This window comes from Nansenia antarctica (genome assembly GCF_963989245.1).
Source record: "Nansenia antarctica genome assembly, chromosome: 1".
Classification (NCBI taxonomy): Eukaryota; Metazoa; Chordata; class Actinopteri; order Argentiniformes; family Microstomatidae; genus Nansenia; species Nansenia antarctica.
This window is the reverse complement of record NC_137674.1, coordinates 8304802-8376890: the sequence shown is the minus strand read 5'-3', so window position 1 is coordinate 8376890 and position 72089 is coordinate 8304802. Positions and strand designations below refer to the sequence as shown.

At 41.7% G+C, this 72089-nt stretch overlaps 1 protein-coding gene across 1 annotated transcript; it reads right to left on the bottom strand.

Annotated features, from left to right (window-relative positions):
* Positions 1 to 15308: 15308 nt before the first annotated feature.
* Positions 15309 to 70287, bottom strand: wdr27 (WD repeat domain 27; the record flags this gene model as incomplete). Its single annotated transcript, XM_080550399.1, has 23 exons — positions 15309 to 15377; positions 28537 to 28635; positions 35372 to 35474; positions 42826 to 42923; positions 47713 to 47834; positions 48850 to 48947; positions 51278 to 51411; positions 54294 to 54415; positions 56314 to 56403; positions 56755 to 56861; positions 58541 to 58622; positions 61861 to 61934; positions 63692 to 63828; positions 64588 to 64652; positions 65218 to 65300; positions 67423 to 67525; positions 67797 to 67914; positions 68324 to 68394; positions 68478 to 68529; positions 68649 to 68762; positions 69061 to 69185; positions 69899 to 70040; positions 70150 to 70287. 23 exons carry the CDS (start codon positions 70285 to 70287, stop codon positions 15309 to 15311), a joined length of 2346 nt encoding a protein of 781 aa, XP_080406525.1.
* Between the last annotated feature and the right edge of the window lie 1802 nt (positions 70288 to 72089).

Below are 72089 nucleotides of genomic sequence, written 5' to 3'. Positions count from 1 at the left end.
CTGTCTGCAACATAGTTATAACTCTACTGTCTGTCTGCAACACAGTTATAACTCTACTGTCTGTCTGCAACACAGTTATAACTCTACTGTCTGTCTGCAACACAGTTATAACTCTACTGCCTGTCTGTCTGCAACACAGTTATAACTCTACTGTCTGTCTACAACACAGTTATAACTCTACTGTCTGTCTGTCTACAACACAGTTATAACTCTACTGTCTGTCTGTCTACAACACAGTTATAACTCTACTGTCTGTCTGTCTACAACACAGTTATAACTCTACTGTCTGTCTACAACACAGTTATAACTCTACTGTCTGTCTACAACACAGTTATAACTCTACTGTCTGTCTGTCTACAACACAGTTATAACTCTACTGTCTGTCTACAACACAGTTATAACTCTACTGTCTGTCTGTCTACAACACAGTTATAACTCTACTGTCTGTCTACAACACAGTTATAACTCTACTGTCTGTCTGTCTACAACACAGTTATAACTCTACTGTCTGTCTACAACACAGTTATAACTCTACTGTCTGTCTACAACACAGTTATAACTCTACTGTCTGTCTACAACACAGTTATAACTCTACTGCCTGTCTGCAACACAGTTATAACTCTACTGTCTGTCTACAACACAGTTATAACTCTACTGTCTGTCTGCAACACAGTTATAACTCTACTGTCTGTCTGTCTGCAACACAGTTATAACTCTACTGTCTGTCTACAACACAGTTATAACTCTACTGCCTGTCTGCAACACAGATATAACTCTACTGTCTGTCTGCAACACAGTTATAACTCTACTGTCTGTCTGCAACACAGTTATAACTCTACTGTCTGTCTGCAACACAGTTATAACTCTACTGTCTGTCTGTCTACAACACAGTTATAACTCTACTGTCTGTCTACAACACAGTTATAACTCTACTGTCTGTCTACAACACAGTTATAACTCTACTGTCTGTCTGTCTACAACACAGTTATAACTCTACTGTCTGTCTACAACACAGTTATAACTCTACTGTCTGTCTGTCTACAACACAGTTATAACTCTACTGTCTGTCTACAACACAGTTATAACTCTACTGTCTGTCTACAACACAGTTATAACTCTACTGTCTGTCTGTAACACAGTTATAACTCTACTGCCTGTCTGCAACACAGTTATAACTCTACTGTCTGTCTGCAACACAGTTATAACTCTACTGTCTGTCTACAACACAGTTATAACTCTACTGTCTGTCTACAACACAGTTATAACTCTACTGCCTGTCTGCAACACAGTTATAACTCTACTGTCTGTCTGCAACACAGTTATAACTCTACTGTCTGTCTGCAACACAGTTATAACTCTACTGCCTGTCTGCAACACAGTTATAACTCTACTGTCTGTCTGCAACACAGTTATAACTCTACTGTCTGTCTGCAACACAGTTATAACTCTACTGCCTGTCTGCAACACAGTTATAACTCTACTGTCTGTCTGCAACACAGTTATAACTCTACTGTCTGTCTACAACACAGTTATAACTCTACTGTCTGTCTGTCTGCAACACAGTTATAACTCTACTGTCTGTCTGCAACACAGTTATAACTCTACTGCCTGTCTGTCTGCAACACAGTTATAACTCTACTGCCTGTCTGTCTGCAACACAGTTATAACTCTACTGTCTGTCTGCAACACAGTTATAACTCTACTGTCTGTCTACAACACAGTTATAACTCTACTGTCTGTCTGTCTACAACACAGTTATAACTCTACTGTCTGTCTGTCTACAACACAGTTATAACTCTACTGTCTGTCTGTCTACAACACAGTTATAACTCTACTGTCTGTCTACAACACAGTTATAACTCTACTGTCTGTCTACAACACAGTTATAACTCTACTGTCTGTCTGTCTGCAACACAGTTATAACTCTACTGTCTGTCTGCAACACAGTTATAACTCTACTGCCTGTCTGTCTGCAACACAGTTATAACTCTACTGTCTGTCTACAACACAGTTATAACTCTACTGCCTGTCTGTCTGCAACACAGTTATAACTCTACTGTCTGTCTGCAACACAGTTATAACTCTACTGCCTGTCTGTCTGCAACACAGTTATAACTCTACTGTCTGTCTGTCTGCAACACAGTTATAACTCTACTGTCTGTCTGCAACACAGTTATAACTCTACTGCCTGTCTGTCTGCAACACAGTTATAACTCTACTGTCTGTCTGCAACACAGTTATAACTCTACTGTCTGTCTGCAACACAGTTATAACTCTACTGTCTGTCTGTCTGCAACACAGTTATAACTCTACTGTCTGTCTGCAACACAGTTATAACTCTACTGTCTGTCTGCAACACAGTTATAACTCTACTGCCTGTCTGTAACACAGTTATAACTCTACTGTCTGTCTGCAACACAGTTATAACTCTACTGTCTGTCTGTCTGTAACACAGTTATAACTCTACTGTCTGTCTGCAACACAGTTATAACTCTACTGTCTGTCTGTAACACAGTTATAACTCTACTGTCTGTCTACAACACAGTTATAACTCTACTGTCTGTCTGTCTGCAACACAGTTATAACTCTACTGTCTGTCTGCAACACAGTTATAACTCTACTGTCTGTCTGTAACACAGTTATAACTCTACTGTCTGTCTACAACACAGTTATAACTCTACTGTCTGTCTGCAACACAGTTATAACTCTACTGTCTGTCTGCAACACAGTTATAACTCTACTGTCTGTCTGTCTACAACACAGTTATAACTCTACTGTCTGTCTACAACACAGTTATAACTCTACTGTCTGTCTGTAACACAGTTATAACTCTACTGTCTGTCTGTCTACAACACAGTTATAACTCTACTGTCTGTCTACAACACAGTTATAACTCTACTGTCTGTCTGCAACACAGTTATAACTCTACTGTCTGTCTGCAACACAGTTATAACTCTACTGTCTGTCTGTCTACAACACAGTTATAACTCTACTGTCTGTCTGTCTACAACACAGTTATAACTCTACTGTCTGTCTGTCTACAACACAGTTATAACTCTACTGTCTGTCTACAACACAGTTATAACACCACTGTCTGTCTGCAACACAGTTATAACTCTACTGTCTGTCTGTCTACAACACAGTTATAACTCCACTGTCTGTCTGCAACACAGTTATAACTCTACTGTCTGTCTGTCTGCAACACAGTTATAACTCTACTGTCTGTCTGCAACACAGTTATAACTCCACTGCCTGTCACAACCTAGTCTTACTTTCGGATTATTCTGACACAGTTTGGAGAAAATAAGTTGAGTGAGAGTCACTGTAAATGGGATGAGATACAGTACACACACTTATAGAGGTGGCTCTGCTCTCCCTATATTTCTGTACTTTTGGGAGGAGCATTGACTAAAATAATCCAAACGACAGTTGGTTGATCGATGCATGTTACCTCACCAAGGTTGGGTTGTTCTGACTGTGAAACAATCTGTCCTTGGCTTAAGCCTCCCCTGGTCATCATTTACAACAATGACAGATGCATTTGATGTAGTTTCCCCGTGTTGCAAATGTGACTTTCCTCCCTTCCTCTTGTTTGTGTATATGTACCTTGATTTGTGGGAGACATTCAAACTGAGCCAATTGACTTGGATGCTCAAGGATGTCAGCTAATCTCCTTGTCTGGGATCCAATAGAATCTGTCTTAAAACAACACTGTTTGCTTCCAATTCAGTCTCAGATGTACTTTTGTCAATGAAAAGGGCAACACCTCCTGATCCAAACAGATAGAGAGGTAGACAGAGAGCATTGTACTTCCAACAGTATCTGTGTACATTTATAATTCATACAGAGTTGACATTCATCCATCATTTGATATCACACTAGGGGCTACCTATGTTCATAATGTAGTTTTGTACATCTCATCTCCTTCAGAGAACGTAGGTTACGTTTGTCTTCACTTCTCTTTCAATCAACCCAGCAAAACGTCCCAATTGCCTGATCCGAACTGGAAACCTGTACAGATACAAAAATGATACCCCTTCTGCATCACACAGACTCCAACCCAGAGGTAACGACGGAATGCGCCACAAAAAGTCACATCAAGACCTCAAACTCAGAATGTCAGAGGAAAAAGCCCCCCTGGCTTCAGATCAGTGCATACCCCACCTGTGGATGGAATATGCCCAGGTCCCCACAGTAGACTGCAATCCCCTACAATTGTAAAGACTCAACAATGGCCCGCACAATCCAATGTGAGAGACGCTGTGTAGACAGCATGCCCTACCCCTGCCTGGCATGGTTGGCAGAGCAGGCAAACAGCTGATCACAAACCCGGAAGGATGCTGAGCTGTTCAAATAACGCATAGAGTGTGTACCGGACAGAGGGTGTTTATACGAAAGGGGAATGAATTCTTGAAAGTTTGTAATGTACCATAATGTCGCAAAGGGCAACAGAGTGTGGACCGATAGCACATGTAGTGTGGACCGCGTACAAATCCCTCACAGGCATGGCCATGGCCAGGGCAAGTAAGACAGCTACATCTTTACATTGACAGTCTGAGAGGGTTGAAGTAGTCACTCGTGAGGACCTCAAAAAACAAAGACAGGTCCCCCATGGCCTTATAAATATGTATTTATTTATTTTAGATATCTAATGTTTTTATATACTGTGTCAGTACTACTATGTATAAACAATCAAATGTTTGTGTCACTAGAAGCTGACCGTCCAAGTGCTACCCTACCAAGTTATAAGGAGTTATACCTGAGGAATTATCATTGAGCTAGCAAGAGTGCAACAATTCCAAAGAATTCCAAGCACACAGGCTAGTTATAGACCATGGGAGCCCGCGGGACGATATTTTGTGGTCCCCTACTACTTGACATCAAAGTTTAGTGTTGGTGCGGCCCGCGCGGTTTTCTCAAACGCACCTTTTTGCCGAGTCGTTGCGCGTGCCGCGCTTGCCCTGGGCTTTTATAGATTATTTTTTTTCACTTATGGGTTACCATAACTCAGGCACGTGACAGCTTCGCGTTTCGCGTTTGTTGTCAAGTTAGCCAACGCAAATTAGTAACGTTAGTCACTTGCTTGAAATGTGATTCCGGATTGACACTACAGTAAGTGGAATTAAAATATATCCTGTCACCCAAGCCCCAGTCATGTCTTTCTCAACACCTGCCGTGAAGAGAAAGGTTGGCGACGAGCACAGACAATTCGTGAGTTTAGAATGATAAGGTTCTATCTCCGTTTAGAATGATAAGGTTCTATCTCCGTTTAGAATGATAAAGTTCTATCTCCGTTTAGGGCAGTTCAGAGATATTGAGCGTCAACGTTTTTACATTCCATTATGTTTTGTGAGATGGAACCTTTGTATTTTATGAATTACTAACTCAAAAATGTAAACATTTAAAAAATAACACCACACAGGCATTAATAAACACCTAATGGATCAGATTATGTAAAACACTACATTTTGACAAAAATGGAGATAGAACCTTATAATTCTAACGTCACGAATTTCAGGAAAAGTGGGAGACAGAATGTTTGTTGAGCACAGGGGCACCCCGACGTGTCTTAAGGAATACAACATCAGACATCATCACTCAACTAGACATGCTGAGGAGTATGCAACATACCATGGAGATGAGAGAGAGAACCAGGTCGCCAATCTTCAAACATGTCTACTGAGGCGACAAGATTTCTTCAAGAAAGCAAGCAAAGAGAATGATGAAAATTTGAAAATGAAAATGTTTGCTGACCCCTTCTCCTTCGATGTGCAAGATATGCTTCAAATGGAGCTCATTGACCTGCAGCGCCACTCAAAGCCAAGTTCAGGGAGGTGAGTGGAACAGCAGACAAGCTTGGACAATTTCTGAGAGAATTGCCTCCCACCTTCCCTAAGCTTTCCAGGATGTTAAAGTGCCTTTTTGGGAGCACATAGTATGAAAAGCTCTTCAACATGAACTTTAATAAGTCAAAACTTGTACAGGTCCAAACCTACTGATGAGCATGCATCTTCAAGCCACACTCAACTGTCTCAACTGCTTCCTCCCTCGAGCCAAATGTGGCTCAGCTGTGTGAGAGGTCTCTGGCAGCAAGGAGTAGGCAAGAGAAGTCTATGTTCTGAAGAACCGTTCATGTGATGCGGCCCAGCTTCACCCAGACTCTCCCTCCAGCGGCCCCCAGGTAAGTTGAGTTTGAGACCCCTGTTAAAGACCTTCTTATGTTAGCCTGCTAGCTCAGAGAGGGGACGTGTGATAGGCGGGCTATGACTTACATTTACATTTAAGTCATTTATCTGATGCTTTTATACAAAGCGACTTACAATAAGTACATTAGTGAATCAACTGTACAACAGTCATCGTAAGTAAAACCTGTGATTAAGAACAAGTGCCATTGGCAGTGACAATGCTACAGAAAGGAAGCGTCAAGTGTCACCAGCCAGTACCAGGCATGATTAAAAGGGGACTTCAGCGAAAGATACACAAGATTGCGTTTCCCATAGTGAGGGGTCGAAAAAAATTGCCTGAAGGAGAACCCACTGCAATCTCGTCAAACCGCTCTCATGGGAATCTTTCAGAAAAAGAAACATTTATGTCTGTATGTCTGGTGTCTTAAAGAACTTTCCAAAGCAATTGCCCTGGTGGTGCCGAAGCTCAGACAATCTGACCCCCAGTATTACGCGCACATGAGTCTCTCATCGTCTCCTCAAGATCTCTCACTTCAAGGGCCTTTTGTTGATTTATCTCAGTGTTGAACACTCCCGTGTTTATGCCTTGTACCCGGCTGACACCATCTGCTCTTAATCATTGCATCAGTCATCGCCTTCAGAGAGGAGGCCAAACCAAAGCACCTCATAGCATGCCGCTCAGTCAGCACAGGCTGATATCACTGATTGTCTGTCCCATACGCCATCAACATTGGTGGCTTCTCCTTGATGTATATTCAGACTCTGCTCTACATGTTCTAAAAATTCAGGGCAGATGTATTATGTCTTCTGCTTACATCATGTACATCCTTCAAGAATCATACACTGTTCTTTCTATACTCATTTCTGGTCCATTTCGAGGGTTATCGGAGGAGAACAATAGCTCATCATACTTTCATAATCCAAACCCTTAATATGATGTGGAATTCTTGTGGTGATCATGCCTGTAATGTTTTGTTTTGTGTCAGTCTTAGTGAAAAAAAGAAGTTCAAAAGGGTTCCTGGCAGAGGAGTAGGGTTAGGCTAGGCCTATCTAGAACTCTTTTCATCCAAAGAACCCTTTTTCATCAGATTTGCAGGTTCTTCAGATAAAAAGTGTTCTAGGTAGAACCCTTCATAAAGGGTATTATTCCCTATCCTGAAAAGATTTAATTTGTGATACTTGACTGTGAAAGTTTACAGATAACTTGTGAGATATTGTATTATCACACTATTTAGTCTTGGTAAGGATATTTGATGTATTCTCATATAGCACGCTAAACTGTTAAAAGGATCACATACTGTAGCCCACGTACAGTAACTTTGTTGGCAGAATTATTCTGGCAAACATGGCACTAAAGGTTTTGACACATACCTTCTAACAAGAATCCCCTAGCAGCTGTCTGCTATGGAAAAGCCCATTGGCCTTACAGTCTCCCATTCCCATAAACTATTTGAATAATATCAAACATGTTTAAGGAAAGGGTTCAAATAAATACTTCAAATGCAGAGTGTTTTATGAGGAAAATGTGTTCACTTCTGAACGCAATGTACATTTCCCCAGTGCAGATGTAAGGCTGACTTGAAACATGTTGGAGGCAACAGTTCACCCCTGCGCTTTGGTTCTTGGTGACCATATGTTTGAGGTTTAAGGTCTTCATTCGATCTGTCAGATTGCATCCTCTAACACTTGCAGCTCCGTTAGGTACAGTCGAGACTAATTCCAAGTAAAATGTGACATTCAAGCATTGCTTTCAAACAGTAAAAAAAAAAAACAGACTTCTCTGCTCTACAGTATCTCAGATGTTATCTACATCTGCATATCAATCTATGCGCACTCACACACGTTTCATTGGAAAAAGGGAAATCTACCAAGAAGTTATGAGTAATGTAGGTTTTAGCTAATTTACTACATTGTTTCCAACAATAACTCAAGAACTGCACATGTCGTCGCCAGAGACCAAAAAATCTTTTGTGAGCACAAAGACATGCTCTTTCCCTTGTTCTCACTTATTGTATATGACATTTCAAAAATAAATACACTGAGTGTGAATGTGATAAGCACATGATGACACAGTGCCCTGTGTAAGCAATTGGACAGTGAAGCATTTTTCCTCCTTTTGGCTCTACACATTACCCCAAAAGTTATTTGATGGTACTTGTGTGGACATATTGTTTTCCCATTTAGAAATGACAACCTTTTTTATACATAGTGCCCCTATCAGGGCACCAAAAGTAATGAGACAATTGGCTTGACTGGGGTTTCTGTTTAATTAGGTGTGTTCCGTCACATCACTTGTGCAATCATACTCCAAACTTTTGGAGTATAGAGCCAAAAGAAGAAAGAATGCTTCACTGTCCCATTAGTTACGTAGGAGACTGTAATTTGTTGAACACAAGTTATTTCCTGCAGGCAATATTCTTTGGGTGAACTTTGAATTCAAACAGTGTCAGTATGTGGCATGTGTACAGAGAGAATCTACTCTTTCTGTGTTCCATTGAGTTTGTGAAAACAAAAGAGCAGAAACCAGCACAACTCTTTGGGGAGTCGTGAACGTGCCACTGTTGGCTTACCTTGCATGTTAGCAAGGGGGAGGGAGCTCTCTTCATTATTCGGGACCCAGTAGGGGTTTCCTGGACCGGGGAGGAGAGTGTTGGGAAAAGCCTTGGAGAGCCTGGCCGGGGGTCCGTTAAGGAGGTCTGCGCTTGTAGCAAAGAGAAAGCTCCGGCAGTCAGGCCAGAGCCAACTTAACGCCAAGATGGGGGTCCTAGTAAACACTTCAAACTCCAAAAGAATATGTGGACTGACCGTATGGCTTGAGAGGACGTACAGCATGTAGTATGAGTTTCTCGGGCAGTGGTTGGCCTTTGGAACTTAAAACCTGTATTATGTAGCAAATTTATTAAATTATAGATGAAACAGCAGATGTTTCTCTGGGGGTTGAGCCCTATAATTGAGCACCATAAAATGATCACTAGGCTCTTCCAACAGGACTTACGTACTGTGGGTTGAGAACAGGCCTCATCTCTTTCACACACAGCTGAAAGAAACCTTTGAGGTAGATAAATGTGCCACTGTTCCCCTATTGAGTAATAGTAGAATATGAGATGTTCCATAGAAACCACCATGGACCTTTCTAACTTTACCCATACTTTGCTCTTCCAAACCTGGCCTATGGTGAGCAGTTTGGCTGTCCCTGAAACGCTTTCATTTGCTTGTGTATTCACATCATTCCTCTCTGATGAGATCAGTGTGGAAAGTGCAGCCAAATTACCTCAGAGAATCACAGCCAAAACACATTTTTTCTAACCAGAAATATTACACATAGCAACCATTTTAGGTTTCTTCACATGGAATTTGTTGGGCTTTCGCATTGTTCACTTGCAACTGCCCTTGATGAGAGCATTTGCTTGAATTAATTGATAGAAAATAACATTTCCTAAATTCCCCTGCTCAGTGTCCTTCTGCTCCCCTCTGTAAGCTGTGGCCAGGTAAAACGATCAGGGTTCTGCGCTGCTTGTATGAGTGCATGCTTTTCTAAAATGTGTTATTTTTCTTAACAGTAAAAACGTCATTTTCTGAATGATTCCTGATTCCACTAACCTGATAAATCAGTGACATGGTTGTTTTCATAACATAATGTATTTATTTCCCTTATCATAATGTGTTTTAAAACTTTAAAAATGTAATGTGTCTTACATTTTCGCATTTAAGTTATTCTAACTATAAAAGATTCCTCTGGAATCGGTTATATTACTTGACCTAAAAGTAGTTCCATCACAGGAAATTGAGAGAAGAGATGACTACATAAATTTCTTTACAGACAATTTATGATATTGTGTTCCAGTAGAATGTCTCTGGTCCCAAGAACACTAAAGCTCACAGTGACAACCTAGATGCAACCCCTGCCAGGATGCCTGTCACTGTGGCATACACACACGCACACACACACACACACACACACACACACACACACACACACACACACACACACACACACACACACGCACACACACACACACACACACACACACACACACACACACACACACACACACACACACACACACTGCTGGAACACACTGCTGGAACTTTGGAACTTGGAACTTTTTACTTATTGAGCCTGCACTGTTTTATGTATTTTATTGAATGTTTTCTGTCTGCCCTAACTAAGCTGTTTGACAACAAAATTTCCCCATTGGGGACAATAAAGGTTTTCAATCAATCAATCAATCAAAAACACACACACACACGCACACGCACACGCACACACACACACACACACACACACACACACACACACACACACACACACACACACATACACACACACAAATACACACACACACACACACACACACCCAGACATATGACACTGGAAGAGACGATTATTTTTTTCATTGAAGAAAATTAGATACTCTCTTTTGCACAACCTTGCCTAGTTCCTGAGTTCTTTGGGAAGAAGGTCTGGCAGTGTTTTCTATGCAAAAGCACAGCTGTGTTTGGTCTGACCTACTACTAGATGGATGAACAGAGACGAGAATCTGACTCAGTATCAATTAAACTATACAGTCAAAACCGATAGAATGGATCAAGTAGGCCTACAGATTATTGGTGATGGGATGAGGAGCTCTCTGAAGAGCCAAAGAGGAGCCAAAGATGAAACCAGAGGCATCTTATATTCATCCATCTACATAATGAAGGCTATCACTTTCTTGGATCTGTCTAATATGAATACCTGACCTCACACTCAGTACCTACAGTATGTAGACAGAGAAACTGTAGACCCAGGCCGCAAGCCCTCCTACTGTACATCAGTCTAAATATCGGAGGACCCAATCCCATTCATACCAAACACTAACAATACCCACCCTGCTAACCGCGAGATACGGACGCATTTTCTGATTGTTCAGAAAACGTCCAATGATTTACATACTATAGGCCTACTATATGCCTCCAGTGGCCGCAAGGGGAACTGTCGGTGCATGATATGGACACTTGCAACCCGAACGTCACTGCATGGTTCGAATTGTGCTTGGGACACCACTTTTGTGCTTATTTGTTTGTTACTTATCCTAATATTTTCTAATTCCTTCCCCGACAATTTACCCTAACCTTACCACTCAAAAGTTCTGCTTTATACTGCAATTCATAATTAATGTGGTCAAGCATACGTAAACATTAGCATATTCTGAGCCCTGTATCTCCCAGAGATATTCTGAGCCCATTAACTGCATGAGATCAGGTTGATAATACTATGACCCCAATCTCCTCCTGGTTGTTAGAGAAATAGGTTTACTACCAGTGGCTTGAATTTAATTGTTGTCTGGAGGGGTTTCCATCACTGTTGTGCCTTTGACAAGCCGTCTAACTGAAAGTGCTCTGGTAGTGAATGTCCAGTGGAACACAGAAGAAGTGTAGTATTTGACAGGTAAAACAAGCTGAATTAGGGCCTCTGAAATAGGCCTACAGGTCAGGTACACATCTTCAACATGACAGAAACAATCACATGCTACTACTGTGACATAGACAAGATCATTCTTGCCTTCTTTAGTTATGATGTAAAGACTGATTTCTAAAACGGTTTGCAGGCTAAGCTTTTGTTTTTTTGAAGACCTTCTTTTTATGTCCCTCTTTACTAAATCCCTCTGCACAGAAAACTGCCACTTTTGTTATCTACTGAGTTTAATTTGTTGTTCTGATACTGTCCAGCTTATTGATACAAATCAGCATGGACACGGGTGTAATGTGCACTGGCTAGGTACTGTGTAGTGTTGTGCAATTCCACAAGGACAATAACAAAGAGGATTACACAACAATGAGAAAAGTTCTGTATAAAATAGCCAGTTCAGTACCCAAGTTATTGGCCCAGTTGTTACAGTATGTACTTAGACAACCTTTAGCTATGTAATCAGACAGAATAGCCTTGAGGAACAAGAAGTGTGTCAAACAGTCGTTAACAAATCATGGAGGGGGGACTGGAATTTGGAAAACTGTTTTGTTCAATTAGAGATAGGTACTCTATTTTGAGAAGTTAATAGTTTAATTATATGTTCATGATGTTCCATTTACTTTGGGACTGTCAGAAGAAATAAACCATAAGAACTGCAATTTATCTTAAAATACTCTTAAAGTGATGTATACTCCTATAAATTGTATAGCCCTATTATAAGAATGTGCTACTGCGTCCTACATCAAATAGAAAGAAAATATAGCCTAGGCCTAGCTATAATTTAGATTTACTGCAAAATACATTAGTTTCATGCAACTTTGTTAATAGGCAATGTGTAACGTATCGAAGTCAAAGCAAATGGTTAACATTGTAGCCTAATACTTTCAGATGTCTTTCCAATAAGCATAAGCTATTAAAACTAAATAATATCCAAACCTTCCGCAGTATGCTTTGCATCTATGCTGAATGAGACATCAGAATGTGTGTTGAACATTTGCAGGATGCTCGTGAACCATAAAAACAATAAACTTACTTATAAACATCCATAAGGCCTACGGACACGGGTGTCTTCTGAACAGGGGACATCAATAACAGATTTGATCTAACTAATAACATCGATATAATAAACCGTCATCCGATTACAGCATTTTCCAGTATGAGGTACAGATGTTCATAAAACACAAAGGATGGGCACTAGAACATCTTTGTCTCACCATAAATTGAAAACAAAAATCTTTCGAACGTAAACGACTAACGACTAACTATTCCCCATGCCAAGGTATGTGTGTCCTAGTTCTTGATTAGAAACAGATCATGCATTGAGACCAAGGCCATACAAAGTTGATTAATTGTTTAACAGATTTCATTTTCAGAAAAGCAAAGCAAAAAATGTTTATCAAGTGTATCTGAGTATATGAATATACTGTAGATCGATAAACATGAAAAGTCTGATAAATATTATGCTCCTTCACAGTCAGGTTTTAAAGGGAAACTCCACTCTCTAATTACATCATCAGACATCATTAGACACCGGCTCTACCTCCTGAGCCACAGCCGGCCCTTAAAAAAGTTTAGGCTAATCTGGATCAGAATGATCCCGATTCTTTTTTGCTATCCAGGATCAGATCTATCTGGCTGATTTTGACTCGTAGAGGGTCAAATATCAGCCAGCTCGATCTGATCCTGGGAAAATAATAGGGATCGTTCTGATGCAGTTGGAATTGTTACTGACATTTTTATGGACAGACATGGCCGATTCGCATGGGATTAAGAACACAGACGACCTCTGTAATTATTACAAATTTACCAGACGTCCTCAGATAATACTAAACGAATAGGGCTTTATTGTAAGATGAAGTGCCATCCAATGAATTTGGAGGCATTTGCAGACGAGATGTTTCTGTACACTTGAGAACACATTCTGCTGCTGCTGTCAGCAGTAACATCAATTAAGACAATACATGCCTAAACCTATAGCACCCCCTCCACAATGTTTCACAAATTAGGTGGCATGCTGTAAATCTTGGGCCGATCCTTTTTTCTCCAAACATTACTCTTGCAATCGCTTTAGTACATGACCATATTTGTCTTATATGGCTGCCTGACTTGACTACAATACTGTTTTCCCGACCTTTTAGGCTTTTTAGGTAGGCTACTTATTATTTCAGCAAACTGTAACCTGACCATCCTTTTAATTTAATTAATTAATTAATTTTGCCACTTTAATCCAAAGCGATTTGCAATTACGAATTACAGGGACATTCCCCCTGGAGTAACTGAGGGCTAAGTGCCTTACTCAAGGACACACTAGTAGTGGTGTGGTTTCAGGTGGGATTTGAACTCACAACCTTCCGATCACAAGTCCAACTCACTATCCACTAGACCACCACTACCCCTTTTGATAACTAGTGGTTTACATGTTACAGTGAAGCCTCTGGTGATGTATTCTGCAGATGGTCTAGTCTCCGACACACTCTTCCTTGGCCTACCAGCCCGTTTGTGATTGCTGAGCTCACCAGTGTTTTCTTTCTTTTTTAAATTATTTTACTTTTTTTATTTTATTTTGGTACATCAAAGGTTTTGGCTATGTTTCTGATAGATTGTTTTGATATTTCAGCCTCATAATGGCTTCATTGATGTCTCTTTGGTCCACATGTTGACAGACACCAATATCAAAGCCAAATGCAAAGCCTAGAATCAATACTAGACATTGACAGCGTATGCCTGAGTAACCACAAAAAAAACCTGTCAACAAAGAGTTGTAATTTCTAAATGCTGAAACATCTGATTCGGTGAGTAATCCCCACTACTCTACACTAACTATGTAGTAGTGGGGATTACTCACTGAATCCATTGCATTGCAATATTTTGGCTTGACTGTGTCATTGATTTTCAACAACGTTGACATTTCTTCAAAAAAAGTTCATAGTTCATAATAAAAGTCTGAACATTTGGTCGGTTGCCGACGCTTTCACCAACTGCTGTCACATATTTCTCTGACCCCATTTTATTAAGCACATAACAAACCATTCTTAACAAACCGCTTCATAGCCATCTCCTCAACAAGAAGACGGTGAAAAACAAACAATGACTTCTCTTCTCCGAATCTTCAGACATTTTCTTATTTATTTATTCTATCTGATTATGGGTCTGTGATAGTATATCATTCAAAATGCTTTTCAAAATATAGCCTAGTTTGGATTAAGAAAGGACAAGTGCATCCAGTATCATTTTAAATTGCTCTAAGTAACAATGAGTTACTTTGAAATAACAGGTGAAATAGGCAACGAGTTGTTTTGAATAAGCAAAGTTGGCTTCATGGCCTGTTCTCATCAGGTTCCGAGACCTGTCATTTACTGTGTGCAATTCAGGTATGGGTAAAGGTACAGTACATTCTGGCTGCTTTTCCACGTCTAGGTCTGTGAGTTTGAGTTCTAATATCAGTACATCTATACATGTCGATGGGGGCGTCAGTGTGTAGTAATGTCAGTGTGTCCGCCATGGAGGCTGCAGCAGGCGGTCGGTGAGGTCATGGGCCCTCTTTGAGGCGCTCTAGTTCTGGCGTGGTCACAGGGAAGTCTCCAGGGGGCTGGAAGCTGTCTAATGAGGCCCACTCTTCGGCAGTACAGTGTAATTACACAGTCGCTGTAGCAACCACAGCAGCAGCTCTGTTGTCATGAGAGAGAGGCCCCATCGCTGGGCCGAAACAGACTCAGCTTCCCATCCAGAGTCCCGCTCAGCAGCTGGGAAAGAGAGAAAGAGAAAGGAGATGACATCATGCATGAGTTTTTACTCATTCAAAACAAGGGTGTTTATACTGTACTAGACTGGTTTCCAGCTCAAATCGTGTACCTATACATGATAGCACGCATTCTTAATTGTGTGTTCTGGTTGGAGATTTTAGCTACTGGGAGATGAATATGGAAGGCAGAACGCCGTATAATGAGGCTGGTGGGAGCCATAGCAGCTTGCCTTGCAACCCGCACGTTTCTGGTTGGAATCGCACAACAAATTCGTTAATTATTGTTGCTAATACTAATGTTTGCTAATGCCTTCCCCTGACAACTATAATGTCCATAATGTTTCTCGTAGCGATTTGACCATACTTAGCACATCATCAAAACTCAGAACTTGGTTATGTAACTTTGTTTTATATGCAGCTTGTCAGTTTGGGGCGTATACAATAGATGTATGGGTGGATGGGCCGGTGGAAGGTTTTACTGGTAGCATACAGTGTACAAGCTTACACAGGTGTATTTCCCGCCACACCGTCCATACCAGTGGTCACCAACCTTTTCAAGAGGATTCAAACCAGATGACAAAGGCTATCACGTCTGATATGCCAGTGTGTGTATTATGCACCAAGTACTGGCATCTGGCCTGTTGCCAGATAGCAACATTACCAATGTAGAGGCTAATCTTATGTACTGTAGGTTTCAAAACATAATTCAACATTAACTGCCAAGCATATGACAGAATATTACCGCGATTATTTTTGTTAGACTAATTGAATGAGCCACTTGATTTAGCTTGTGAATATGCAGTACAATAACATAGAACAAACCTCTGCTATGATGCCGCTGTGCCAGGTGGCACAAAGATAATATTAAATAATAATAAAAATATATGAAATATATAATTATTTAAATAAAAAAAGTAAACATTGAAAGGTATTACTGGTCTAGCAGGTATTTGGGCAGGAAAGTGTATTTCTGACACGGGCACAAGCCTAACACACACACACACACACACACACACACACACACACACACACACACACACACACACACACACACACAGGTGACTGTCCTCCAGTGTTTCAACTGAATCTGTCAGTGACCATTATGTCATCTCTCCCCTTCAGCCAGTGGACTGAGCCAGGGCCAGTGAACATGACCTCACTGCTCTGGCAGCCAATCTGCTTCTGAGATGCGTGAAATGGACGGCAGAAGTATCAGTCAACTCTTTAATGTGACATTTGGTTAAGTAGAAAATAAGAAAGATTTACGAAAGTCATGCCTGTCAACAAGACCATTACATGATACTGAAATACACTATAAGGAACAATATTCTAATACTGGGTAGGGCCTCCCGTTACTCTCAAAACAGCCATGATTCTTCGTGGCATTGATTCCACGTGGAAACATTCCTTTGAGATTCTGGTGCATGATAACATGATTGCATCACACAATTCCTGCAATCTTTCAGATGCACTTTCAATCTGTGTATCTCCCATTCTACCACATCCCAAAAGTGCTCTATTCTTGGACTCAGATCCGGTGTCTGGAAAGGCCACTGAAGAACACTGAACTCATTGTCATGTTCATGAAACCAGTTTGACACGACTTTTGATTTGTGACATGGTGCATTATCAAGCTGGAAGTAGCCATTAGAAGATGGGTAAATTGTGGCCATGAAGGGATGCACATGGTCAGCAACAGTACTCAAAATAGGTTGTGGCATTCAAGCGATGATTGATTGGTATTAATGAGCCCAAAGTGTGCCAAGAACACATTCCCCACACCATTACACCACCTGAATGAATGAGAAGGTGTACCGGTGTTCCTAATAAAGTGTTCAGTGAAGTACAGGCTTGGCAGAGCATCAGCAGAGAGCGTCTGGTGGGGTCAGTAGGTCACAGACTTCAGGCAGTTATTGCAAGCAAAGGTAGCAGCTCCTCTTTACTGTCGAGCTGGGTGAGGGCGCAAGGACCACACATGCACATGCATAAAAGGGCGTAGGAGTGCGGGTTGGTGTTCCATTTTATTTGTGAATGTGGGAAAGGGAGGCTTACCTCACATGCAGATCATTTTAAACCACTGGCCATTTTCCAGGACAATTTTACAAGGGCTGTTGTGTCCTTAATGGGTTTTCCTACACCTTTACTCCCCATTCACGCGACTTCCTGAACAATAAACCAATTGTGTTGGTCCTGGCATTAGGGTTCCTAAAATAGCTCCTTAAAACCTGTAAGGGGTCAAAGGGCAGCTCCATTAATTCTCCACACACATAAGTATTGTCCCTCTCTAATGGCATCCCTATACGCTGGACATGTATGGATGGTACAGTGTCAGGCATCTCTACCACCTCAAGGAAATGTACAGTACTAGAGTAAGGGAAAAAGCATTGGTTGCTGCTGCCTAGTTGTTAACATCTCCAAAGCACACCCCATCACCCTGAAACCTCACATTCTTTCTCTTCAATGAGTGTTCACTACTGGGGGCTAAGGCAACATCTTAGCGGGTTATGAGTGAAGTGTTGGAATGACCCCCAAGGTCGGAGGGCAGAGGTTGATGTGAAACAATACACTAGTACAGACATGTGACATGATGCACCAAGTTCACATACCGGTACACTATGCTCTCTCTGAATTGAGTGATGTGGTTCTCTTACTCTCCTCAACAGTCTAGTTCTGAGAAAACTCAAGTGAAGTCGTGTATTGACTGTGGGCTGCTTTTATCAACCTTTGGTAATATTAAAGTGTCCTTCGGTATTATTCAATAAATCATATACTGCTTGCATTTGTAAAAAAGTATGTATTGATCACAGTGTGATATATTAAATATATATATACCTGTTTGGTCTTTTTGATAATTTTGCTATCTGTATCTCATAAATGAATTTAGGCTCACCCTAGACATATTTTGAAGAGCTCCAGAACAGTAAATCAGAATTAAAATTGCACAGAGGTTCACAAAGGTTATATAATCTGAGTTATTGCAGGGCTTACTGGCTCTATTCTATGAAGAAAGATGCACAAATCAATAGTTCAAAGACAGAAGAGAGCAGATGATTACCGTAAGTTTGCAACATGGGTTAAATGTTCGGTGCCAGGGAATGGGATGAGTTATCAGCGTTCTGGACGAGAGACAACATTCATCCACACACTCCATATTAATATGAATGAAAATGAATGCTCCGTAGCACACCTAGTACAGAGATCTTGTTCTCCCAGCGGATGCCATTTATCAGAATTATCGACCAGACTTTCAGACGACACACAGATCATTATGGGATGTTCCATAGTAGTGCAGAGGGGAGGAGGGGTATCCAGGTGGGAGTTGACGAGAGGGAGCACAGGGGGAAGTGACTCTGAGGTCAACCCCTCAGTTCTCTCCAGAACCTCTCTGCCCTGAGACACCTGGAGTGTCTGTGAGCGGATTACGAGCCCCCAGTGAAGGAGAGGTCGAAATGAAAGTGTATTGGCGGTTATAAGGGGTGATTTATACTCCTGTATGATCCTGCTGGATCTTATCAAGGCAATATCTTCCTCACTATATAACAATACTGTAAAAGGTACCTGGGTCTTGGAGAGATAGAAACCCATTAATTCCTGTAAAAGTTATTTCTCTACCTCCATTGTCTGACTTTTATGTCTGCGGGTACAGGTACAGCCAATCATTCATTAGTTTATAGAGCTATCTTTGAGTCTGTCTGTATTTCCCCATGCAGTTCTGTCCAACATCCACCCATCAACCCTCCTCAGTCAGTCACACAGACAGACTGTAGGTGGGTCCCTTTTCTGGGGTCCTGAGCAGGCCCATAATGGGTGAATGGAACAAGTCAGAGGAATGTAGATCAGCCCATCAGGCTCAGGGCATTCCATGTGTCTGCTCTGGAAGCTGGGCTTGGAATGTTAAAGGCTCTCCTTGGACAACACTGCAGGGCACACCCACAGCTGATGGGAATACGGAAAAGTCATCCAGCTCCACACAATTACTGCTCTCATTTAACACAACATCAAATCATGAAAGGACCCTTAGTAAGGCAACTTGCTTTTTTCCCCTGCATGATTAGACATACAGTGCCCTACTACCTGTATATCATTTAGTCCTAGAATGTCCTAGATGGTATTCAGGAAGCATTATAACCACATAACCGCAATGAACCCACCAAGAAGTTAGTCAGCTGTGGACCTTGCCACACTCCCTCCCGAGTGAAATTCCTCTATACCCCCACTTCCTCTTCAGTCTGAGCCGTCATTATGAAGACTGGCCTTTGGATTTGGGCTTGTCTTAGAAAAGCCCTCTCAGGTCAGTCAGTCTCACACTCTGGTGTGAAATACTGGAGCAGCCAGTAGAACCCTGCACTGTGGTTGTCGTCTGACCTCTGTGAAGAGAGCCTTATGCACTCTGCAGCAAAAAAAAAAAAGTTAAAAAGACAAGGATAGAGATGTGTGGATAGCTTTTCAAAATACAAATGTACACTAATGAGATGATTTAGTAGATAATAGGGCCAGAGGGACACCTGCTGTACCATTTCCCTCAGCACCTGCTTTGGATCTAATGTTTCATACAGACAGATATGGAGACTGGAATAGTGCTGAGAGTCTTTGGGACGATTCATCTTCCATTAATTTGCCCTGTCGTGATGACAGTCAGTCAGAGGTCTTCTCCTTCTACAGACAGCTGGTGGTGTCAGAGAACGGTCACACTCCTGCACTAACTAACTTCCACATATCGATCACAAATGTACCTGGGGAATGGGGTCTGGATATCTCATGTACTCTCTCTCTCTCTCTTTGAAGTTTGATTGGTGGTCTGACAGAATGCGTCTGTCGGACAGAGTCAAGGTCAATTAGTGGTGTGTCATGGCTCATGGGGTCCTTTGAAAAGTATACATATCAGCTTTCCATCAAGGAGGCTATGGGAGTCAGACTCCAAGAGGGCCATGAGTCATGCATACAGAGAAATAGAATTCTTTCTCACCTGGCCTTGACGATCTTCAAACTTCATGATTTTTCCGTTTGTGGCTTATTCAAAGCAGTTTCATTGGATGGTTGTAGCTTGTAAATGTTCCATCTTATGGTACCATCTTGTCAGAGCCATTACTGCCTTCTGATTCCTTGAATTTGGGTACATTCATTTGGTCGACCATGATATCGGAAAACTGTGTTGACATTAAGGACACTGCTCTTGCCTGGTTTCGCTCCTACCTCTCTGACAGATCTTTCTCTTTTGTAATGGGAGAATTTTCCTCATCCCCAGCCCCCCATCCTCATCCCCACCCCCGAGGGGTCAATTCTTGGCCCGATATTATTTACTATCTATATGCTGCCTTTGGGTCAGATCATACGTAAGTATAATATTAATTTCCACTGTTGTGCGGACGACACCCAACTTAGAACCCTAGAAACCAGGTTGTTCTCTCTAAAACACAGGGAGCCTGTGGTTTGATGTTGGGAGCTGGTGATGATGACCTCATGTTTGGCACAACTTGAGTACGGCGGTAGAATGAAGGGCCGTTCATTGACAACACAGATTTTGGTAACCAAAACATAACAGGTCCCCAGAGTCCATTGCTCAAGTCTGACCCACTAACCTGTTCTACTGAACTCTATGTGGATTTGATGTTGGTTATTTGTCTTTCCTTCAGCTCAGAAGAGCTACAATTTTGATTTAATAGCCCTGGGAGGCCTAGAGGCAACCATGAGGGCTTTACAGTACTGTTGGGGGTGGCGATGGGGATTGCCATGCTCTCAGGTTAGAGTTAAAGCCTTTATACTACAGCTAATTTAGGCCAGTCTGAGATTTTAAAAAAGAAAAGAAAACAGAAAACATGAATCTGACCAAAGTTACACACAGACATCGTCGCATGGCATCTTCCCAGTTACTAGCGTGAAAGTGCTTTGACAACCACTTGTGAGGGGACTTTTATGACAACCGATTTAAATCCTTACACAGGAGAGCTAGTAAAAGTCTACAGAGGTAAGCCGTAAGAAACCCACAGGAGTTTACAAGATGGCCATGTGGAATGACAGTAAAGCTAGGGCTGTGATCTATCATTAATGTGCAAACTACAGACTGGGTGAACATACCCTGGAGCTTTACAGGTTTTTGAAAGTGTTTTCAAATGGGAAGTACGGTATGTGCTGACTTGTTGGGTTTCCAGTCTTTTCCAGCAGCCCTTGCGTGAAGATGTTTTTTTAAACACATCATCAAAGAGAGTGCAACTACCCCTGTGATGCATGATAATGCACTGTGAATAGTAGAGTCCCATACAGCACATGACTGCTGTAGACGGGAGTTGAAGGATTGACATGGACAGTCTTGATATGGAACTAGGACAGACTCAAGAGCCAGGGTAACAAAACACATGGGCTTTGTCTCGGTCATTCCCCAGTTGGATTTAAAACCATTCAACAGGACTGTCTTTGTTGCTGGGTCCAACTTAATCCTGTAATCTCTCATTTATTTACACTTTTGGTTGTTGGCCCCACACAAGAGAGAGACGAAGTATGAAATACATCCACTCAAGCCAAATATTAGATCAATGGCATCAAACTTAATCAGAAGCAGCCAGCCCCAAACTTGGCCTAGCCCTCAGCAGATCAGATCTTAATAGGGGATAAGAGAGGTCTGAGAGAGAATGAATTGTCATCCAAGTCAATTTCCAACTGAAGACAACAGAGCCAAATTAGAGCCCCTTCTAACTAGCCCCTTTCGAGGTTTAGGGAGGTTGACCAGGAATGGAACTCAAGTGACTCTCTTCTCAACCATTAAAAAGGCTCTGAGCTTCCTGACGGTTCCTTTACCATCTAGGGATAGGGATTAGGAAGGGTGCTGTGACTGGTGGGATTCTTGAGAGAGTGAGAGGAGGAGGAAGCAGCTGCTTCTGGATTCAGGGTTCATTTCAACCCTCCAAGGTCCCGGAAAGAATCACAAATTCTCATGGACAGGATGTGTTTCCCAGATGCAGGGCCTGACCTGTCTGTGAACGTCCAGCCTCTTCCTAACAGCTGAAGTGTTACAGGTGCAAAGCACAGTTACATTAGAGCCATCAACGCATCTTGGAGGAAGGAAATTATCCTTGGTGTGGCCTCAGAGGGGCCAGCAGGGGGCTATAGGAGTGATGAATCGGCAGTTTCACCAGGGTTTCAAAACCATCAATTGTTCATCTCACAAAGTGGCTAGATACATATATACAGTAGCCGAGAGCCGCTCTATAGATTATGTCTGTTTCAAAGCTAAAGGAGAATGAATTAATGAATGAGCGATATAAATCATGTGTCTGTTTATACCTCTGCATGGTAACCCTAATTATTTACAATATAAAATGTTACAACATTATTACAGTACAGGTTGTTACCATTAAGCGTGACAATAGGGTGTGCGAATGTTGGATTTGTTATGTTATAAGTTCATTTATGCACTAACAAGGCTTTCCAGCACATGGCTTTGATACCTGCTATAGTGCGCTTTATGTTGGTCTACTCGACATCAAGCAACATGTTCACTACTGAGCTCAAAGCTTCTCTCAAACAGTCTTATTCATACATGTACTCTTCAGAGTGATGTTATATATTCATATTGCCCTTTGCCATGAACAGGGCATGCGTGTTTGCCTCTTAAACCTTCAACAAGAACGGCGTCTGACCTCTTCATATCCCAATCGTACAGTAGCTAGTAGTAGTTGTTTTGATAGTTTTCACATCCTAAACAAGAATAATAATAATAATTCATTACATTTATATAGCGCTTTTCCGAGGCTCAAAGACGCCAATAGACGCCAAAGACATCAATAGTGATGAATGAGCGTGCGTTTTATTTTGTGTGAGAGAGAGTTCAGCCCACAGAGAGTAGACCAGAGAGAGACAGACAGGCAGATAGACAGACAGACAATGCCCTGAAAATAATGAAACACACATGCAGAGCACTGTCTGTTGACTTGGTCCCACCCCTGATCCCTGCAGGTCAAGGAAAGGAAACTATGCAGTGCATTTGAGGCCAAATACAGGCAGAAGCTGGTGAAATCCAAAACATTTGTTCCATACACATAGTGGGCAGAAAACAGCATGCTTTGTGGGAGAACAGGTCTTGTTCCTTAGGCATCAAGTTAGAGCCAGGTAGGTCTTAGGATCCCAATGGTTCCTCCTGTAATATCTGGCAGTAAACACTGTGGTTGACAGTACATCACCCAGGGCCAGAGATTGATACCCTCAATGGAAGGCCAAATTGTCCAAGGCGATTGAAATGAGCCATTCCTCAAGTGTTTTTCCCCCAATATCACCATCAGTGAAATCATATGGATTCATAAGAAATTAAAAGCTACAGTCCGGTACAGTTTATATCCTTATCAAAAATATTTACCATCACACAATGGAAAAAATGGTTAATCTCACCATAGTTGATTTTGCAACAGGGATTTGTCCAACAACACAAAGCCCAGAGCAGCAGCCAAGAGACACAGTCACAGCTGTTTGTGCAATACAGTTTCACTTAAGTTCAGGAAATAACTCAAACTCGCTACATTATAACAGCATGTGCACATGGGACTGTATAGCAATGGGAAAATATTTGCTGAAGATAACGTACGATAACAGACGAAATCAAGGGCTATGGATTCAGGGCCACTGCTGGCCAAGGGGGTGCTGGAAGCGAGTAATAGAAATCTAAATGAATCTCAGAGTGCTACAGAGTTTTAAAAAAACAGCCTAAAAACATAATAAGTTAAAAACATAGTAAAAAAAAATATATATAAAAAAAAAACACTAAAGAAATCACAAGAATGAACACAGGTTCAACAGTCAAAGGCTTTTTTTTTTTATAAAAAGGTTTTTAGGGCTGTCTTAAAAGTCCAGGCTCTGTACTGCCCTTAACTGGCTTGGAAGGCTGTTCCACAGGCGTGGTGCAGCCGAGCAGAAGGCTCGGTCCCCCATGGTGCGGTATTGGGGACCTGGAGGAGCAAGATCTGAGGGTGCGGGTGGAGGTTTGTGGAGTGATGAGTTCTTGTAGATAGGGAGGTGCGTGTCCTTTGATGCATTACGTATTAAATACTCTTTTGAACTAAGTGAAATAATTCAATACATTTAAAATGGAAAACCATAGTGAGTGTTTAACTGTATTACAGTATGTGAAGGCCATACATCGACCACGTGTCCTATCTGTCTAAGCAGACGTGAGTCTGAGTCAGGTAAGCATGCTCAGGCTGATGAAGTGTGCCTTCAAACTCCACAGATCAATTTAATTTAATTTAATTTAGATCACTGTGATCAAGCCAGTATATGGCCGCAGTTCAGACATTCCACTTTCAGCCGTGCTAATCTGAATACATCTGAATAACCTGAAGCCCTGAGATCTGAACGGAACAAAACAATAGGCCATGCATACTCAAAGCATGAGTCCTAATCAGATCGTATCCGAAGCAAGTAAAGGAGGACCCCTTTAAAACAAGGAACAGAGGTTGTTACTGTTTTTAAGGGGTTGTTTGCAGATGGCCAATTGGTGCTCTCGGGGGTGTTTTTAACCAGACGAAAGCGTATTTCCCTTTTAAATTGTTTTGCTGTAGGAGGCCCCAGGCATGTGTTGGATAAGCCATTGTCAAGACTCGGGCCTGTACTACTAGAGCTTTTAACTTTTACTTCCTCAAGATGACAATTCAAGAAAGAGAATGACTCACTGCCTCAATGTAGCTCTGTTTCATGGTCTGTTTGGCTGAGGATTTTAGTGCCCCCTCATTTCAAAGGACAACCCACTCTCCTCCTCAGACCTAAGAACAGGAATAACCCACTGTCCTCCTCAGACCTAAGAACAGGGTTTCTGCTCCAGGACAGAAAAGCAGCTGAGAGAATTGATTCACCAGCTCAGCGAGGACTCACTCCATGACTATGCGTTCACCTTCCGTGCAAATGTCATTGAGAGGCGGTTGTAATAATGGGCTGGCGCGCCTGACTTTTACACAGGAGGCCAAGGAATGTGCTGACCAGAGACCACACATTAATCTCATTTATATCCCACAACATAATGCAACACAGACTCCTATTTAAAATGTGTACCTATACACAACAGTACACATTCTCAATTACGTGTCCTGGTTCACATTAGACGACACGTAAAAAAAACGATGGGTAAGGTTGATGGCTTGCATAATCTTAATTTACTTCAAATTGCGTTGTGGTGGTTAGACAGTATTAGGCATCATCTTGAGTGGTTAGGGTAAGGGTATGTTGTCGAAGGAAGGCATTAGCAAAAATCAGCATTAGGAACAAGGAAAGCTGGTCATTTACAGTGACACACGCACACGTATCAGTTGCTGTGGTTAAAGTGCCATTGTAGATGGAGGACAGTGCGTGCAGTGTCATTTCAGATCTAAAAACAACTCCTAAACATTGCCTATCATGGTTGTCTGAGTACTAACACAGATGTTGGCATAGCCTCTACTCCTGTGATGATATGAATTGCCATCAGCAGCACTGAGGAAGGATCCAGCCAGATGATAAATAGGCTGTATTCCTACCATGAGGCTGTCTGATCCCCCTGAGGCATTGCTATGGGGCCTCTACCTGAGGATGCCTTCCCTGCTTTACCTTGAGTAGGCCAAGTGACACAATACCCTATACTCTGATTGTTTGAACAGGGGCTGTCTATCCAGGCCTGAGTGAATAGAATAGGCAACTGTGTGAGTGTCCCCACAGATCTAAGGGAAAGCTAGGACACAGGGACTAGGCCTATGTTTTCGAGTGAGGAATAGTTCTGCGTCTGTGGTTAAGTCATTTTTTCCTTATTTTCCTTTCTTCTTGTGGCACGATGTGCAGTGAAGAATTCTACATCTTTAAAGCCTTGCTTTATAATGTAACCTCTAACTGTTCAGTATATTTATGTTATCTTCTCACTATCTTCCATGGGACCTCCTCTTACCTTTAACTGTTCTCTAATGGATTTAGCAGTGATAAGCTCCAAGTGAGTTATGTAACTTCCCCAAAAAAACTGGCTTTTAAATCACAAAGAATAAATTCTTCCCTTACAACACATTTGACTGAGATGAACCAAAAAACAATTTATCTGTTTTCCATGTTTGTTTGTAACATATAAAAGTGATCATCAATAACATCTTTGCAGCCATAAATACCTACAATTATCTACCCTGACAACAAACCTGAAACAATATCCATAAAACAGGCAACGTCCTTGCAAGTTTCCACAATAACATTAGTCTTGGGCCAAAAGTTAGTGCAAAATAACGAAGAAATCACATGACCTATATAACAGGCTGAACCCTACGAAGCCCAAGTTCAGGGCTATACTGGGAAAATGTTCAAAAGGTGGAACATCCCCTTAAAAAAAATGTTAAAGGAAAAACGAGAGTGGGGGGGGAAATGGGTGGCTATTTTTTGACCTGATAAAGAATGTGGTGCAGATGATCTCTTCAGCAGATAGATGAGTTAAAGAAAAAAGGTCTTGGCTCTATAGTGATCCAGGAGTTTTCAGTCTGAGCATCCCATCCTTAAGGAGTGAGGCATCGCTCCTACAGCTGCTAAATGGGCCAAGGAGAGTCCTGACGCCATATGAAGTCATTAAAAGCATTGCGCTGCTCAGGAAGGTGTTACAGAGAGCCAAGTCGTGATGGAGGGCTGAATATTAAGACAATAACGTCAAGAAGTAACACCAAGGTCAGAATGGAAAGAGAAGACTCTTTGTTTCCAGAATCAGTTAAAGCCTTCTCTTCTCAGTCTCAGCCCTTTAAATCCAAAGGCACAGTGAAAAGTTGGATAGAGCTGCCCCCAGACATTGTTAATTATGAGGCTCCAGTCATGTCTCCTTAAGAACAATTTCTGCAAATGAAATCTTAATCTTAAGCAACAAACACATACAAAAACATGAACACCAAAATCCAAATCCTATCTAGGTTAGGTTATCTTAAAATGGGTTATTCCTTGACATAATGATCTTTGCATGATAAGTCAATCAGTGACTCAGTATCCTCTATAAATCACCTCACTAAGTCTATCACACAACAGAGGTACGGCGGCTCCTCTGAGTATGCAAATCTTACAATGGCTGTGGCAGTGTGCTGTGTGGGCTTTAGCGCCCTTCCTGAGCTTGGGAGAGGTATTCCATCTGGTGGTTTGCAGTCCTCAACATACATACCGATGGGAGGGAGCACTTAACATCCACTTGAGTCAAATTTGGATAACAGGGGCCTATGGGGCACTGCGCTTGTTCTGACAGGCAGTAACATACAGTAGGCAGCTCACATCCATCTAGCAGACTTAATAAAGTTTGATGAAGTAGTTCTGTCTGCTCTAAGGGTGTATTCACAGCCCCGGTGTATGACTGTAAATCCAACAGCATCACCAAGGCTTTGAGGACGGATTATGTTACTGCACTGTAGATTTTGATACTAGCAGGATTAAGCTGAATCCTGAAATCTGAACGGTAGACATTAAAAATAGATTTCCGATGGCCTAAACAGAGACACGAATGTAGTTCAACTCCCGAGGTAAATCTGAAGGAAACTCAGTGAAGACTGTGTCGAGTGACAGGTAAAAGCTTGTGCTATGGTCTGGAGTGTCTGGAGTGTTCTCTCGACACACAGCGTGCAAATAGTGTGCTATTTAAACGCCCCCACAGAGACCTGCGAATTGCCTAAAACAATCTGAGGCACTGGCTCCTCGGCCCGGCTACCCCCTGGCACAGACATCCCTGAGACTGAGAGAGTTACTGGGTTACACTTCACTCTGCTCCTAGATGGAGGCCTTGCAGCAAGGATTCCCCCCCCCCCAGAGAGGGGGCCAGTCTACACTGCCCACTCCATAATGCTGGGGGTTTTCCATGGAATCCACACAGCGTGGTGTGTTTTTATACTCAGCAGGCCTCAGAGGCTTTCCAATATCCGATTAATAGAGGAGACGTTCTAAAGGGGGTAAAATAACCAGAGTCTGGTCAACGCATTACCCGGTGCTCTGCCACTGGTCTGTTTCTTTTATGATAACATAACAAGAGAACTGAGTGGGGAGGATTATTTCCAGGGAAGTCTGAGCGGTAGAACTAAAAGGGGTGTGTGAGTGTGGACACAGATAACAGAAAGATAGTTCAGAGAAGAAGTACAACAGAATGTGGGTTATAGAGGGGGGGATCCCTAGAAAGATTGAGACAGGTTGAAACTGGCAGATCCGATCCTCACCTCAGGTGTAGAAGGGTTGAAAGCCACATTAAGGACGGTGTCCGATTGTCTCTGGAGCTTGTGTAGAAAGCTGCTACTGCGAATATCATATACATATGCCTGCGAAAGCAGAAGAAGGGCCAAGTAAGTATAGTATATCTAACATTGTATTTGAGTAACGTGGCAGCTAATGACCAGCAACATCAAAACCAGGTTGGTTAACTGCTACCTGAATGTAAAACTATACTGCTATAACCACCATTTAAGCAAATGATGCTAGTTTGTCACCTCAGGGGGAGTGTTGACTTTAGGTGTCAAGGAATGTGATCATTGCGACATTGTGAGCTTTTCCTTTTTTATGCTAATCACTATAATAATAATAATAATAATAATAATAATAATAATAATAACTTCGATTTCTATAGCGCCTTTCATAAAGCCCAAGGACGCTTACTGCTCATCTCCACTGACATTCTCCTGTGATATTGATGTGTGTGTGTTTCTGTGTGTGTGTGTGTGTGTGTGTGTGTGTGTCTGGGTTTCCGTTAACCGGCAATTACCGGTCTTTGTCCGGTAAAATTTGGTGAAGTCCGACAAATGGAAAAGTCGTCGGACATATTGTCCGGTGAAAATAATTCCCTTTGAATACAATTCGCTAAAGCTGGCTGGGTGCGTTCGTAAACACGCTCTGGAAATCCGATCAGCACTCGCGGAACGCCTCTCGTCCAATCGAACGACTCGGTCGCTCTGTGACATCGAAGCCAGCGTGCGCTCCGGCGCTCTCAGAGCGTGTTTACGAACGCACCCCTAGAAGTTTCCAGCCAGCTAGCTGAAGCTGCTACACACACCAGAGCCATGGCGACCGAACGGCAAGTTAAACAACATACTATAAAAGTGACATTGTTTTACTCATTACTCATACGTTTGTTGTCATTCGGCGGTGCTAATAGTCGCTTTCTTTTTTAATTTATTTAATTTATTTTATTTTAGCAGTTTCCCCGAAAGTTAAGTGTTTGTTTTTATATCACTATTTGCACTTCTGGTTAGATGCTAAACTGCATTTTGTTGTCTGGTACTTGTACTCTGCAATGACAATAAAGTTGAATCTCACCTAATCTAATCTAATCTAAAATAATCTAAAATAATCCCATCACTATTACTCCCTATTTTCATCAGTGTTTCAATCCTTGAATCTGTGATGGAAATCAAGCAAAGCCACTTCAAGTCTGACTTCCATGGTACCTGGGAACGCGTTGTCGGAGAGAAACGCCCTCTGTACAAAGGACCTGTACAAAGGACCTACTGACCAAAATCCCTGTTCCCCGTAGCCTACATGCTTGCACTGTTACTGTTCAATAAAATGTTATACATCTAGACATTGTGGTATTTCTTTATATACGTATCCCAGACTGCCTATCAATTGTTTCTCAATAAACAGTTATGTTCTTCCCATTGTCATACTTCCGAGCTAAACGAAATGCCTTCCCAACCAGCGAGACTTATAGAAATGACGTTGTTTTATTGATTTAAAAAAAAAAAGGGTAAAACTGTAAAGAGAAAATAGAAAACTCACATTAATCCCAAACAATTTAACAAACTTCAGTTAACGTAATGTGGAGTCCGTTCATTGATCGATGCTGTCTGTTCAGTTCCCAGTGAGGCGCCCGTTCAGCGCTGGACCCGTTCAGCGCTGGATTTGACGCATGGCATAGCGCGCATGCGTCAAATCATGTTATATTATTATATATTATATAGCTCGCATCTAATCGTATCGGATGAGAAATAGACATTAAATGGCATATATAGGCCGCTACACAACAGTAATCACCGCGACAAACAGCTATATTAGATTTGGAGAAGAAAAAAAATATGATTTTGAAAAAAAAATTTTTTATTATATTTTAATATGATGACCGGAATATATCACGTTTGTCCGGTAAATCGAATTCTTCCCGGACACGATGTCCGACGGCAAATTTTTCTAACGGAAACCCTGGTGTGTGTGTGTGTGTGTGTGTCTGTCTGTCTGTCTGTCTGTCTGTCTGTCTGTCTGTCTGTCTGTCTGTCTGTCTGTCTGTGATATGCCATGAACAGATAAAACCAGATGTTTGTTACCAGATGACAACTCATCAGATTACTGCAGATGTTTATTATCAGGCTTCCCCGAAAAGGCTTCAGGCAGTGTCCCTTGAAGGGTCTATGGGCAGAGAGAGCCTGCTTAAAAGCAACCCAGGCGTGTGGTACCTAACAGGCATCAGGCCACTGGAACCAAAGCTTTGTGAGGGGTCCATCAACACCACAGGGGTCCCCTCTGGTCTTGTGCACATTGCCTCATTCCTGCCTGAGACACCAATATATCTCTACAACAGTTAAGGTAGGGGGGCGAGGGCTCTGACGCCTGAAGTGTGACAACTCATGAATCATTCAACCTAGTCTCCAAATTATTATGTTCAGGGGGATCGTTTCTGCAGACCAAAGAATACGATCTGTGTGGTCATAACAGTGGTCATAACATCATATTATTATGTAGCTATACTGCAAGGTAATCACCCTGGGGACACTAGTTTTTTTTTGTGTGCTAATCATTGCTAATTGTTGTTGCTTATGCTAATGCCTTCCCCTGACAACTGACCCTAATCTTAACCACTCAAAGTTAATGGCTAATACTGCCTAACCACCCAAAAACTCTAAATTCACATTACTTTTTTACTTTTTTTAAAAGATATATCTTAAGTTTTTAACATCTTACGTCAAAACAGGTGGTCAAACGTTGGTATAGCCAGATAATATGATCCCCCAGACCGTATTTCCTGGTCTGCAGAAATGATAACCCCCGAACGTAATAAGAAGGAGACCATGTTGGAATCATTAGGCTTAATGTCTCATATTCAAAATCTCTAATAAGTAGACGTGCCAACATGCCATTCTGTTTCCAAACTGAGAGAGAGAAATCTCACATTCTCACACCATGTCTGTGTTGGAAACTATTCGAGTGAACCTAACTTTGGATCCAGAAATATTATACGCACGTATTAAAACATCTTCCACATCAGAATTATTATCTCTCCTGAATTTGGTCTTATTTGTGGTTGGAAATTGTGTAATGTGATCAAGAGAGGTTCTTTTGAGTAAAATCTTTTTGGAGCTTATTTTTTTGTGTGATTGCCTTGTGAAATATTAAGACAAGTACAAATGCTTCTGGCTTCTGGAACTCTCAGGACAGCAACAAATAAGGACGGTGTGGCTCACTACCGTACGTTCCATCAGCTTCCAAGAAACGCTGGAAGCGTCTCTCTGTGGAGACACTCTCAAACTTCTGTGCTTTGCTGAGTTCCTGCGATTAATAACAACCATCAGCATTCATATATTATTCCGCTACTTTCAACAAACACACACACACCAGGCGCAAAGAAGAGCCGCATAGGGAAAAGGGGGACAATCTTCCAAAAAGCTGGGATATCTTACAAAGCCAGATTCAGACACACTCTGGTAAAGTAATTAAAACAATTCTGTCTCAAAAGAAATGTTGCATTTGACCTCAACGGAAAAGGCCTATAGACTAAATTCAAATCCATATGAAACTCTGTGGGGGCAGTAAAATGTCCAGAGAATTGAATGGGAATAAAGTTCTCATCCATACAGACAGTACAGACAATTACAGATGGGGTTTTCCTGTAAAAGGTTTCTTTCAGCCTTGTTAACAACAACAGCTCAAACAAATCAGTCACACTTTATTTAGTTGCCCATATACTGTACCTCTATAGTAACTCTGTAAATACACTAGTAACATTGTATGTATTGTATGCTGTTGCATAGTACATGGGCAATTTCTTTGTAATTGCATAGTAATAGTATAACGGTTTATGTTGCATTACACAAATGGTAATAATAACTCTTTATTCCAATTGTGTACTAATATAAACCGCTAAACTCACTAATTAATAACTATGTAACAACATGTTAATACGATGTTGTTACAACAGTCATTAATGATGAATGAATTAATGGACTTTATTGTCATTGCTACAGTACAGGTACCAAACAACGAAATTTAGGAGGGGTGGCTCCCCTGGTGTTAGGAAAGGGGAAAAAAAAAACTTTTTAAGAAATCACAAGAAGGGAAGGAGCTGGTTTACATAAATAAAGGCTATGTACACTATCCACTGTACTATACTGTACAGATAGACGACTAGGGTTGTCATATTGCACAATAGTATTATTTCACATTTATTTAAAGTGTCACAGTTTGCCATCAATCCGTCCAGACTGTCCAGGGCCCAGAACTTAGGTCTTTGCTGTGTTCAGGGCCTGGACGGCCCTGTGGTCGGCCCTGTGGTCGTCCATTAAAACAGGAGGCGTAACGCAAAGCTTAAAGTGTTAATGCCATCAAAAATCCCATTCTTCCTGTGATGTTAAAAAAAATAACACGTCTGTTAAACAACAATACTGACACTCATAGCTATGGGTCTATGAGTAAATGAACATCATTGGAATTGAGATACAACACTTTGTGTGGCACAAAGATTTGGCTGAACTGGCTTGATTATATTACAAACATACATCATTATGTATAGGAACACTTGCTTTGACCTGCTCTACCAGGGCAGATTTACACTTGAAGGAAGGGTTCAAGCCATGCAGTTTGGGCCTGGGTTTCTTATTACAAGCCCCCAAGCCCCCAAAACCCCCACAGTTCTATTCTTGCTCAACAGCCCATCAAAAGCTGATCTTAATGACTGGTGTCTCAGGTTGAGATGTTTCAGTGGACTATTTGTCTGTGCAGCCGACATTCTTAGCTGAGACACTTGACCCTCTCACATAGATGAATAATCAATCAATCTGACCCTTCCTGAGGCCATTGACCTTGAGGCTGCTTAGAAGGTTAATGTCAAGAGAAAAACATGCTGCACTCAGAGACATGTGTAATATCCAACCCAGTTAGGCAAACACATTCTGTCAGTGTCAATGCACAAAGAACGTTGCTGAATAAGCGAATACACCATTAAACAGAAGTCCTCAATGACCAAGACCCTCCGACCACCAAAACGAAAATATCTTGTTTTTGATAGATAGGTAAAGAAAAAAGAAATAAAGCACCATTCAAAATCCCTGGAATAAAACCAGGAAAGAGCATGTAGGATGATGATTAGTTCAAATAAGTTCAGGATTGTATTCACTGATGTTTTTTTACTGCTTAATAATTGTAAACAGAACTCTCCAATCTATGTCTCGACATGGGTATGCAGGACAATCATGGACGTTCCACTGTTGTCTTCTGAGGAAAGAATTGTTTTGACAATTCTGGCACCAAGCGCCAGGCATGGAGAGGATCAATGTTAAATGCAAGGCAGCTGCTAAATGAAAGAGCAGAGATAAGATTTACTCCGAAGGGGAAAGACCTGACTGGAAAAAGTGGCCATAGGAAAGAGAAGGAAGGAGGAGAGCAAATAACATTTGACAACGAATGTGTGTTGTGCCCTCTATACATTAACCTCTTTAGCATGTGGTTTTAGGTGTGTATGTTGGGGTATTTTGGCCTTTGAAGTTATCTGTCCTATTCCCTGCCTCTAGCACTCAATTTAGTTCCATGCAGCAAACAGTAGGGAGTCCTATGTGATGTCAATGGTGGCCAGAGCAGGTTCATAAATGAGCAGGTTCATAAATGGCATACATTACAGATCAGGGCGTAAACATAATCTGGAGCACTGCATCCCTATCCAGTGATTTGCTACTGCAGTGCTGTTAAAACAATGGTCACAGAACTGATTAAAATGCACCATGAGGGGCTTATTTCAGGGAAGTATTTCATCCTACAGGTTATTTTAAGAAGATTGCCTATGAACTTGGTGCAACAAGGTGTTACGCCGCTACCCTGAAAAAGAGTTGGTCACATTTACCTTACACCACTAGCATGGTATTCTATATCCGAATATCATGTGGTGCACAACCACGGAACCTTAACCTGCAGTTGGATGTGCTGATGGCAAATACACTGCAGTCGACCAAGCCCAGGTGCACAAGACTGCCAACAAAGTGAAGGCTTTAGAAGTTACCCAGCCCAGACTAGAGGTTTCATAACTCAACTTGAGCCATAACTTGAAATGGATGCCAGTATGAATGATATTCACAGAATGCATTGTTCTGCAAATCCATCTCTACCAGGAGTTGAAAGGCGTAGACATTGTTCCGTTGTAAATCTCCAGTGGTCTGTCTGTGCCTTCAGTGGGACAACCTTGCTAACTGGCCGGGGATCGCACCACAGCGGCCGTGGTGGCTCTTAAACTGGTTCTCACACAGCGCTGTGAAAAATTAGTGATTTATGACCAGAAGGAGGTATGAGAGATGTTTACCATGACATTCTGATACACTTTCACTTCAAACAGTCATAAGTGACAATACTAAGACTAATTACCAAAAACTATCTTGTAATAAGAAAAATGTCTTAATTTTTAAGGTCCCTGATAAAAGAAAACGGCTGAACTAATTGTTTCCATTTTCAGGGGATGTGTAGACATCGGCACCGTGAGCAGATATACGAAATAGCATATTAGCATAATAGGCATTTCGGTATTTTCAATGGTAGGCATAATGAAGTCATAACTAGACGAACACTGATCGCCCAATTACCATTATTAATGGAGTCTCTCTTATCATCTGAAGTCCACCCTGTATACCTTGTATAATGGCATCTTACTTTCACTCTTCCACATACATGTTACATAATATACACAGTAATAATAGGCCATCATGTTACATAATATACACAGTAATAATATGCCATCATGCAAAATCTAGAGCCATGAAATCAACAAAAGACACAAGTGGTGGGATGGGAAAATAGTGCTTCACCACTTACACAGTTGTCTTCAGAGCCAGATGCAATAAACCGCCCACATGGTGAGATGGCCGCAGTGCATGGATGACAGCGATTAAGGTGGTTCTCGTATCGACGCACACACCTTGGGAGAGAAAAAAAACAGAGAGAGATAGCTAAAGAGGTGTGCAGATGAAAGGTACTATTACGGTACTCTTGCATGGGAGCCATTGTGGAATGGAAACATTTATGGTGCTCTATCTTCAACAATAAACATAGGGTCTCATCTAGCACCTGAGTGAATGTAAAATTAACTTGAAAAACAAGTTCCAGAAGACATTTTGGGCTTGCAGCGTGTTATTTTGGTAAGGGAAAGGTTTAAAGATGTGTCAATAGACAGATTCGCTAAGTACGGTAGTTAAAAGAAAGTGAGTTAGTGTTATTATGGTAGCTGATACCGTTGGAGATGGTTTGGTTGGTTGGTTGGATGGATAGAATGATAGATAGATAGATAGATAGATAGATAGATAGAATGATAGATAGATAGATAGATAGATAGATAGAATGATAGATAGATAGAATGATAGAATGATAGATAGATAGATAGATAGATATATAGATAGATAGATAGATAGATCGATAGATAGATAGGTAGGATGAACCAGGGGTACTTCAGTGGAGTGGGTAGAATGAATGAATGGACTTTATTGTCATTGCTACAGTACAGGTACCAAACAACGAAATTTAGGAACTTCTAATAAGTCGAGCCTGCTGTAGGTACTATTTACACAACTGTTCCCTATAAGTACTAAAATAAAAATGTACATACAAATGTACTTAAAAACACTAAAAAACACCAGCGTTGGAGCCACTCCGAGCCTCGCGTCTGAGCGCGACGCCATCTTGGGACTAGAAGAGGTTGGTTGAGTAGTTGAGAGTGGTAGAATTGGTTGGTTAACCAGATGATAATTGGGAGTTATAAAAAGCTTAATAGTTTAAAAGGCTGAGGCAATGGCAAATTAAAATAAATGTAGAATAAATGTAAAACTAATATAAATTACACTGTCAGTGCATTGTGTGTGTGTGTGTGTGTGTGTGTGTGTGTGTGTGTGTGTGTGTGTATGTGGCGGGGGGGAAGTCGAATTCCCAGTGTCAGTGAGAGGCTCGTTTGTGAGGCCCACTGCCAAGGGGAAGAAGCTGTTCAGGTGGCGCGAGATTTTGGTCTTGATAGACCAGAACCTTTTTCCCGGATGGAAGTCTTTGGAAGAGGTCGTGACAGGGGGGTGGGAAGGATTAGCGATGATCTTTCCTGCTCTCTTACTGGTACTGGAGTGGAGCAGGTTGCAGCCAATGACCTTCTCGGCTGACAGAATAATCCGCCGTAGTCTGCCTTTGTCCTTGGCAGTGAAGGCGGCGAACCAGACGGTGAGCTCAGTATGGACTCAATGACGGACGTGTAGAACTCGACCATCACTTTCTGCGGCATATTTCTTCTGCTTCAGAACATCCTCTGCTGGGCCTTCTTGATGGTGGAGGTGAATGATTCCACACTGCTAACTGGGGAGTCACACATGATAAGGGGGGCGCTTGGTGCTGGGATCCTCCTGAAGTCCACTAGATCTCTACAGTTTTTAGAGCTTTCAGCTCCAGTTGTTCTGGCTGCACCAGGAAGCCAGGCTGTCAACTTCCTGTAGACGGACTCATCCCCATTGGAGATTAATCCAATAAGGTTTGTGTCATCCGCGAACTTCAGGAGTTTGACAGAAGGGTGGCTAGAGGAACTGCAACTGTTAGTGTAGAGGGAGAACAGTAGAGGAGAGAGCACACAGCCTTGTGGGACTCCAGTGCTGATGGTCTGGGGCTCCGAGACAAGCTTGCCCAGCCGCACGTAGTGCTTCCTGTCTGTCAGCAAGTCAGTGATCCACCTACAGGTGGGCTCAGGCACGCTCAGCTGGGACAACTTGTCCTGGAGAAGAGCTGGGATGATGGTATTGAATGTGGAGCTGAAGTCCACAAACAGGACCCTAGGTGCTGGAGGATGAAGTGGAGTCCCATATTGATTGGTTGACTGTAGGCGAACTGCAGTGGGTTAATTAGCCGGCACCCGGAATACACTACCACCACAGGGAAATCTTTTCTGGTGACTTTGTATTTTTGTTTACTTAATTAGCGCTAAGCTGAGTACAGGACAAAATAATGATTCTCATTACACACATGCAGAAGTCAAATCAATTAATCTGGCCAAATGCTGGCCTCAATCCTGTTATCCAGTGTTGTTCATGTGGGTAGTTGTGCATGTGTGTGTGTGGTAACCCATCAATGAATGCCAAATGTTTCCACTCACTGCAAAAATTACAAACACACACACAGACACACACACACTCTGATTTAAGAGTGCTGGGAATGTCAAACATCTTACCGTGAGGTCTCTTGTGTGTGAGAGAGCGACAGAGAAAGTGGGAAGAATGAGAGCAAGAGAATATATGCCAGGATCTGAGAGCATTAATCAGTGCTGTGCTGTTGAATATCAGAGAACCACTGGCTCTCCAGTAGCTTTCTGACATCTGTCGAAAAATGTAATTAACTATTTGTTTCAGATGACTGGAATTTGCATTAAGATCCAACTTTAACTGGAATTAACCATGCTTTTGGTCAGATCCTTCTGTTTGTTTTTGACAGAAAACTTCAAACTTTGTGAAATGATAAGCCATGGGGAATTTTGGACATAATAAATGACTGTGTAACTTTGATGGCTGAGGTCACAATTAACAAGTTGGTACTGTCATGAAGCAGTGTCAACAGTGTAGGGCTGCTACCTGAAGGGACCAATCAAGGAGCAGAAGCCTCGGAGAATGCACCTTATACCAGGTCCCTGGTTGTGGATGTGGGAGTGGGACCCTGTGAATTACCACAGGAGGAGGGGAAGTTGTGCATGACCCAAACGAAACACAGGAAACAGACAGGAACGGACCACAACCTGCCCCCTAACGCGACTGCTATGCTCATTCATTTAGTAGCAACAGCGTGTAATGGCTTTACCATGCCACAGCAGGCTAGCTGAGCAAACTCCTGCTTACGGACAACGAAGCTGGTATGACCAAGGCTTTCACAGGTCCTACTGTAGTATGGCCTCTCGTTGACTTTTACACGGCTACTATTTTCTGTTTGTAAAACTCATGAAAGAATTGATGAATTGATTTATGAAATATGAACCTGTATGTGAATTACATATATCATGCAATTGTCCTTGTAGCCCTATCATAGTAATGCTTTGGAGCCATAACAAGATGGCATCAAAGTCAAAGTCAACTTTTTCTTTTTGATTAAAAAACAGCTGTGTGTTAAAGAATCAACACTGCAGAGACTGAGAACTGGCATTGGACGTGTCAGACCCAATCACCCTCACACTGATAACAGACACATGGGCTACCGAGGACACATCCATCCTGTTTTCTTGGTGGTTGGAGATAATGTTTTGACTGAGGGGAGGACCAGAACTCAGTCCAACATGCATTCCCAGTGCTCTGTGAGTGATGACAACCCAGCATGTGCCTGATTAATAACACAGACAGAATTTGAACGTTCTGTTCTCTTAGGTACGAGCCGACAAGGTTACGGAATCCACCAGGGCCTTTCCAGTCACTCATCAGGACAATCAACCAGCTAATCATAGCTCATCATCTGTACACAGAATTGCTTACACTTGCATTCCATACGCAGTTCAGTTCACTCAATCAATCAATCAATCCATACACACCATAGGATCATTCATTCTCCCATACAAATGCTTCTTTTGTATCCCATTATGTTTTCAGCCACTGCAATAGATTTTCTAGTTGACAATAAAGATGAATGTCAGTATGATTTTCTTTTTATTCTTGCCCCCATTTCTTCTTCTTTTTAACTATACTGTATGATGTCATTGTTCTTGAGAGAAAGTAGTGTGAAGACTTTTAACAAGGGGGAAGTTGGCCCACGCTCTTCCATTGATCCTTTAATTTAAAAGTTCCACTGTATAATGCTAGATTACAGTATGGATTTAACAGTTTCCAGCAAATTTGAGTAAGATATTACTGAACTAAGCAGAAACAGACCAGATATTCACTTTCACCTCAGAAACAGGAATGTTGTGAAGCATTCTGATGTCCAGAGCCTGACACTGGTTATCCTGCACAATTCAATGGGTAATGGTTTGTGTGAGGGGTTATCTCATCATTTGGAAATGCGGGCAGACCACAAATGCATACACAATGACGTGTGTAGGCATAAGAGATTGCAGAACAAAAATAAATGGTGGTTAGTCCAGTGGTTTACATAGCTTACAGAACCAATTTCTCCAACTGTGGCAACATTTCAAAATACAAGAACCCACAGTACCGAAACCTTGAATTTCAATGGAAGCTGCAGTGCCAATGGCAGAGCAGGCCTATGATTTTATCTCAGAATGAGTGCGGGTGGAGGTGGTCCTGAATATGACATTTCAGGAGTTTCCACTGAGTGAAATGCACCTTTCCCATTGTGGTTTTTCTGGTAGAGCTACAGTTTAATCAGGGGAATTTATAGGACACAAAGGGAATATTAGCCCCGGTGCTTAACCCATCTTAAAGCTACTATAAACTGTAGATTTGTGTCTAATGAGAACATTACTCCATTAACAGTGTCGCACAATGGGCATGGCCAGATAAAGTGATTTAACACAAACTTTTTTTTTTTAACTAGGCAGCCATTCATCATCAATGTTTATGGACCAGCACAATAACACAATACATTAACTCCTTTAATAATGTTGTCCAGACTGCCAAACAATCATTTCTTTCCTTTTCTCCTGACAGAAATGGCACTGTCCCAGCCAGACCAATCAGGGGTATTAATGTAAAGGTCAAAATAATTTTGACTGCTAATTCCAACGGCTTCGTCCTGTGTGAGAATGCCTTGGGTGCGTGTCCCACAGAACGCCTTCTTGCGTTAATGTTCCTCTCCGCCTGCCAGGCAGAATTTAGTACTTGGATTCAGGAACATGCACTCATTTTTTCAGGATAGCCTGCTTCTCATTAGAATAAGAGATTACAGCGACTAAGAATAGGGATAAACAAAATTATTTATAAATGCCCTTATATTTCCTGGATAACTCAAGCAGAAACAAACAACAAACTGGCCACCCTGTAGTACATTGGACCCTGTGTTTATGAACCTGAGGAGCACAAAATGTTTGCAGAACAAACGTTTAATTCTTTGGCAAAACAATATTAACATAATGAATTAGTAGCCGAGAGGAACACGCACAATTAATAACAGAGCTGTGTAACAATGTATGATGTAGAAGTCATAAGAGATAGACAGTAAATAAACCATGGACTGAAAGCATAGGGATAGAGATACAATTAACATTTCAATCTACAAATGACGAAGTAATGATTTTAAACATGCAGGGAATTTCACTGTTCATCTGAGTCCCACCAGTGGAGCCTAGCTCTCCTCTGGCCCCAGGCTAGATTAGTGCACTGACAGGGGGATGCAGCAGCACGAAGGATGGCCCCACAGTCCACCTCTGGCCTAGTGAGTACATCGACCCATTGTGTCCGCTACACACATGTTCCTCTACCCTCACAGCTGTCTCTTTCTATGTGGTCACAATATTCACTCACAAGTTTGTGACCCTTCAGGGAGTAGTTAAGTGAGTTGGACGATGTTGGAATGTGAAAAGTCATCTATAATAACCCAGTCCAGTGTGTGGAGAAAACCCCGAGCAAATCTCCTGTGTTCGGGGGGCGTTTTTCCTCCCTCCGTCTGAAGGGCCTATATGACCATGGCCAAACATTTATTTTTCTTCTTGACTTTTCAGTTTCTGAGATGATGTCACTTTTATTTTTTAATGAAGTTTGAGGGGAAATAAAACCTTTTCTGAGCTCTTCAGTACCAAGTCGTTTCAGGTACTGGATATCAAGCTGTGGCCCTGAGAAAATGGAAAATAACTAAAAAATGGTTTTAGATGCTATTAGAGTACATAAGTAACTAATAAGTAAGTCATTAAATGACACACAACCAATGCTATGAGCAGCTGTTACCTGCGCACCTGCATGCTTTAGTATACAAACAACATCAATGCCAGGCATTCTTTGAAGGCCTTTAGAATGACCTTTGACACTACGACACATTAGAGATGAACAACAGACCCAGACCTAATCCCATACAATGCTAGACTCTATGATAACAACGTAGTAGGCTGTAAGTACACTTCGGAAACCTTGAGAGGAACCAGACACTTAAAGGACAAACATCCTCCACTGGTAAAGTGCTTTATACATCATGATTTTTGAAGAGAAGAGCTTTGACCCAATGAGTGAGGCAAGGATTAGAGTAAAGGAGGCCATCAAAGATGAATAATTACAGCAGAACATAGGTAAGATAAGTATGAGCACTAACATAGAATATGGCAAGTAGAATATGGAAAGTAAGTGCAAACTATATTGAAGTAGCTTGAACTGGCTTAAAAGAATCCGCTTTTCTGAAAAGTACTGTAGTGTCCCACGAGTAGATTTTCATTTTGAGCACTTGTCAAGGATAGAGAGGGAAATGACGAGAAAGAGAAATAAAGCCCTCACACATATTTCTTAAGCACACCCCACCCATGTGTTTCTCCTCCGAGGAATAGTGGACTGCTCGCTGATTGGCTGCAGCACCAGAACGTGACACAAATATTTATCAGAACGAAATAAGACTGACAGTGTCTGGGCTGTCAAGATAAGCATGGAAGTATTCTAAAGAAAGAAGGACACAATGGTATTATTTCCCACTGTGCCAAAAACCTAATTTAGAAAATGTATTAAAATATACATACTGTATATACCCTAGAAAACCCTTGATTATCGTCATACAGTGCCCCCCAGATGTATTGGAAAGATTACGCATTCTTCTTTTAGCTCTATACTCCAACATTTTGGATTGTAAATCTACCCAAGTTCATTCTCACTATGGCCGCGGTCAGAGCGTGCGAGATGCCACACCAGCTCTCTGAGGAGGACATGTTTCAGATTCCCTGCAGCAAGACCTTGAACTGGAGACAAATTACTTTCAACCAAAACAGACTTGCTGCTTCAGCAATCAGATCAAGAGAGACATGCAACCCTCTGCAGTGAACACACGATGACAGACCCTTAGTCATGTTGCAGCCTAAGGAGAGGAGCACAGGTTGTGGGTTCAAACTGCATCTGAGTATCTGACTCTTTGTGTGCTGAAGTGTAAAGGGATACAGATCACTGACATGTCTAAGAATCAGAGAAGCAGTCCCGTAACCTTTGAAGAAGCGGAGTCTCTCAATTCCTTTGTGATGTAATGAGAAGCCTGCATTGAATTGGTTATGAATGCATTATACCCAGACTTATTCATGGTACAGTAGTTGTTGTCACAACATACATGCAGTTGCATATTTTTTTACATGTTGCCAGCAACTGGGACTTGGTAGATTGCAAGGGAGATATTCAGTTGAGGTGACCAACCTGAGTGTACGGAAGTCCCACAGCTTAACAGCATCTGTGACTGCACTGGTGAGGAAGAGGTTGTATGAACCTGGAGCCTGTGTGCTGAACATGGAGCCCTGTGGGATTCACAAACATCAAGTAAGCATATCAAAATATACAGTATATATTTTTTCTATAATCATGTATATTTGTCTCATAAACATACTGTATGGTTGTATGGGTTGTAGAGAATAATTTCAGGTAGAACCCTGATACATTAGAGGAGAGTCAAGGAGAGTAGAAGCAGAGGGGTAACCCTGAAAATGTTGAGAACATCTAGCATTAGGTTGCTGGAATGGAAACAGATTTGTCATTCTTTTCCATCTCCAACCACCACATGGAAGAGGGATAAGACTGGACAAAGCTGTTGTTTTACTCACTAAAACAAACATAGACTTTTCAACGTGCCTTTATGGCTATTCATGGACACAATTTATGACTTTTACAAAAATCTTTGATGAGGCAGAGGGATGGGGGGTTGGTTTTTGTTTAGATTTCCAGTAAGAGTGTGGGAAAGTCAGTCTGAGAGGGCATTTCCAGTTCCAGTTTCCGAGAAATACTTAGCTCTGACGATTTCCAGGTGATCTTAGCAGAGGAAAGGATGGAAAGTTAAAGTAGAAGAAGCAGATCACATGTTTGGTGGGCCCAGTGATGGGATGAGGAGAAATTGAGGGGAGGGATGTTATAATATAATATTCTGTTTCCAGGCCTAGGCAATCCCTATGATCCTCACGCATTAAACCTGCAGCCCCCAGGCCCCAAAGGCACACAGATGGAGGAGGACTCGACATTGACGCAACTCCCAAGCTGAGTCAACATGCCATGGGTAGCCCACAATGCACTGCACACAATGGGTGGCGTGACTGGGAGCGGGCGTCTTTCGGACAAGGGAGACAGTCAGCAGTGTGGGAGAGTGCATCCCAGCTGAAGGCCCGCCGGTGGGTTAATGCACTTAATCCAGGCCACTAGGTGCAGTTTACCCAGCTAATCCAGGCTGCCCCTATGTGACGTGGCAAGGGGCTGTATGGGACAGGTCAACATGTCAGCAGTCATGGCTCTCTTCACACGTAAACACCACAGGGTCAATGGGTGCAACCCCCCCCCCCCCCCCATTTTCACCCAAATACACTTCTCCTACACTTCACCCAAATACACTTCACCCAAATACACTTCTCCTACACTTCACCCAAATACACTTCACCCAAATACACTAGAACTTAACCTATAGGCTGTGTCATTTATTGGACATGTATGCCTTTATTGCACACGTGATATTTCCATAAGGCTTAATACAGATGTAGACGTGGACCAGACGTCTTAAAATAGTTAAATAATTGTGGGTATTGTTAATGGAATCTCAATATGATCGAGTGTATGCCACGCAGGGATGAGAAAAGCATTATCAATCACCAAATATGTTTTGGAGTCAGATATAACGTAATGTTAACTTGTGTTAGTTGGTCATGTGACCACTTATGTAGAGTTTGATTCACGTTCATAACTGTCTGAAGTTGAACTTGGGAATGTCCTATTCTTAACCTGTCCTCTTTTCTTCGGTGTTATTATTTCCAATTCTTCACAGAAACAGTTCTTGATGCTGTTACATCATCACAGGGGGGTTGTGATGCCAGCAGAGGATCTTTGAAGGGCTGAGACACAGACAAAGTAGTCTGTAGTGGTGGTCTAGTGGATAGTGAGTTGGACTTGTGATCGGAAGGTTGTGAGTTCAAATCCCGCCTGAAACCACACCACTACTAGTGTGCCCTTGAGTAAGGCACTTAGCCCTCAGTTACTCCAGGGGGAATGTCCCTGTAATTGTAAGTCGCTTTGGATAAAAGCGTCTGCTAAATGGCAAAATTATTATTAATTATTAGACAAAGACAGTGAAGGCAGTTTCAGAAAAGACAGGCTGGCTGTCACTTAATATAGCATAAGAATGCTATTCCAAATACAAATTGAAGGTTCACCCTCAAACAGAGTTACTCAAGAACTTTAACACGGAATTAGTTCCAAAATCATGACCTCCAACTGCTCCTCCTTGGTGTCCTTCTCAGCTGCCTATGTTGTGTTCCAACAAGCCATGCAGATCTGATCAACGCAGCTCAGGTGTGTCCAAGATGGCTGACTATGACTATCTCTGGAAGAGCTGTACAACACACGCTGTCTCAGGAAGGCCTCAAAGGTCTCCAGGGACCCGACCCACCCTGGGCACGTACACTTTACCCGGCTGCCCTCAAAAAGGAGGTTCAGGACCATGGCCGCTAAGACAAACAGACTGAAGAACTGCTTCTACAACAGGGCCGTCCAGGCCCTGAACACAGCAAAGACCTAAGTTCTGGGCCCAGGACAGTCTGGACGGATTGTATGGCAGCTAGTGCTGAGGCACAAACATGTACATTTCAAGCCTGCAAACTGTGTCACTTTAAATAACGTGAAAAAATACTTTTGTGCAATATGACAACCCTAGTTGACTATCTGTGCAGTATAGTACAGTGGATTGTGTACATAGCCTTTATTTATGTAAACCAGCTCCTTACCTTCTTGTGATTTTATTCTTTTTCTAAAAGTGTTTTTGTTTTTCCCTTTCCTAACACCAGGGGAGCCACCCCTCCTAAATTTCGTTGTTTGGTTCATGTACTGTAGCAATGACAATAAAGTCCATTCATTCATTCATTCATTCATTCATCAACGCAGCTCAGGTGTGTCCAAGATGGCTGACTATGACACGCTGTGCTCTCAGGAGGTGTAGTTTGCAGAGTTTTTTTCCTTCATCCTTCACAGCTGCACGTTGGCTGTGAATTCAAGTCCTGTCCAGTTGTTAAGCACTAATTGGGCCCACATTGGTCCATGTGATAGGAGTCCAGCCACACACACCCGAGGCACATCATGCAGTATAGTAGGAATGTGATTACACAACCCGCATCATCCAACTTGGATTGTCCTCTAGCGATCTTCCATGTCAGTCTTAATCCTGGAACACCAGGGATTTACATCCAGACACTCAGCAAGATGGATAACACTGATGATGGCTTGTTGGGTCTTGGAAACACTTGCACACAGAAATGTCTCACCGCGGCCTTGTTCCTTCGCGCCACAGACTTTTATCCCAAAAAAAGAGATCTGTTTGTTACATAACATGCATAGATCTCTTACATAAGACCTGCGTCTGCCAAAGAGTATATCCTCTGTGTAAGATGGGAGGATGGGTGTTGGGGTACTACATTATTATTATAAATGTTTTTTGTGAATCTATCCATCGGTCATCATAAGAAGTAATCTATACTAGGACTAGGGACCATTGGCAGTCACAGTGCGAGAAGAAGGAAGAATTATTATTATTGTTAAAATTAATTTACAGTAGTGAAACTGTACAGGAGGGTAGTGTGGATGAAGAGGTCTTTAGGGGGGGCAGTTAAGATGTAGTCTGAAGAGATGGATCTTCAATCTACGGTGGAAGATAGGTAGTGAGGTTCTACTGTTTGCCCATCCAAGCTGACTCTCCAATTCAATCTGTCCACCAGTAGACTTGCTTATGAGTGATGAGATTGCACTACATTGAGGATATTCATTCATTCATTCACTGCCCTACTCAGAAATTACTTGATCAGGGAAGAGACCTTAAACTACTAAATTAAATTTAACTATAATGGCTAAATCAGAGAGAAATGTTCCATCAATCCTGTTTGGATATTACATAATGCGTTTCTGTTTTCCATGGAGGAAAAAAACATAAATAATATTTAATTATCCTATTATTAATAATAATAATTATTATTATTATAATATTATTATGTCTTCATATGAGTTGCTGCCAAACACTAATCTATAACAAAAGGGCATCATATGCAACGGTTTGCTTTAACTGATTCAAACTGACTTTAATGACCTATAAATCAGTATTTTTTGAAGAACTCAATGTGCTTTCCATCTTGCAGAGTTAGAGCAATCTATTTCAGCCTGGGAGAGGATGTCATCTCAGAGGAGAGCACTATGGATTTTTATAGAATCACCATGATGTGGGATTTTAAACATCTCTCCATCTCTCTTGGGGTAGTGGTGGTCTAGTGGATAGTGGAGCTGGACTGGTGATCGGAAGGTTGCGAGTTCAAATCCCGCTTGAAACACCACCACTAGTGTGCCCTTGAGTAATGCACTTACAGTAGCCCTCAGTTACTCCAGGGGGAATGTCCCTGGAATTTGTAATTGTAAGTTAGCTTTGGATTAAAAGCGTCTGCTAAATGGCAAATTCTAAATTCCTGAACCAAAACCTATTGACATCACTTTAAAATGGTCAAAGGATGACCATAATCAAGATTAATCTGATAACAGAATATAGTTCCTTTAGTTCCTTTATAATTGTTTACATTCATGTCACTTAATGTGATGTCTGTTAATGTGATGTCTGTAAATCTGCCACATTTGGACACAGAGGCGAAATTCAGTGACAAGTTCCAAACAACGACATCCTCCATTACAGTATATATAACCCCCCGAAATGGACTTGCAGAGTCGGACTATAGTTGCTGTGTTTCTGCATGTGTGGATGAGGCAAGAGGCAGCCCCCACAGACAGATATGAGAATGTTGCACCCGACATTTAATTTTAGAAAGGACTTTTCGGGGTCGAAACAGCATGAAACATGAAATATTGACCTCATTCCCTGATCGCTACCCCATCGAATATCGTCAACATAAATAAAGCGTCATTTAGAGTCATTACAAAGCTTGAACGTTACATTCAGTATTGCACCTTTAATTAAACTATACATTTCGTAACAAGGAATTCAAATACCACTTATCTGCCTACAAATGCAACACTTTGTTTCCAGTTGTGGCTAATGTTCTGTAACTATGGCTGGCCTCTTACCTTGTTCTGGGTGATGTGATGGACGGCTCTGCTGTGGGCATCAGGCAGCTCTGAGGCAACTGCGCCCTTGTTCATGTCAAACACTTGAATGGACCGGTCAGAGCAACACACCAGCACGATGTCTGAGACAGCTGCTAAGGAAAGGGTCTCGTCATGTAAACTGATCAAAACTCCCCCTGTTATTATGATAAAAGATCCAGGTATAGCAAGGCAGTAACTCCAGTACAGATCAACCAGAACAAATCCTAAACACCCAGGGGTGGCTGTGGCACAGGAGGTAGAGCCGGCATCTAATGGTCGGCAGATCGGTGGTTCAAAACCCAGCTGGCCACATGTTGAGCTATCCTTGGGCAAGATACTGAACCCCAAATTGCTCCCAATGAGCGGGCCGGCGCCTTGCATGCTAGCTTGCCGCCACCATTGGTGTATGAATGTGTGTGTGAATGGGTGGATGAGAGGCCATTGTAAAGCGCTTTGGAATAAGGCGCTATATAAGTCAGTCCATTTACCATTTTAGCATTTGATGTATTGATAGTAATTTCCTCAGACATCAGTTTACATTTCATATTAAATTCATGAATAATACAGCAATAACACAGACACTGGAAAACCGTATCTAATGATCTGATATCTACTTTCTACTTTGCAAAGCACAATGCTTCGTAAAACCTCACAAAACAATGAACTCCACCAAACATGGCTATAAATAGGCCTGCAGGGTTCAGTGGATTTATTTTAAAATAAATGTACTATAAACCTTAAACAAGGAGTCAGGATGGAGACATTCCTGAAAAATTAAAGCGATTTTGATGATTTACGGCCAAGATCAGCAGTGGCAGGTCTATGGCTCTACATAATACGAAATGAGGCCCTTCTTAAGCAGAAGAGCAGGGGGGGCTGTGGTGGATATAATAGTGTTGTTAACAGATGCTCTGTTTTATACGGCTGAAACAAATAGTTCACTCCCTGTTCATTTATGAAAGTCATTGACAAGAGATTTGACAATATAGAATTCAATAAAACAGAGTGAAAGGTCACTGTAGTTTCTACACCTTTCACATCCTCTCAGAGATTTGGTTATCAATGATTAATATTGAATTGCTGTGTTAAAACATGGATGACATAGTGTAAGGATACGGGAGAAGAAGTCATTGATGGCTGAAACACCAGTAATGTCTGTTGCTGACTTTGTCTCAAAGCGTCTCGTCAGTTGGATGACACTCCTTTGCTGATACCTAAAAGTGAACAGCAGGAAATAATGTGGTTGGTTAACAGTTCTATCAAGGTAACAGGAGATAAGCTTAGGTAATACACAACCAAGGGCCAGTTTCACAGACAAGGCTTAAGCCTAATCCTAGACTAAAAAGCATCTTCAATGGAGATTTTACATTGAAAGTGTGATTTAGTCCAGGACTAGGCTTAAGCCTTGTCTGTGAAACCGGCCCCAAGACTAATAGGTAATACATGCCCTGAGATTCCTAGTCTCAACAAAAGATACCACCACCATTATATATCTTTATTATATTAAAAAAAATATATATATTTATTATTATATACTGTACATATTATATATGCCGGCTCACAGCATTGTGGAAAGGGCTCTTTTACGGCGGCTATGGCTCAGCCGGTAGAGCCGTCGTCTAATGATCGCAATGTCGGCGGCAGCTTGCAGCGGTTCGAATCCCCGGCTGGCCACGTGTCAAACTTTGAATCCCTTTCCCTACCTCAATGGCAAATTTTGTGCTACAATCGGTGAGACGATATCCAAATCAAGCCCTCATTGTATCTCTCATTTGACCTGGAATATCAGGAGCTGCTACATACATCTGCTGATGCCTCTGGACACATCTTCAGTGATGTTCCTGGAATCATCGGGTGTTTTGGATCTTTCAACATCATACACCCTCCTCCAGGTGACCCAGTCGGGGCTGATCAGAAGCCAGCTGGTGTCCAGTTGGCTAGCTACCTATGCCTCCATGGCTCTCCTGTTTTGAGCCACAGCCATCTTGAGGCCCTCTCTGCTGCATCGATGGTACTGCGGATGACTCTCCTCTTCCTCTCTCCCTCGATGCCTAAATGAGTGAAGGCTCTGATTACAGAACGGGCTGCGAATCACCCTACATCTAACTTCGACTGGGAGGCACCTCGCTCTCCATCCAGCCTCCTGAAAGCTGCTGACCAATCCTGCATACTTAGAGAGAGAGAGCTTCCTTTCAAAGGCCTCTTCCAAGCGATCTTCCCAATGTTGGACTGACGGCGGCGAGTTGTTGTTTAAGAAATTGGTCAAAATTGATCCAACTTGGCCTCCAGTAATACTAAGACGGATCACTGTTCTATCTCTGTTTGTCATTCACTAGTTGGTAACCATGGTAATAACGCCCCTCTGGTTGAAAGAGGAAGTGGCAGCCGGCTCTGTTGAAAGAGAATCTGGTAGACTTTTGCTTTCATCCCCCTGGTCTCCCTGAATGAGCTCTGACAGCTTACAGGACACGGCCGGGCAGTTTGGGTGGTGTTGAGTGTCAGTACTGAGACTGTGTTAGGGGCTGACTGAAAACAGACCCTCATCAAATCAGCCACAAGAAAGCAAAGTGTGTTACAGAGAAAAGATGCCACAAGTCTTTTCTACTCCAACATAGGGCCAATCCCAATTCCCTTTTCTACCCCTATGGCTCGTTTTCGAGTGTGACTCGATTCGAAGCCAAGGCCTTCGAACAGAGTCACAAGCCATACCCCTTGAAATCTACCCCTATGAATTGGGACAGCCCTTCACGGCGCCTACGTCATTGTTGCTTCTTTCTCTTTGGTTATGAATCAACGAACAGATATTGAGTTTTAAGACAATTTAATCAGTTACAGGCAGATATATACATTACGTCTGTTCCCCGTGGACCCTGGGCTGGAAGAGAACGCTCTCTCCCTCTCTCTCCCCGTTCCGCTCCAGAGGGGAGGGGCCAGCGCGTATGTGTGTCCCTGCCCAACCCCCAAAGGTCCCTGCTGGTCATCTGGTTGCCATAGAACCCCCATTGTTAGAGGGCATCATGTCCCTGCATGCCCTGGCATGTGTGTGTGTCCAAAATATACTACATATTCATACATAGATCATACATACTACAGAAATATACGACATCATCAACAGTGGTTTAAATAGAAAACATGAGATCTTTGTTCTTGATAAGCGTTTGTCACTACGGTGCTGAGCTGAATGGGGCAACCTGGGATTGGTGAATATGTTTTACTTTTAAATTAATACATCAAATGGAAATAAGAAATAAGCTTGTTTTATTCCACTGTTTGTAAACAAAACACACTGCAGCTTCAAAACATGGATACAACTATACTTTTGATCACATGGATGCTCAGTTCTCAGCTGTTTACCAAGGAATGTGACTTTAAACTGACATTTGGGGTGACATGTTATTCTAGGTTTTGATATCAAGGGGTAATACATACACAATAAATAAACAATGTGTTATAATATACTGCAATCAATGATTAGTGCTTAATAGCTGAGCTGTACATTATAAATGTGCAATGTTATGTAATCAATTGTTGTTTATATCATTACCTTTTAATGTCATCACATGTATTATCCACGTGATAGAGGTACAGGTGTAAGGAAGGACCAGAAGCCAGAAGAAGGAATTTGTCCAAGTAGTAAAACTGAGCACTTCGGATGGGTTTGGAGAACCTATCACTCGCCTAAGGACCATGGAACGAAAACAAACAACAATCAGATAAATAACACACGTGTGGGGGGTAAAGACCATCAATAGAACAGAAATATAAGGTCTACACTTGTAGGGTTATTATTCATCCAATGAGTTTCTGAACTGATTTCATATAGCCTAGCTTTGAAGCACCATTTAATTCTTCATGAAATTCTGTAAATTCGTTATTTTCATTGTCTGATACAGATAGCTTTATAGCTTTAAATGGATCTATGTTTGGATGGCTTAAGTCATAAAAGAGCTTGTTTAATTCTGACATCCCTTTCTCTCTCCCTCTGCCTCCCTCTCTCTTTCCTTTTGTGAGGGGTTTTCAGTGTGCTCAGACGCAGGAATTTCAATTTTCCAAGTGGAAAAAGGGACTCATGAAAGAAAATAATTTGGATTGAAGTGGAGTGCAGTGGTGCCCTCGTCAGCATGGTCCTGTTTTGGAGCAGTAATGTGGTCTTCTTTGCCAGAGAGGGGAAGGTTGAAGCGCTCTCTGGGTCAAGACAAACTCAGTGACTGTAAGTGCCCTCACACTTCATTAGACTTCATAGGGAGTGCAACATTATGGTAAACCACCTATTTTCGGACGCCATGTGGAAGACAACTTTGTTTTGATTAAACAGACAAACATATAGACAACAAAGCACAACCAGAATCTATCTTCATTAAAGGGGTCGGCTCCTTGACAAACTGAGCGAAACCATATTGTATGCAACAACAGCTCACCCCTAAGTGTTTTCCCTCCCCAAACAACTTTTCTTGTTATTGCCAAGATGCTTCAAGAGGAGACACATTGTCAGATGCTGATGCTCTAGCCGAAACTAAGATCACGTGCGATCCTTCTAATTCAGAAGAGATAAGCTCAGCTGGGAGGATTATTATTAGTTGATAGGAGAACCCTCCTTTGGCCACGCATGGGAATGTAGAGGCCTACTGTACATAGAAATGTACTGGGTCTCTTGGGAAAGAGTGGGTTCCAGTGAGCAGGATCTGCTCACGCTCACTGCTCTGGATCTTTGGACAAGAGACAGATTCCTGTGCAGATGTTCCTGACAATGACAATGTCCCAATGCCGGGCCAAGAAACACCATTTAATCGCCCACATTATCCAGGCTTTTCTATTCCATATGGCTACTCTGATGGACTGAAACTGGAAAAACCTGATTAGATTTTTTTACATCAACAATTTCTAAGGTACAGTGCCCTCCGTAAGTAATGGGACAGTGAAGCATTTTTTTTCTTCTTTTGGCTCTATACTTACGACAGAAACCCTAGTTCATTGACATAGCTTTCACAAAAAAGCTTTTTGAAAATAAAAAAAAACATGACACCTGCAGAATAGGTTATGTAGAATGATTACACATCAATGCAGCCTCTTTGCGCTATGCAGCCTACCAGTTCTACCCCCACTGAAACCACTATCAACAACTTAACCACACAACTCTCTACCTACTCCACTGAACTACCCCTGGCTCATCCTATCGATCTATCTGTCAATCCATCTATCTACCCTTCTCTCATCTATCTATCTATATCTATATCTATGTCTGGGGGGGACATGCTGAATTTCCTCAGCAGCCTGAGGAAAAACATACGCTGATGAATGTGGTGTGATCATGTTAGATCCTTAATGGTGTGAAAGAAACCTGAAGCTGTTGACTCTCTCCACCTCAGCCTCTCCGATGTGGACATGCCCTAGCCCGTTTCTTCCTCAAGTTCACATTCAGCTCCTTGGTTTTGCTGACATTGAGAGAGGGATTATTATCCCGGCAGCAGTCAGCCAGGACATTTATCTCATCCCTGTAGGACTGACTCGTCATTGTTGGAGATCAGGCCAACCTGACAGCCTCTACTCTCCTAGGAAGGCTTTCCACTAGATGTTGGAACATGGTTGCAGGGATTCATTCAGCCACAAGAGCATTACTGAGGTCGGGCACTGATGTTGGGCGGGAAGGCCTGGCTCTCAGTCGTCGTTCCGATTCATCCCAAAGGTGTTCAATGGGGTTGAGGTCAGGGCTTTGTGCAGGCCAGTCAAGTTCATCCACACCAAACTCGCAAATCATGTCATTATGGACCTCGCTTTGTGCATGGGGGCAATGTCATGCGGAAAACAGGAAAGGGCCAAACTCTTGCCACAAAGTTGGAAGCTTACACTTCTCTAGAATCTCATTGTATGCTGTAGCATTAAGATTTCCCATCACTGGAAATAAGGGGCTTAGTCCAAATTATGAAAAAACAGCCCCAGAACATAATTGTGTCCACATTCCTTTGGCTAGGTACTGTATTTGCTTGTACTTGAGCAGACAAGATGTTTCTGTAAACTTTAGAATACATTCTGCTGCTGCATTCAGCAGTTAATTCATAAAATAAGAGAAGTTATCCAGTTTTAGTGGCAGGATGGCAGCTATACATGCCAAAAACATAACCAGCACCCCCCACCCTCCTACACCATGTTACACATATGCTGTAAATCTTGGGCAGGTGCTTTGTTTTCCTGTTTTTTGCCTGTTTGTGGAGGCATAAGAGAGTTGTCAATGTCTAGTATGATTCTAGGCTGTGCGTTTGCCTTTGGAGTCCGCTACTGGTGTCAAAGAGGTGTCAAGGAAGCCATTAATAGGCTGAAAATCGGAAAGAAACAGAATCAAAAACATAACCAAAACCTTATGCTTGCCAAAATCAACAGTTTGGAACAAAGTTTGGTGCAAAGTTGTTTGGGGCAGACACAATTTGTTCTCACACCAAATTAACAAAACAGTCTTTACACATGGTTTTAGTGGTCTTTAGCAGCAATCAAGAAAACTTGATTTGAAAGAGAGAGCTACTAAACAAACTGTGACTGCGTACAAATGTGCTGTGTAGGTAGTTTACCATGATGAGGGCAGGCTCAGGATTTCCAAAAGACCATATTCGGAGGGTCCGGTCCTCTGATGCACTTATCCACCACTGTCTACTGTGACTCCAGCACACACTGCTCACAACCTTGTCATGACCTGCAAAAGATACAGATTTGAATATGTCTGGATCAGCCTGGAGCAGGTATGAAAGGCGAGTGTTAATGAGGCCACAATATTCAACCTTAAACCAAAGAGCTGTCTAGACAACTAAATAGCGTGAGATGAGGGATTCATCATGACCACCTGGTCACCTCATATGTCCTCTCATCTCTGCTGCCCTCTTGTGGACCTTGTGTCACTCAGCACCCAATCCCCGATGCCAGAACCCCCAGCCTTTCATCTCCATGACATTGGCATAGTAGGCTTTGTCTTAGCCTTCACAATCTACCACACTGACTGGTGTTTATGGATTGGAGAGCAGATTTAGGATCCTGTGGTCTGACTGTAGACAGCTATTTAAATCCACCTCCAAAAAATGTTCTCAGCAATACTGACTTGGCTAAAGAATTGAGAGTTTGAAGGGGAGATGGAGTGCAGTTGCTGATAAATATCTTAAATTAAAGGTTAAGAATAACACATTGTGTGCCCTCTTCTGAGAATAGTTGGAGAGATACATCTTAATCTTGTCCAACCTGACACTTCTCCTTTTGAGAAGAAAAAGACAAGATGTACCAAGGACCTCCTCGTGTTTAAGCCTTGGCAGGTGACTAGTGAATGCTTTGCCGGTGGAACAAAACTGTTTATCTAGAAGGATCTTCCCCCTGAGTCTTTCATCTTGAGCCATGGAGCGGTTTCAAATCACGTCGAGCAACCCTGCTCAAGTAAGGTGCTGTATATTATTGTTGGAGTAATGAAAACAGCAATGATGGATTTAGGCAACATGCAAAAAAAAAAAAAAAGACAGCTTACAATATGCATGTAAATAACGTGCAATAGAAGATAAAAAACTTCCTCCAACAAAACAAGGACAAAACTGAGATAATTGTATTCGGTGCATCTGACAAAAGATCGAAAGTCAATGCAAAACTTGATTCTCTCTTCAAACTAAAAAACAGGTCAGAAATCTTGGTGTTATTCTAGACTGATTTAAACTTCAAAAGCCACATAAACTCGAGAGGTTTTGAGACTAAACTTGAGAGGGTTCATGTCCAAACAAGACCTTGAAAAGCTCATCCATGCATTTGATTTGAGTAGACTTGATTATTGTAATGGTAAATTGCAGCTCATCCAAAACGCCGCTGCTAGGGTCCTAACAAAAACGAAGAAGCACATTACACCAATCCTGAGATCTCTACACTGGCTACCTGTCTCAGAGAATTGAATTCAAAGTACTCCTAGTAACTCCAAATCACAAAATGGTCTTGGACCACAATACATAAGGCAATCAGCTGAGACTAATCATTCTAAGAGTGAAAACAAAACACAGTGCTGCAGCTTTTAGTCACTCTGCCGCGTGCTCCTGGAACAAACTCCCTGAAGAAATCAAACAGGCCCAAACCCTACAAATATTTAAATCTAAGTTAAAAACCTTCATGTTTTGCAACAGTTATGATTCAACACTAACACTTCCATCCATGTCTGTTTATTAATTTCTATTATCTTATTACATCTTTATCTATATATGTCTATTATTATCATTTTATTTTATTTTTTAAATCGGTTTACTATTCTCCAGTTGATGTATTTTTTTTAATGCTGTATGTAAAGCACTTTGAATTGCCCCTGTTGTATGAAATGTGACATTCAAATAAACACATGTCAGAGCCTGGATTCCTCACAAAGTGAAGTTCATTCTCCAAGATGATTGACAAGTAAGAAGCAAAAACAGTGGTTGAATAAACAGAAAACAAATAAAGAGGGATAAAAACATAGTCCTGCGGTTTCTAGAAACTTGGATTTTTCTGTAGAGATTTGGATGAAAGTCAGACCTAACTGTGTTGAGCTAAAATAAACACAGCCCAGAGGTTTTTCATCAGAGAGCTCTTTCCCACTACCTGTGTAAACAGCCGGAGTGCCAGTGAGGGAGGACTTGTACAACAATACCGATCTGTCTCCAAGACCACACAGGATCTGCTTCCCATCTCCTGGACAAAGACAAATAAAAGACTGAATGAAGCAAAATATGAGATTTCATTTTGATACGGTATACACTTCTGGGTCAGTGAAAGCACTGGTCGAGCAAGAAAGCATGACACGCATCAAAATAAAATATAAAAAACTGATCCTATGACCTCATCTAGGAATTGGATGCTACACTATGTGTGTCTGTTTATTTATATGTCTTCCTTATTTACTGGCAGTTAACTCACACAAATATTACCAAATGACACAGTATATTTTTATGGAGGGACTTTAAAGCTTCAATTACTGGTTTGTGTGACCATACAGTATGTGGATCTTTGTACATTGTATAGATGTATAGATCAGACACCTACCCGAGTATTGAAAGCAGCAAACTGGTGTGGGCGTTTTGGACGTGCTCAGGTGAGTATGTGGGACACTTGGTGCTCCAGTGTCTAACGGGTAATCCCTAAGAAAGCATCTGAAATAAAGCAAAGTTCTGTAGATGTAAGAAAATGTAAACTTTGCAAAACATTAAGTATTAAGTATTTCTTATTCTGTATAATTATGTACTGCTTACTGCTTGTCGGTTTTTATTGACCGTTGAGTCTTTTGAATGTTGGTCTTAGGTGAGAACATGGTCATCCTGTAAAGTAAACAACTTTAGTGCAGATTTGAACCTACATTCTAAACTTAAAAATAGGGATGCACCTACATTTCGGCCGAAAATAACATGTGTGAAAAGACCGAATGTTTACCGAATACAAGACGTTGTATTGATGAGGCGATCAAACAGTGCAAGCAACCCGTTCTGTTCTGTTCTGTGACGAGTATTGAGTGATGACTGCCTACTGCCAAGTCATATAATTACAGCAAACATGTCGGCAGTTTGGCACCTGTTCTCTGAACGACAATGAGAGGCACATTCCGACATTAATACTCCTGTTTCCGTTTTCCGCGACTTCAAAATAAAAGTGTGAGCTAAGCGATCACTGGAAACTGATGGGATCACAGTATTTGTGACAGCTGCTGGTGAAAGGGTTAACAAGCCAGCAGCTGATTTGATGTTCAGACTTTTATTTAGAAAAATGTAAATACATGTCAGCTTTGTTGAAAATAAATGACACACCCGCTAGTCAACTAACACAGCTTGTTTTGTGAGCCTGCTAACAATGTAAAGTAGTGTTATATTTAATTAGGTAGCAGTGGGGATTACTCACTGAATCCATTGCATTGCAATAGTTTGACTTACTGGCGATGTTCTTACTGGTGTTTTTCAAAATAAAAGTCTGAACATTTTGATTGGTGACTTGCCTTTCACCAGCCGCTGTCACAATTTTTACATCTTTCATGAAATTAGGAAATATTATGTAACATAAAGTATATACAATTTCAAACACGTAATTTAGATAATTATCATTTTACATTTTAGATGAATAAGCATACAAGCATGAATAAAAAGCTAAATTAATTTAATTTATACAATGATACAAAAATTGGCTAAATAAATGAAAAACTGCCAGTACACACTCGGTATTCGGCCAAGTGTTTCCTTAATTTCGGTTTCGGCTTCGGCCAAGAATTTTCATTTCGGTGCATCTCTACTTAAAAACAATCCTCTAATAAACCTAATGCTCTAATAAACTGAAAACAATATTGTCCTGAGAAAATATGAGTAGGATCAGTAGCATATTCAGAACTTTCCACATAAAATGTGGCCAAAGAAACTTTTAAGTACAAGACTTGGACCCTAAAGTAGCACAGTGAGCAGAACAAACATAGCACGAGACCAAAATCAACATAAAACGTCCAAGAAAAAAATACAGAATCTAGGCCACGACAATTGCTCAAATACTAATACTAATGCTAATATTATTCATACTATACATACTGAAACATACTGTAACACTTGTCATGTCCCCCATGTAAAAGCAAAGTAAAGCATAATAGAAGTCAGATTATGGCTTTTCTAATACTTCTGTCACACTTGTAGGCAGTTATTCTCCCTGTGACTTACAATCCAGTTTTTCTACGCCTGAACTAATTTCAGCCCTGATTATACAAATTATGTTGTCAACCGTTGCACCCTACCCCTTTCTCCAACCTTTTAATTTGACCATCACTATCAGGCTTGGCACATTCAGTCCTCAATCAACCTACCGAGGACCCTCTGTATATCTAGACGACTTCACCTGTGAGTGGAAGACAATAGGCTTCTCCATCATGCCTCGCTTCTTCAAGCCTGAGAGTGAGATAGCAAGAGACAGAAAGAGAAACACAGAGATGATGAGAATATTGAAAAGACATGTAGATGTGCAACAGGAGGAGTGAATAGATCAGAAGGATTGATTGATTGTACCTTTTTCATGATGTATTATCAATGTATGGAGTATTGGATAGGAAATTAAAGTGATACACAATTAACCAGCTGTTGAACAACTTATATTCTGACTCGTGCCTCCATTATCATCATTAGGACACTACTGATGTCTCTGCAGCTGTCCTCATGAGAGCAGGGAACGGAGGTCTGAACATTAAGTGTGTAGTTAGTTAACACATGCTGATAGGAGATGGCTGGAAGGGGTGTATAAACCTCCTCTCACTCTGTGAGATGGAGCCCACTGCTCTTTGCTGTCAGAACCTTCAATTCGCTGGAGTGAGGTCACTTTTTCCAGGTCCATTAAAACATATGTGTGATTTTCCAAAAACACTTCTCCTGTCGACTGCATGCGAAATGAGGAAAAGTCAAATAGTCTCATAAGAGCAGCATTTTGATGTTCACGTTACATTTGAAAAATCATTCTATCTATCATTCTATTCTGGTATGATAAGATACACATTTTCACAAATACGGTTTGGGTCAATTCCGATGTAGTCAATGCAAAAATTAAGTGGAAGATTTCCGAAGTTCCATTAATGTTTAATGAGGCTTGCTCTACGTTTGGATTGGAAAATCCATTCACTTCCTGAATTGTATGAACTGAAATGTAACTCCAACACTGGAATCACTGACATACTGATCCTTGAAGTCAGAACAGATCAATTAAAGTGAACCGTTCTAGATTCAGGACAACAGGCTGGGCTGGTGTTTTGAGGACTTGACTATGGGCTCAGAGAAAGCATTAAGTAGGAATTCAAGCTTGTTAGAAATTATGTGTAATAACATAATAGTAGGTACAGGTATATAGTGTGTCTTCTAGGCTGTAACAAAAACTTCCTCTCTGTCTGTAATGTATGTTTATTTTGTTTATTCTGTTTATTTATTGGAAGGATCCCCATTAGCTGTGGCATGAGCTACTTTTAGTGCTGCTGCTCTTCACTAACTCGTGAACAGTGGGAAACAGTCGGAGACTGGTGTGGGTACAGAACAGACTGGGACATTATAGGATCAGGGTATCTCAGGACGGAGAAAAAAATAAGACAGTGGCTGAGAGATGTGCCATTCAAATAGAGTGTGTGCGTGTCAGATCTCAGTAGGGTTTCAGTATGGTGTAAGGGCCAGCGAGGGGAAAATGGAAGTAAGAGGAAAAAGTAAACTGTAGAATTGAGCTCTGAGGAGAAGAGCGACCGGGACATCAACAGACAGGAGTGGCAGGGTCAAGGGAGAGTAAGATGTATTTTGCCCTCTCAGCCGGTGTGCTTTCTATTGTGGTTTCAGTCAGTCAGTCAGTCAATCTGTCAGGGTCCAATGTGCAGACAGACAGCCCGTTGGCAAACCTCCTCTCTCCACACAGACCTTAGGGCTCAGCACCACTCCCACTCCCCTGTCTCTGGATGGAAACTCTGAACAGTTTTCCCTTGGATAATCTCCCTGAGCGCAGTATTGGAGAGAGAGGTCTAGGGTGCAACCTGACAGTGATGCCCTGTGGCAACAGGCTGTACGTCACAGGGAATGGGGCTGGTATGTCTTATACGCAGCTGTATTTTTACAACCGTGTCACTTAGATCAAGTTCTTGTGGACCATTACTCTTTAACAGCTCCCAAACTGAGGACTTTGTAGAGATTCAGTCAACAAACACCAACGTTTACCTCACAGACAGGACTGGATGGAACCACTGTTTTCTTATACAGTATGAAGGTGTGGTTGATGGGCAGGATACAAATTTGAATGTTTATAATTCAAAACATTCCAGGCCATAATATGTATGAGCCAGAGCTGTCATTGAATTGCAGGCTTGGAACTGTAATTGTCATTGGCAAAATTACTTTCAGGTCACCTAAATCTAAAGTTTGTGCTGTCATGTAATCAAACCATTAACATAAGCTTGTCAAGACGGAAAGACATTTTCAGAGGTGTATAATCCTTTCTGGGCTAGAGATGTGGAGGGTTTTGCCGCCAAAGCGACGGTGTAGTGAAACAATGTTCCACACATCCTCTGTATTAGCCAGGTTAATCCAGGGAACATGGCCTCTGCATCAAGCCTCATGAGTGAGGCCTCTGGCGAACAGGGTTGCCAGTTGTGGATCATTCTCTCCAACAACCACCGCCAACTGATTAATGAGTTGGTTATGTAACAGGCATGAAAGTAAGAATTACTCACAGTTCATCTCAAATCAATAACTTAACATAAAACAGCAGCCACCGATCAACACTGGGCTTTGCACACCAGTATGGAAATCATTAAGATGACAAAACTTGCTGGAAAAAAATGCTGGAACCAAACTTTCCTAGGAGTCCCATAATTTCCGTTATTGTTTGTTCAGATTATACACGCATACTGTAGATATCATAGAGGAGAGGTTGAGAAACAGGAGCTTGAGAATATTTGTGGTTTTTTGGTCTGACATTGCAGTCACGCACCACCTCCAAGCTCATCTCCTACAAAGTCTGGTGCGACCAGCCCCCCCTCACTCCCTCTCTGGGGAGTCCTGTTCTTTAACAGCACATTTCTCAGCACTAACTGTCTGCAATGGCAGAATGTTAACCACAGTCTGTGCTACTGTCTCCAGCAGAGCAGTGTTGAGCTGCCAGGCTCTAATGATACACCAAAGGGCTGTCTGAGGCCTGCCAACCAGAGATGGCCTCACTTTACAGAGAAGTCAACCCTACTTACATTCAAACAAATACAACAACGGTAACTGTGCAACTTAAACATTAGTAAATCAATACAGCCCTATCAGCAGGCTAAACCTATTCTATTGTATGCAACTCTGTATTTGCAAAATGCAGGAACTAGGGACATTGTAACCATTATGCCACATGAACAGCCTCTGTGATGTAGAGGAAAAAAGTTTGAGGTCCACTATATTTACAGATAATAAGGAGGTTCTCAGTACAGTAGCTCTAATTATAGCCATACACTCCCTCCATTAAACATTATACCGTTTGAGGTAAGTGACCTCTAGCCAAATAAAGCAGTGAACATGTAAATTATAATGAAAATATTATGTCCAAATTCATTCCAAGACTAGTGGTTCAACGGTGTTGTTCATAATGTGTGCATGAGTGAGTGTTTATGTGTGAAGGGCTGATGCTTACCTGTTTCTTTAGAAGGTTTCTGATCTCTCTTTTTCAATACAGCGTTTAGTGGGGATTCAGGCCCTGGAGCAGCACTGGAAGTGGAAAAGGAAGTGGAAAAGAAAAACGTACTGAAAATAAAGGTAGGTGGCATTTTCCATGGTTATTGATGAATCGTGTCCGCTATCTCAGCACTGCAATACTCACTGACTCGTCAAAAACCGAGTCATAAAGGCTCAATTAAAATAGTTCAACATTAATTATGGAAACAGTAGTACAAGGGGGTTTGGGGGCACAGAGCCTGCTGTAAAGTTGCCCCACTTGCCCTCATGCTGGGTGCCAGTTGGGTACCTGGCATCTGCGTGAGACGGAGAAAAAAGGGCTCTCTGTGCTGTTTTTGTGCCATTTTATGAGCTGACACCACCAATTACATCTAAGCTGTGGAAATGCACCTAAAGTGCCTCTGTATTTGTGCGGATCCTTGAGCTCCAGAGTTTTAGAGGCCTTGCTCTGAAGGAAGTCAAAGACTTCAAACACCTGGGCTCATGGGTCAACTCGTCCGAGCAAGACCTTAAAGTGAGGAAGGCCCTTGCATGGGGGGCCCTGTACGGCATGGCCAGTGTGTGGCACTCCAACCTCCCACGACAAATCAAACTCAGCTTCTTCGATGTCCGTTCTCCTATACGGCTGTGAATGCTGGACCCTGAAGCCTACCCTGCAGAAGTCCCTAGATCTGTGCTACATCAGAATACTGCGTGCAGTACATAACATCGACAATAGCGAGCATATTACCAACAAGCATCACCAAGGATAAGTGAAAAAAAATTGCAGTCAGGAGAATGAGGCTGGCAGGTCACTGTCAGAGACACCGGGAGCTGTCAGCCAGCAAACTGGTTCTGTGGGAGCCAACAAACGGGCATTGGTCATGAGGGCGTCCCACACTAACATACGTGGAAGTACTCAAGAAAGATGCTGGAGCGGCAAAGTACCGGTGAGCTAGCCAGATGTATGGAAGATCGGGATGACTGGAAGCTCCGATGGAGGGCTCGTCCGAGGACGACCTAGTAGTACTATTTTCAAAAAGCATTGGCATATTTTGTCTTCTGACCCCAAGTTGTTGCCGGTGTTCGATGATCCCCCATTGGTTGTTTTCAAGCATGGCAGGAATTTAAGAGACAAATTGGTCCATGCCAATCTCAAAAGTAAAATGGCACCTATGTCATTTTACCTCATGGCAGCTATCGTTGTGGCCCAATGTAATAATACAAAATGATGCACTTCTGCCACCCGGGAAGACTAATTTCCACCTGGTAAAATGTTTTCAATAATTTGCCTGTGTGGTTTGGCAAACATTGAGCAAACGTCCAGAAAGTTCAAACAAATAATAAGTGAACACAAAAAGTACAATCAGCAATAATAGATGATAGTTGTGGCTGTGGCTATTACTTTTTTGTGATTTTGTGGCATTGAAAACATTAGCTTACCTGACCTTTTGAAAAAAAAAAATGCAAAGCATTTTGGATGTATACCCTGCTAACCCTCTCCCCTAGAGGTCTAGATTATTCATTGTTTTCAATGCCATGCTGTTCACTGATGAGATAGCCAGTTGTGCTTTACTCTTCCTCTTTTCAAGTGTCTTTTGTTGTATGTTGATGTTATTGTAATTATTTTAATTCTGAAATGATGTGGTCAGTATTGCTGGTGATGGTGCTGAGTGTGCAGGATTCTCTTTTCTCTACTATAGTAGTGTAGTGGAATAGTGGTAAAATCAGCACTTTTCACAATATAAACATTCTTTACAATTTGCTGCACTGAGGCTAACATACTGTACTGTATCTCAGGGTGAGGTTACCTTGGCATCACTGACATTCTCTCTCCACCAGCCCAGGCCTTCCCCATGAGGTCACAGAGGCTGTCCATCGACCCTGGCATTCTCACCTCCAATAGTGCCATATGAGGTTCAAACAGAGAGGTCACTAAGAAAATCATCTGAGGAAGGGAAGGAGAGAAGGAGAGGGGTGGGGATAACACGATGTGAGACTGAATATAGTAAATAAAACGGTGTAGATATATGAAAGCAGAAATAGGTCAAACAGAATATTAATAATAATAATGTATTGGACAAAAGGGAGAGAAAAGGGGTAATGCTCTACACTGCACTGTAACACATAATTGCCTCTCAGTTGGAACAGAAAAGCTAATTTTCCTCCAGGATGCAAACCGCAGTCAAACCTTGTAAAACCTTTACATCTCACATAATCCTGGCCTTGTGAAACCATAAACTGCTAATTGCAGAGTTATAAAAACGCCAAAGGCTCAATACATGTGAACTCTAGGACGTAAAAATTAAGTATATGGAACAAAACCAAAAATGCATATATACATGTTATTCACATGATTTTAATATGGAGTAGCATTTCATCTATAAAGAATATTAGTACGAGAAATGAGCTACTTCCAAGAGTGGAAATCGGTCAGAGGTGTGGAAATAATATAACAAGGTGCACTTGATAAGATTGGCAGCAGTGTTTCTCATAGTACCATTACCCTTCACTACCATTAGCCTTTCAGTCAGGGGTTGGGACACCCCTCATACAGTAGCTCCTAGCTTCAGGGCCATTGAACACATCTCAGAATATACACAATTTGGCCATAGGCTGCACTCTCTACAGCATACAGGACAAGAAAGTCTCTGTTGTTCACCTGCTGTGACATACCTGATTGGTGGGTGAGCTATGGATTACCTACATTGTTATCCCATCCTTTGGAGATGGACCAGGACCCAGCGATTGTGAGGCTCACGTTGGGGTAGTCTATAGGAGGGACACAATGGGATGGATTGCATCCTGTTACAAGTAAATACCTAATGTTTCACCCGTTTGAAATTGCTAAAAAACCTTGAAATTATATTATGTTATCCTTTTCAACGTTTACTATAGGCCTACTTAACTGTTTGCTGCATACTCTAGTGTCAAGTATACAGTGAACAGAATATTACATCCAATCCAAAAAAGGATTTGTAATACAGAAATGTTGACCTTCTGAAAAGTATGTTAATTTATGGACTCAATATTTGGTCGGGGCTCATTTTGCACGAATTACTGCATCAATGCGGCGTGGCATGGAGGCAATCAGCCTGTGGCACTGATGAGGTGTTAAGGAAGCCCAGGTTGCTTTGATAGCGCCCTTCAGCTCGTCTGCATATCCATGGAAAGTTGACTGGAAGGGAAAAGTGTAGTAGGAAAAGGTGCACAAGCAACAGGGATGACCGCAGCCTTGAGAGGGTTGTCAAGCAAGGCCGATTCAAGAACTTGGGGGAGCTTCACAAGGAGTGGACTGAGGCTGGAGTCAGTGCATAGCCACCACGCACAGACGTACCCAGGAACTGGGCTACAAGTGTTGCATTCTTAGTGTCAAGCCACTCCTGAACCAGAGACAACGTCAGAAGCGTCTTACATGGGCTAAGGAGAACAAGAACTGGACCGTTAGTCAGTTGTCCAAAGTCCTCTTTTCAGATGAAAGTAAATGTTGCATTTCATTTGGAAATCAAGGTCCCAGAGTCTGGAGGAAGACTGGACAGGCACTGACGTTTCCACAGTCAGTGATGATTTGGGGTGCAATGTCATCTGCTGGTGTTGGTGCACTGTGTTTTATCAAACCAATATGAAAGTTTCACTTTTTGAATGAAATTACGGAAGATAATCAACTTTTCCACGATATTCAAAACAATTTTGATGGACTTGTAGGATATAGTGTTCATGCATCCATCTTCCTAAAATGTAGTTAACCTTTACCCTTTTTCCATCTGATCGACCCATCATTCATATTCTCTCCAATGTTTTGGGGGGGGGTTTCTTCAGTCAGGCAAGGTTAGAATGAGTTACTACTGTACTTACTGAACAACCAATCAAAGGAGACTGGGAGATATAAAGGGCACTGTAAATTCTCTGTGGATATCAGATTGCAAAATCAATACTACCGTCTGCTGAAGTGCTAGACCATCAAACTGACAACGTTTCTGCTGATGCTGCAAAACATTGTTGTTGGGGACCGACATTCCATTTGATGCCCACACACACCTCTGAGATGTAGCGCCTTTTGGAGCTCTGAGGTAGCCAGGTCAACCAGATACAGACCATCAGAGCTTCCCATCCATAACGAGCTGCAATCCCTGCAGGGGGCACAGAGAAGCATATATGGAAAAATAGGATTACATGTTTCTCCTTAAAAGGGACTTTGTTCCAATACATTTCAGTGGAGTGGACAATGTAACCGCAAACTTAAGGAAAACACACTGTGGTGGTGAGATGGCAAGACACGCACACCAACTGGGACCCTGGTTTTGATCCAAGCCTGAATTTTCCCCTGACTTAATGCTGCGTAAATCATGCATAGGAAGCCAGGAACTAAAGCCGTCCCACGCTGTCGTATAAACAAGACAGGGTGGCAGAGAGAGGGGGTTCAGGCTGATCCTAAATGATTCACTACCTCCAGCACAGAACTGCCAGCTCAGCACAAACAGGCTATAGAAGCACAGCTACAGTCTGAAACCAGTAACAACTGAATGCATCCAATGGATCCTCTCCACAGGAGGGTTGTACTTTACCCACAATTATCCTATCATCCTGCACATACAATTAACGCTGACTACATGCAATCCTTGCCTTGACTTGGAATGAATGAAGACTGAAGACTGAGAAAATACTGTCGTTAATAACAAACCATGACTACATAAGTCTACAGAATACTGCCACAGAATGGCACTTTGTATTATAAAAGGTTTTGTGGGCAAACTGCTAACTGTATCTGTCAGTGTTCATATGCTGCATGTGTGTTACACTGCTTAAAGAAAAACAGAACCACCTAGAAGCCCAAGCCCCATGGTCAGAGGTCGGGCTCCTGACTCCTCACCATTACATTCTGTTCAGTCCCTCTGTGGTCCCCACGGCACATCGAGGGCCTGTGCCCAAGCTGCACAAGTCCCTGCTTTCCATGGCAACAGCTGCTGTTTTGACAGCCTGAGACGCCACTTTAACGACACTTTAATATAACGTTTCCTGCTATCACCGTGGAAACACCCGTGCCCCATTAGTCTCTACTAATAAACGACATAGAGAGTTTGGAACTGTTTCCAGACCTTTGTGACAGCATGACACCTGTATGGCTTTAATGGTAGAAAAGGCTGTAAAATGTATTTTTTATGACAGCTTTATATTTACATTTCTGATATCATACTTTCCTGGATCCCTCACAACTCCTAGCCTGTGGAAACAAGGACAAATCAAGGACTCTCTACATGACCAGTCCATAGTCTACAGACGTGTACAGCAGCTACTCAACAAAAACAATTGACTTTGACTCAAAACAAATGAAGCTGACGAATAACAATGTAATCGTTATGGTTCAAGAAACACATATGATAATGTTCAACGACAATTGAAAAGGTGTGAATGAGAAATATGTTGCGTCACAAACTCCCACCCTACTTTGCTTTATGACTTCAACTCCAACCAGGAACTAAACGTATTGTTGTCAGGACATACACCTCTACACGATATCTACTAAATCAGGCATTCGTTTTACCTCTCCTGCTCATGATCAGTGTCAGGTTGTGACCAACTAGCACACATTCTGAGGACTGGCTTTGCTGTCTCCACTGTGTCTGGCGGCTCCCAGCTCATGATACCTAGAAAGACATACAAACACAAAAGGTGCTTTTTCAAGTGCAGACTTGGTTTCCCTAATATAAGCAAGATATGATAATATGACTAAAGGCAATTGTGTCAATCATAACAATCACCATCAAATCAATCATCAAAATGAACTACTCATCTCTGAATATCTAAGAATACATACTATAATATGGAATTCATATCCAAAAAGCAAACTTTCTTGCCTAATCCAAAAACAATTACCACAACACAAGTATAAAATAAACTAACTATGACCTGGCTCACCACCTCTCTGCTGGGCCTCTGTCTCCAGGTGCCTTTGGTGTCTTTGCTGTAACTTGTGAAGGTCCAGTCTGGTCACTAAATTGCATTTGTGGTCATCAGGAAGAGTGAAGCACCACACCTAGAACCAGTGTAAGTCCCAGATTGCACAATGAGGTGTTAAAATACTGTACCAAGAAGCGGGAGAGAGTCAAGATCATGCCTGACAGTGTGACACATTATTTGTGTTTTTATGCTGTTGTGTACTGCATGTGTCTGTGTATGTGGGGTGGCTACATAGCTTAGCCGGTAGACCCGGCATCTAATGATCGCAAAAGTGGGCAGCTCGCAGCGGTTCGAATTGGGCTGGCCACATTTCGAAGTGCCCCTGAGCAAGGCACTGAACCCCTAATTGCTCCAGGGTCGCCGTCTACGGCTGACCCCTTGCCTAGAGCATCAAATACCGAATTCCAACAATTGACTGACAAGTTGATTGCATGGCGATAAAACAATTCTTTATTTAATTTTGTATTATTATGTGTCTCACCAACCTGTCCATCAGCAGAACCAGTGACAATCTGTCTGCTCTGCTCCAAGAAAAACACACTGAGCAACGGAGATGCTGGAGAACAGAGCAAACGGGCAGTTATAGCATTTCACAAAATATCTAATCAATAAATATTAAACCAGTGTCCACATACATACGTGTCAATACGGCAGACTGGTATAGAATTTCATCTTTTCTTAAATTCCAAACCTTTAAAGAAAAAGAAAAAAAGGAGGAATATACAAAGAGAATAAACAAAGTTTTAGTTTAGACCTTGAAAAGGAATTAAACAGTTGGTTTACTTTACTTGGTGAATCTAAAATCTGTACCTTAAATGTCCGGTCCTCTGATATGGACACAAGGATGCCTTCATCCCACGGACAGAACTCTGCAGCTGTCAAAGGTCCCAGGTGGCCAGCCAAGACACTCACCACTTCCTCTTTCTTAAAGCATAAGTCATGTACTAGTAAGGAGTTAACATGTGTACCGTATACTGTAATTAGGGGTTGGAATTGGTTGGATCAAACACCATTTTAGGATGGGATATACTATGTTAATTATATCATAGAAGTCCTTTTGGAAAACCAACATATTTTGGGAACAATTCCAGTGCCTACAAAATCCCCATTTAACCCATGCATGTACTGTAGAAGTAGCAACATGAAAAAACAAAAAAGTAAGCACGTGTGTATGTGAGTGAGTGAATAAATAACAGATATATAGTGTTTCATCATTCCCTACCTTGGAGTTCAGTATATATACATCAGTCCCTGAGCATGCAGCCACCCGTTCATCACGAGAACAAAATGAAAGATGGACCACCTTTCCCAGTCGTGTCCCAATAACTCTGCCAGAAGCAATTTGACCTGAAACAAAATTATGTTTTTTTGTATTTCAATATTTGTATTTCAATTACATTGTAAATTCCCACCTGGTGATCCTGTAGCAGTGTAGCTACAAATAGATTTAAACTTGTAATGAGAGGTATATTTCACTAGGTGGCAACATTCCAACAGGAAAACTCCACTTATAGTAGTTAAACAGTGCAACACAGATTCATTGATTAAAGCACATTTATCAATTCACAATTTAATATTAGGCTACTTGGCAACACTATATATTGAAGGAAGCATTAGGCCAATCTAGTTTCACTATAAATAAATAGGCTACATTTTGTAATTGTTGTGCACCAGACACATGCCCATGCATGGCACCTGCAGTACCACTGTTAATGATGTTATGACTTTTGTCTTGTGTGTTTGTATGTGCTATCCTACCTTTCTGCCCGATGGATATGATTTTGTTTGTGGTTTCTTTTCTCCTATTGACGTGCAGTAAGTGTCCCTTGATTTTTATTTGAAACAATGATATTGACGTGGAGTGGAACTCTGTACAAGCCTTCTGGGCTTCGTTCCCTCCTTGCACAATTTCTTGTGTGCTAAATAAATAAACTAAACTAAACTAAACTAAACTGATGATGAGAATTCGTATTATTTGTTAACTCTGGTATAGGATACATGTAATCATATTCCCCATAATGTTTTGTATGGTACAGGATAGCTCTATCAGAGCCCCTTACCTTCTCTTGCTCTTCTATAGCAGTGCTCAATGTCCCAGACAATGACATAATCTGAAGAGGCAGAGCAGAGGAGTAATGGGTCTCTACTAGTCCCAAATTCCATGGCACAGATGTCACCATGGTGACCAGTGAGCTGCAGGGGCTGCATGAAGGCATGAAGCAAATGCAATTGAAGTGAAAAGCTGATTTCTTTCAGGGTAATAAAAAATCACATAAACAACACAATTTACACAGCTTGGACTGTGACTGACCTTATGCCCAGGGTCTGTGTGGTTGTGAACCAGCAGTTCCTTGCCATTCAGTGGTATGGCACAGTGAGAGGGGCAGCAGGCAAGCTGCATGTGAGATATGAGTCTATCACAGGTCAAGAAGAGCTTCTCCTCCATCATCAACCTGCTTCCGCAATCTTCACTATGGTGACCATCCATGATGCCTTCTCATGCCGTCTAATCTACTACCTTAGTGCAAAATCAAAGTGTGGGAGAAGTATTATAACTCAAGTAATTAACTGCAAATTAATAACATCGCTACCAACTTATCATAACCAAACCCAGACAAAAAAAGGTGTAAGAAAGGTCTGTGTGTCATGCATGTAGGCATGTCTGTCCCATGTAGCCAGCTCTGCTTAGTTGAGCTGAGTATTTCACTTTGTGAGTCAAACTATGCAACCATATCTGCTGCTGTTTTCCCTCACTCACATGATATGGCTGTAAAGCATGTTAATATGTGTGAGCTTGTAACCTGACATGTTTAATTATGTTACTCTGAAGTCTGCAGCTGTCCGGCCTTTGTACTACTCGTCCTAGCTCCAGCAAAAGAAAGATCTGAATATTCATTTATGTAAAATAAATAAGGAACACTAGTATTTTGTCAATAATAATATCTGTTAAACAATAAATAACCAATGATGTCATCCGTGGCAGTGACTTTCCCGCTTGCTAATTATAATTAAAAAGCTTCACCAGATAAGCACCCTGTACAATCTACACACAGTTGTAATAATAATAATCATCATAATAATAATAATAACCTTAATTTGTATAACAGCTCAAAGCTGTCTTCTCCTGCTGCCCATAGTTGTATCTGTCCAGTTCACAGTAGCGAGAGGGTTGCCGAGACAACAAAACCATCAACACCGCCACACAACCAACTCTGGTTCCAGCATCTACACCACCAGGTGGCAGTCGTGTCACGTCCACGGCAGCAGAGCATAATCCTCATTCAGAACATTCACTGAAGACAGTTTCATGCAGGACATTTCAGAATGAATTCCGAAAGAACTGTTTATATGATTCAAGTCGCCTTTAAAGTGGTAACTGTTTACCTGTCATAACATAATCTGAATGAAGTCGTTTCTGACTTGGCCAAGGCCTTTTCGTCTAGTGTCCCACAGCACAAGCCAGCAAACCCATCCGCATTGTTGCAACGTAGCGTTGGAGTATGGGCAGAGATCTGGCGGGAGTGGGTGCGTTGTTTAAACTTCCTTGGGTACGTTAATGAAAGGTGCTGATTGGCCGAAAAGGAGTTAGGTCAATCAGGCTCGATTGCTCTTCCTTAAGGACCCGGATTATGGCCAGAGATAATGTGCCACTAGAATCTGAATCTGAATTACTGACTTTGAATTTGAAATGCTCAATTTGAATAACTGAATTGAAAAACTAAATCAAGTTAAACAATACAAATTCAAATTATGTGATTCAAAGTTTAAAAAAAATATTCAAATTGAGCAATTCAAATTCAAAGTCAGTAATTCATATTCAGATTCTAGTGGCACAGCTCTCTGTCCATATTGGAGGACCAAACTGGAGGACCAAACTTGTTGCACCCAGAGCGCTCCGCTAAAAACAGTGAGGCACGCCGCTTTGGTGGAAGATGAGATGAAGAAGATGAGAGAGCAAAAGGCATTCCAGCAAACACCGACGGACCCGGACGAATTCGGACCAGCCCGGTAACGGCCAGATCAAGTCATATTACGACTAGTTAGTATCTGGCCCAGAATATCACCCTATTTCAACTAACATACATTTTACAGAAAAATATTTTGGGATGGAAAGAAGCATCCTCAAGCACACTCAACACTGCAGAAAATCAATTTATTTCGCAAGCTTTCGGTCATTCATAGATGGGCACTTTAACAAGTTACATGGGCATTTTAACAAGTAGGCTACACAACATTGTTTACATTACATGA